Here is a 71,051-nt window from a genome sequence, read left to right as displayed (position 1 = left end):
AAGTTCGTGGCACTAAGCAACTTTCCTCAAGCACTAAGCTCAGATGTAAACCCATGTTTGCCCAACCCCAAAACCCAAGCTCTACCATACTGCATTATTCTGCAACGAGGAGCCTTGGAATTCACCTACCCCCTCATGTCTGACATACAGAGAACAGCAATGCATCTGCTGAGCCCAAGAAAGTGCCTGGAACTAAAACTCTTTACTCTGGATTCAGACCCCTGTCTCTCATCTTTTGTTTCCTGATAGTTTCATCAGGGCTTTGTGAGAAACAAACACAACGTGACATAAAATCACAGAGAAGATTAAGAAGGCGTGGTTGGAAGTCGGGATCAGGTGGGGGCTACAGCAGTGGGGCGAGGTGGGTGGTGTCTGGCTGGGTATGATATCTCCGGCCCAGCCAAGTCCAAGAATTTCAAGGTCAGTTAGAGCAGCAACGTCCAGCAGGGGGTGCTAGGAATATGTTAACCGATTAACTCAGCCTCCCCTATCCAAAGCTATTGGGATGCCCTGGTCCACAGATGCTCTTACCTTAACAAGGATTTCCCAACAACTGGTTTCCATAGGTACCACAGGGGACACACAGGTAACTGTAGAAGGCACACAGATAAACTTACAGGAAAAATTCTTAATAATGATGCATGTCCTAAGAAAACTTTGTTTTCTTCTAGCTCTACTGGACAAAGGAGGGATTTGCTTTCCGAGTGAGATAAAAATATTTTCCTTGGTTAGAAAGTGAGGGATTCTTTGGCTTGTTAACTTACACAATATAGCTTCTAAGGGAAGCGCTGGGAGACCCAGGTTATTTCTCTCCCGGCCCATGTCAACACGAGGCTTCTGCTGACCCATGCGCCCTGCCAGGACCTCTTAGCAGGTCCTGGACCCCCGTGGCTGCTGCAGATCCAGACGGCACACATGGACCTGTGTTTCTGTAGGGAGAGAGGAAGATGGGGAGCCCAAGTGGATTATTTCGAAGCTCCTAGAAAACGACCCTTGATAGAAGGATACAAGGGATGTTACATCTTTCAAGAGCCCCGTGTTCTTCTCGGCAACTTCAGGTCATTGAATCCTTGTCCATTGGGATCAGGCGGCCATCTGGCACAGATCCATGGGGCAGGATTGCCACCGCCATCTTCATGAAGCTTGTCCCCTTTCCCTTGGAGCTGTGTATAGCACAGCCCCACAGCCTGCACAGTCACCCTCGGAGGCCCCGATTCGGAGCATTCATTCATCTATCCACTCTTTCAACAAAATTTCTGAGCAATTAACTTTTTTACCACATTTATGCCTTTAAAAAGCATTTATCCAAAAGTGTAGGAGGGCACAAAACAGCTTTGAACCAGGAAAATGCACCCCACTTTGAGAAACTCAACCATCTCATTTCATGGATGAGGAAAAGATCTTCAGAAGCTATGTACACACTGACAATTACAAACCTGGAGGACAGCAGAGCTGGATCTAAGGCCCAGATCTGGCTCCCGGCTCTGTGCTCTGATCTCTCCTCACCATGCTGCCTTCCAGTGGGCCCTTGGCCCTCACAATACCTCTCATCTATGGAAATGAATCATGATCCTTGCTCCCATTTGACAAAAAACAAATTAAGGCATACAGAAGACAACCTAAACAGGCCATTAAGATCAACACCAGCCCAACTCAAACGTTTCTCAAGAAAGCCATCTCCTGATTCCCGCAAATCATTTCTGGATTTGCATCCTCATCCAAGGTACAGAGTTTTAATTCTCTGTGGCTTCTGGCCCCTGCAGACCTCTCCCTTACAAATGCCTTCCTTAAGAATCACCCTCACACAAGAACAATCCCTGCTGTCTACACCCACTTCTTTTCCATCAGATTTTCTGCTTCACATTCAACTGCAGGAGTCCTTTTCTGTCGATGTTGTGGAATATTTATTATCAAAAAGGTGAGATATTGGCTGAAATTATTTTGGGATGTGTATATTTCACTTGCCGTGAAAGAAAGAAGAAAAAGAGAAAAGGAAGAAAAAAAAGAAAATGGATGAAAGAAATGAATTGGAAGAGAAGGAAGATAAAGAAGAAAAGAGGGTAGAAGGGGAAGAGAGATGAAAGGAGAAGCAAGGAAGGAGGCAGAGAGGGAGAATGTCCACGAAGAGGACCCTGGGTCATCTTTTAATTTTCCCAGATCAGCCAAAGACAACCACGTTAATTAGTATAGTCTGTTGACACAGGGAGAGGTTCATTCTGCAGTCTCTGTCCCTCAGTGTTTGGGCCTGAAACTCAAAATTTAATGCAACTTCCACAACATCCTTATTTGGAAGAAAGGGCAGTCTGACTCAGACTCAAGTATTAGTTAAGAAAAAATAAATAAATATTGTTATCAATGAATGTCATTGCAGGGAAAGACCACAGAGGTCACTAAGGGAGCCCTCAAAACCTTCTGCAACCCACAGTCCCTTGCTGTCCATCAACCCAAAAGCCAAACACACAAAACATGCCTTTCATGTCACTTCAAATGTCTCAACAAATTAAATATCATTACTCAAAGCAAAGCAAGGCTGTGGCAATTTTAGATGAAAATGGTTCATTTTCTCTAAAAAGAAAAATAGAATCTTTATTTTAGTCACAAGGTCTCAATTTGCTTGTCTGCCCTGGTTCGTCTTTACTGGTCAAAAGTGGCCATTAGAACATAATCAAGATCATTTTCAACATCAAAGTTGTTGCTGGCTTTTTTTAATGTTGATAAAAATGGGAAACGATGTTCGATAAATGTTTACTTGTGTTCAGAGGATCAAGGAGATCGTTTACTCCCAAAAATCTTGAAAGCCACCTTGATTAAGTTGTCTTAGACTCAAGCCTGAGCTCCCAAAACACCTCTGAGAGATCTGTCAAAGACTGAACACGTGAGAAAGGGTTTCCTTATGGAGTTTCAAATGTGCTTTTCAGACAAAATATCAGAAAAATATGGATTTCTTAAATTCACTCTGCAGACATATTAGACGAAACTGCTTTTTTTCTCCTTGAGAGTAAGACTACCAAATCTAAACACTAAAAAGAAATGTTTAACGCTAATATAATGTATTTATAGATAAATGTGGGCTATAGATTTCTTGACATATGCAATATTGAGAAACAAGATGGATATTTATTTCTCGAAGTTTCACAATCAATATATTCAAAAGTTCAAATATATCTGCTAAGTACGTCAAGTATCTTAGGCTGGGCTCCTAAGACGCAGACCCTCAGGGAAGATGCAGCCACACGAGGTTTATGAAGGAGAAACCCGTAAGGTATGAGGGAAGAAGAACAAGGAAGGGGGAGGAGGCCAGCTAGGGGACCATTTCTGGAAGGTGCGTGTTTTGGGAAAAACTCTCCCAGACCATGTTTTTCCTCTGCTCTTATACCACCTCAACAATCATCAACACAGAAGACAACATCTGTGACCAAATGCAGGCAGCGGGGCAGGAATTTCCCCACCACCAAGCAGCGGAAGCTAGCTGGATGTCCTCCAATTCAATTCCAACACGATTTACCTGGACATAACGTCAGGTCCCACAGGCTGAATACTCAGTCCCCAAGACTACCCCACTCCAGACACCAATTGCAAGTCCAGGCCTCTGGAACTTCTGACCAATCAGCTACAAGTTGGGGTTCCCAAAAGCCCCTCTTTGGGTTTGACCAATTTGCTGGAGCAGCTCACAGAACTCAGGCAAACACATTTGCCAGTTTACCACAAAGGACATTACAGAAGATACTGATGAAGAGACATGTAGGGTGCAGAGCTTCCATATCCTCCTGTGTCACAGGGTGAATCCCAAAATTGGAATTCAGGCTGGGAGTCCGCGCACGTTCTCCCCTTCACACAGAGATTCAGAGCAAGATGACACAGTAAAGTGAAAGCAAGTTTTTTAAGAAAGTGAAGGGATAAAGGGGTGGCTACTTTATCGGCAGAGCAGCAGCATGGGCTGCTGGACTGAATAGACTTACGGTTATTTCTTGATTATATACCAAACAAGGAGTGGATTATTCATGAGTTTTCCAGGAAATGGGCAGCATATTCCTGGAACTGAGAGTTCCTCTCCCTTTTAGACTATATGGGGTAACTTCTGGACATATCCATGCCATTCAGAAACTGTCATGGTGCTGGTGGGCATGTCTTTTAGTATACTAATGCATTATAATTAGCACATAATGGACAGCGAGGACAACCAGAGGTCACTTTTGTCACCATCTTGGTTTTGGCGGGTTTTGGATGGCTTCTTTACCGCACTTAGTTTTATCAGCAGGGTCTTTGTGACCTGTATCTTGAAAAACCAGTCCCTCCAATTCCGGTCTCACCCATTTGATGGAGTCACTCTGGTTCCAAAGCCTCTGACACCTGGGCGGGCCATCCTCCAGGAACCACCACATGTTCAGAGATCCAAAAGCTCTCAAACCTTGTCCTCCTTTCTTCTTATGGAGGCTTCATTACATAAGCATGATTGATTAAACCATTGGCCACTGGGGATCAACTTGACCTTCATCCCCTTCTCCCCTCCTGGGGCTAAAAGTCCCAACCCTCTGATCCTGCCTTGGCTTCTCTGGTAACCAGCCCTACCCTGAACCTATCAGACAAAAGACACATATAAGACAGTATTTTGGAGATCCCAAGGACTTTAGGAGTTGTATGCCAGGAAATGGGAATGCAGACCAAGTAATATTTCACAATATCTCAGCCTATTACACCTGAGAATCTCTTAGCACCCACCCACAGAGGGAGGTGGATGAAAGCATCCAACCAGTAAAAAGATTCAGGCCTTCTCTCCAACCTGGGCAACAAAACAAGACCCCATCTCCTTACAAAAATTAATTTTAAATTTTTTTTAAAAAATTAATTAACTAATTAAAAGACCCAGGATCTCCAGGTGAAAGCACTGAGAGGATCTGCCACACCCAGCTATGTGGAGAGTTAACATTATTAAAAACATGTAAAGTTCTTTCCCTGGGTATTCCACAAACACAACGACTGTGGCCTTCATTAATTCCAGCCAGGCTAATTTCCCTGTAGCAAGAAATGAACCTGAGTATTCTAAGATCGGCATTCAAATCTTTACACACAGAAAAGGCAAACAGGCTGATATTTTAAGACATTATTTTTCACAGGCTGGCTATCTGGATAGCCAAGCTGAGATGCTCTTACGGAGTTTTTCACTGCAATGCTTGGCAGGAATGTGACATCATAAAATGATTCATCTCTCTTGGATTATTGTCTTAAATGTTTACTGCGAACCTAACATTAATGAAATAGCATCAGTAGACATCCATTCTTTCTTTCTTTTTTTTCTCACGAAGCTCATTACTTCAAAGAATTTCAACTATGCTTCAAAGACATCATCAACTTAAAGAGTGCTCTCCAGGGCTTAGGAACAGTTTCTTTTGCACTGCAGCACGCATAAACAAGCGGTGAGTACAATTTTCCTTTATTAGGGATGAATTAACCTTGAAATTTGATTTTTTCAGCTCAGTCATCTTTTCAGCCTTTCACTGAAAAATCCAACAAATCAATATTCTGGAATTTATTTGTAATTTTCCCCCAAGTGAAGTTTGGGCAGCACTCAAATTCAGGGATTTCATGAGTCTCTTTAACAATATGAAGTTCTTGTTATTGTTTGTGATTTAAAAAAAAAGAAACAGGTTCACATATTATTCATGTTATTTTCACAACCTAGGTAGATTCCTGATTCTACATTTTAGTACCATTCAGCCTCATATGCCACAGAGAATTATGCGTATAGAGAGAGAAAGAGAGGGGGAGGGAGAAAGGGAAGGAAAGGGAGGAAGGGAAGGAAGAAGGAAGAGAGGAAAGAAGAAAGGGAAAAAGGAAGGAAGGAAGGAGGGAGGGAGGGAGGGAGAATATCTTTTAAAGATTTGTTTATGTACCCCAAATGAATCTCACTTGCTCCTTGGCTAGTCTCAGCATACTCTCTCATTCAAATGAAACAATAAAATAAACAGTGGTGGACAACAATTTTAATTATTTGTACTTTGTTGTATTTTTTAAACTGTAAAAGTAATACATCATGTCAAAAGGACACGGAAGCCAACCTAAAAGAGCTCCCAGTGGCCAAAATTGGAACAAAACTGAGCAATAAAATAAGTAACAAAAATATTTTTATAACCCAAAGAATAAAATAAATAACCATAAGCCAATACTAACATAAAAAAGTGATTGAATAAAAAGTGAGGGAGAACAGAAGAATTCCAGTTAACAAATAGAGACAGAAGAAGGAAAATAGACAAACTTTATCAGAGCAGTACAGCAATAATTGCTGCAAGATTCACCAAAGATACTAAAATTCGTGGACGAAAGTTTAACAAGATATAGGATATTAAGAAGAAAAGGGATAAGAAGAAAGAACTTTCCCCAAAATATGTATTATTTACAAAAGGGGAAATAGCAACTTTGAGTGGGGAAAGCAGACACCACCCAATCACATGATCAAGGCTAACACCACCAGTAACAGATGGACCAATAGCACGTACCCCCAATATTCTGAGCAGAGAAGAGCACATCACCACCACGACATTCTTCCCCAAGATCCACAACCTCAGTCTGTCAAAGGGTGAGAAAACATCAGACAAACCCGAACTGAGGGGCATTCTATAAAATGCCTGACCTGTACTCTTCAAGACTGTCAGGGTCGTAAAAGTACAAGTACAGGTTGAAGAACTGTCACAGATTGGAGGAGAACAGGGGGACACGGGACTTGGTGTAACGTGGGATTTGGGAACAGAATAAGGACATGAGTGGAAAAACTGGTGAGATCTGAACACAGTCTGTAGTTTACTGAATAGTATTGTCCTGGCATTAATTTCTTGGTTTTGATAAGTGCATCATGTTAACATTCAGGGACATTGACTATAAGGTTTATGAGAAGTCTCTGTGCAACTCGCCTGTAAGTCTACAATTATTCCAAAATTTAAAAAGTAATATATGCTTATTGTAACAAGTCAAAGCCTGCAGGAGGTATAAAACACTTCACTCTCTCTTCCTCACCCCAGGCTCATCCCTTGAAGTGACCAGTTGTTGTTAACCTTAGGGTTCTTTTTCCTTGTAAAGATACTACAGGAGCACTTTTTTTATTGTTTTGTTTTGTTTTGTTTTGTTTTGTTTGAGATGGAGTTTCACTCTTGTTGCCCAGGCTGGAATGCAATGGTGTGATGTTGGCTCACTGCAACCTCCACCTCCTGGGTTCAAGTGATTCTCCTGCCTCAGCCTTCTGAGTAGCTGGGATTACAGGCACGCACCACTACACCTGGCTAGTTTTTGTATTTTTGGTAGAGACCGGGTTTCACCATGTTGGCCAAGCTGGTCTCAAACTCCTGACCTCAGGTGATCCGCCCGCCTCGGCCTCCCAAAGCGCTGGGATTACAGGCGTGAGCCTCCACGCCCAGCCTGGCACACATTTTTATATATACACATTGATTGGGTTCTTCACTTTTGTTTTTGTTTACTTGATTGTTTTAAAAAATGGGTCATTGTGAAAAGCAAAGGTAAATATTTACTGATTAAGCCTTTAGAGAAGTCTCTTTAAAAAGCTCTAAAAGGAGATTCCAGGATCCTATAGAGGAGGCTTGGAGGATGCCCACAGAAACATGCTGGAACCCTCTTCACCCCCAGTTTCTGAGACTCTCAAAGTCTCTGCTGAAGACCCTTTCCTCTATATCTCCATGATATCCCTTACCTAGCAGGGATTTCCTTTCCCATTTATTCATCAGCACACACCCCCAGCATTCTAAGTACTGTGTTTATTTCACTCGTCTGTGACTGCTTCCCTAGCCTTAAACCTTCTCAGCTCCTGCAAATGCCCCAGTCCACATCGTAGCAGGAGCTTCACCACCAGAGTCCAAAGTAAGTAACAAAGGATCATTCAAGGTGTCAGGGAAGCTGGAAATATATCAATATCTTTGTTCTTGCTACACTGCATTTGACTCAAGTTTCTTTCAAGTCAAGAGGGCTGTGTGGTGGCATTGCTCATCATTTTTAGACATAACCCATCCCAAAGAAATTACATCCCATTCTTTGCAATAAACACGAGTCCAAAATTGATGTGAACCTTGGAGATTTAAGGGAAGGAGGTATTTGCTGCCATAGTCAGCAAACAGCATCCCAAGAGAAGAAGGGAGGCCACAGCAGCGACGAGAGGTCAAGTTGTGCTGTCAGGGTGATAAACGGTGTCACTGATGGCCTTGGAGGCAGCGGTCCCCAGAATCTAGTCATCCTTACGACCAACCAAACAATTGTGACTGTTTATCTCCCTAGACACAGGCAGTGGCAGCCTACAATCTGATGTCTCCCACAGCTCAAGGGAACCTAAAGGCAGATCTGTGAGCCCTTATTCTGATTTCTCTTTGGCAAAGATTCAAGAACAAGTACCTTGCATGAAAAGTGCAAAGAAAACTGGCAGGGGTTAGGAATCGGTACAGGAAAAGGAAGGTGCCAATAAAGGCTGATAAAATCAGCTGCCGTTGTGGGTGACTGGCATGTGATCCTGCTGGGGCCCTCTAGGAGGCAGTGTCGAGCACTCATGGGAGAGGTTAAAAAGATGTCCTCCGGATAATTGCTTCTGATACTTGGTCATAGCAACCACAAAAAAAATTAAACTCAGTTTCACACAAGTCAGTCCCCATCTTACATGGTTGCTGTGAGAGTTAAACAGCTAATGCATACAAAGTCCCTAAACTAGAGCTCAGCATTTAAAATACCCTCCACCCTACAGAAATAAATTACACAAACCGTTTATTGAAATATATATTAGATATATTTAATATATCTAATATACGTATTATATATTATATATATTATGTATTATATATTATATATATATTTTGTGTGTGTGTGTAATTGAGAGACGTTTTGGTTATCTGACAAGGTCATTTATATGAAAGTGCTTACCCACCCAAGGCTGCTGGAAAAATGAGTTGCCACAAGCATAACGGAGCCTCTCAGAGCTTCTGCAGGTGCCAAGCAGTGGCTGCGGAAAGTGACGATGGGGCTGGATTGTTCTGAGGATACACCTGGAGCAATTTTCCAAAGACGGAATATGTGCTGGATTCTACTTTCCATTTGAAAGCCATCTCAGTGGGTGGAATGAGCATCTCATCTTTAAGAAACCAATAAAGGGGGGAAAGTCTCATATTTTGAATAAGTATTGGAAAGGGGAAAATCACATATTTTGAATAAGTAATCTATTGCACTCATACCTACGGGCCGTTTATTTTCATGGCATTAGTCGGAGCAGGTGAAATTGATAAGGTTCTAGCAATGATGAAACCAGGCCCAGAACTGAAAGGGAAGTGCTGTTTATCGAGTTCCATCACAAGCATAGTATTTGGATTGTCTGAATGAATCCTCAAAGCAACACTTTGAAATAAATACCTGTACTGTGATTTTCCGCAGAATTCAACTCAGAAAGGTATCATGCATACAAAGTGCTTAACGAAGTGTTAGCACACAGTGACCATGCAACATGTTGTAATTATACTTAGGATTACTCACCAAGGTGTCACAGCTGGCGGCGGGGGGGGCAGAACCAGGGTGTTTTGAACACACGCATCTGGCTCCCAATGCCATGTGCTTCTCAGTATTGCAGAGACCAGTCTTCCTCATTCCTCTGTCCCCACATTCACCTGATAAATATTTTGGGGGCACCTACATCATGTTCATCCCCAGTGGCACCTCATTATTTGCAAAGTCCTCTCAAGTTAGCCATCTCCTTTGCTTCTCAATCTTGTATGGTAAGCAGAGTAGAAATTGCTCTCTGCACTTTACAAATGAGGAAACTGAGGCTCCAGAAGGTTCTGGGAGGTGCTCAGAATTCTTAGATACCTTTCCCTCAGCACTCACACGCCCACCACACACCACACACACACATCCCAATCACGTGAGGTTAGGGTCATTCATTTTTTTCTTCAATTGTGGAAATACTATACATTAATCCTATAAAACTAGAAGATTGTTAAAGCTTTGATAAAGAAAAATTAGATTTTCTGGTAAGCACACTTCCCAGAGGCAGCTAGTGTCAACATCTTTGTGTATTTCAAAGGTAGTAGATTGGTAGACCAAAGGCCAAAGCCAAACTACATAATTTTTATTTGGCCAACACAGTGCTTTTAAAAGTGTAAACTATTACCAACATTTAGGGAATTTCACATACATATCAGGATTTCTAACCTCCATTAAGGAACTTGAAGAGCTAGCGATATACAGCAAAAGTTGGCCAGGAGTCTTTTTCAGAGGGCATATTCTCTCCAATTTGCCTCAGTCTCCACCATTCCCTATTGTATTACAACTGGTCCAAGTCACTAACCACTGGCTCCTGTAGTCATCAAAGTTATAATGACTGAGTGTATCTTTCCTGTCCTTTGTCTATACAAATAACTTTCCACATGTGACATCATCTTATATTAACAATTTTCACTTGACTTTATATCATGAGCTGTTTCCCACAATATTAGAAATTCTTTTAAAATAGTATGATTGCTGTTTGGCATTCTATTACAGATATACGTACACCTTAATTAATTTCTGTTTTTTTGCCATTATAAATAACTATGATGATCTTTTTTAGATTATTTAAATTTGGATTTTTTGAATACATGTGAGCCTCAGATGATTGGATGATCTCTCTTTTAAAGTCCCTGGCCCTACAGTTAATCACATTGGTTCCCTTTCAATTCAACTCATGATCTATGACTTCAGCTACAGTGGCTATTACTTCTTAGTAATCCACCACCAAGTGCCAGCTGTCTAAGTCCAAGGCTTGAAGTGAGACTCCATGGAGTCAAGGTTTTTAGCTGTTTGCAAATATGAAAAGAGAAATCACCTGGGCCTGGTGCTGCATGGAAGAGATTCTGGATCAGCCTTCAGGGACGTGCATCTCCTGCCCATCACACTGCCCCTGAGCACAGGGCAACCTGTAATGATCCATCTCATCTACCATTACTTCCACCCTCAGAGCCACGCTTTTCACACTTCACCTACTATGGTCAAATGTCAAAACTGATGTGGGAATTTCATCCTTCATTACTCAGCATGTAGAAAAAAGCCAAAAAAAAAAAAGGCTTTGAAAAAGTAAAAGTTATTGTCATCACCAAGTGCAATCACCAAAGCCTTCATTCATGACCATAACTCACATTTGAGACAAAATTTTAACAAAGTTAGTTATCTGATATTCCAAATCACCGCAGTTTAGATATAATGAATTAAGAGGGGACAGAAATTCTGGAGGTAGATGATAGTAACAAGAAGTGGCGGTTGACAATGAGAAAAGAAGTGGAAACACTATATAAAGCATCTAAAAGATTCTAAACCACACAGCAAGCTGAGGCCAGTTCTAACAGAGGCATCATCTTCAAGAGGACAAGGCAGAAAGAAATGACAAAAGGGTTGAGGACCACAAGTGATCCTCTGCACAACTTCATCTAGCTCAAGACTGAGCCGGATCTCGACTGCCCAAGCCTCTGAGGGGTAAGGTGACCCGCCCCTGAGGTCACGCAACAAAGTAGCATAAAGGCAGGATGAGGAACACATCTCTAAGTCCCCAACCACTGATTCTTTCCCCACCTCCTCTGCTTCATAAGTTCAGAGGTGCCAATGGCCTGGGGCAGTCCCAAAGGAGCGTCTGGGAGCTCGAGTTGACCAACCAGAGGGAGGAGCGCATGAGAGCTCAAGCTGACCAACCAGACGCCCCTGTGGCCTGGAGCTCAGACAGGAGTGACCAGGCAATATGAGGGACCCTGGCTCCTCAGCCAATCTTGGACTCTACCTGCATTCTGATTTGGATGAGCTTCTTAACCCCCTAAACCCCAGTCCACTCAGCCACCAAGTAAGGATTAGAGTCCCTGTCCTACCTGCCTCATGGGCAATCTGAGTGGTTAAATTTGTTAAATGTCAGGGAGCTTTAGAAACTGTTATTGCTGTGGGGGCAGTTGAGCACAACAGAGGGGAAAAGACTACACTCGCTGGCTCACAAAAACAAGACAATTCTGCATATTGCACGTAATCATCGAGCCCGCCTGCGGGAATATCCAGGAAGACTGCTCAGTGACAAATCGATGCTGGAGAAGCTGTTGTTCTAAAACAGAGCAAAAGAAAAACTTGACTACAAAACAGACACTGGCAGGTTACTCTATCACAATAGAGAGTCTGCAGTTATTTATTTATTTTTTTTGCCAAGCAATTTTTACAATATGATATATTCATTTTACAGTTTGGGATTTTATTTTTCAAAGAGATGTAGTCCTTATAAACACTGGGTGTGATTTTCACATGGTTTATGTTAAATCCAGTGTGACCCATTGGGGTGAGTTTTACTTTGATCCTAATAGAGGTCATTTATGAATGTCGCCCTGTCTGTGTTTCGGTGGGTCATCTGAAGACTGGTTGGATGAGAAAACTGAGGTCCAAAGTGAGTATGGAGCTGGCCAACCAAGGCAACTGAATGAAAAGATGAGATGTAGACCAAACCTTCTTTACTTCAAAGACTTTGTGGGTGTGATGGTAGCTTTAAGGGGGGAAAGAAGGCTCAGAGCAGGGAGGCCAGGGCTGAAGACTTGGACATTTTAATTGACACTGTACATCTGAGGGGGTTGGACATTTCATCCTCATCACGAGGAACCTATCTTTTTAAAATTTCTTTGAGAAAAATCTGTGTTACTCTAGCATAGATTAAACTTACGGTTCAGGGTTTTAGTCACCCCGTGATATTCCAGGTGGGTCCTCTCGGGGCTGCTGGAAGTTTCTGGGAGGAGTCCCTGAGTGCGTATTGAGATGATGTTTGTGGTGATCTGGGACAGGAGCCTCGCCTTGGTGTCAGAAGAACTGGAAGCTAAGACCTGAGAGGACATTTTTCCTGCTGCATAGAGATAGCCTGTTGGCAGCAGGAAGAAATGGAGCCCTTTGGAGATTAACAGAGAACTAGGGAGATGGGGAGTGAGACAGAGAGCATCCCGGTACCACCAAACCCCTGCTCTGGTCTCTGGGGCCCTGGTTCCTGCAAGCTATTCCCCATCTGTTTCTGGGCATATGAGCTCACAAAGTGCCCTTGCTTCTGACGCAAACTAAAGCTAATAGGATTTACAAAGTTGCCAGTAATCAATAACTACAATGGTTGTGTTCTGTGAGTTGCTCTGGGAATATTGACATCAAAGTCATCATGTAAAATGTGGGGTGGCAGCTTGCACTAACACTCCCGTTCAGATTGCCTTTCTTAGCCTCCCTGAAACTGAGTCACCTTACTGTACAGTAGGGATAACAAACAGGATCTGATTTTCAGGGTGGTTGTGTGACTTCAGTGGGATTGGGCGTGGAAAGTCCTTCCAGCTTGAACATTTGGTGACTTAGAGGTGATAACCCAAACTCTTCAGGGGAGACAGCCAAGGGCCAGAGAAATCAGTGGCCCTCTGGGCTTACACAGCCAGAAAGGACAGAGGAACTCGAACCCAGGTCCATGGACTTGAAGCTCAATGCTGTTTCTACTCTAGCACAACCTCAGAGGGGACGAGGTGCCCAGGTGGTGTTTTTGCACAGTTGGAAGAGGAAATTGATGAACTGACAAGAGACAAAAATCAGTGAGTGATTATTTGAAAGTCACCCACTAAGAGTAACTGTCTGACTCAGTGGACTCCTTGACCAAATAGGCAGTCATGAGTAGACAGAGTCAGCTTTACCTGGGTCCCAGGGAACCCAAAAGATACCCAGGGGTGTCCCAAAAGGTAGTAAAGGAAGTTAGATCCCAACAGTCATTTCTTTTACAGTGACCAATGGCAGCAACAGAGCTTACTATTTATTTGAGGGATGCCTGTTTGGATTCATCCTCAGCTAGAGTTAGAAGAAAGGAGAAGAAAAGGGAAACTCAGGGCATAGGAGGGGAGAATGCCAAACTGCACAGTTGGCACTGGACTGAAGACATCAGGCACTCAGAAATCCACCCCTGTCCAGACTGCCAATTGATTTCACTGCAAATTAAACTTCCAGTACTCCAAATGCTCAGCCTCTGGCAATGCCGTGAGTTTATCAAGCATCATAAGTTAGAGGCACATGGAGTTATGTGATTACAGCTCTTGGTTTAAAAACTAGGTTGAGCTGAGGGAAGAATATTACCACAAATAAGCAAACAAACCAATCAAAGAGCTAATATCTATATAAAGAGCTTATCCAAACAATCATAATGTTAAGACAATATGCAAAAGACAGGAGGGGAACATTTCCCCAGGAGGAAATAAAAATAAGAAAATAACAGAAAAAAATGTTTAGCATCACTAAGTACTAAAGAAATGCAAGTGATGTGACACATAATACCTATTAAATTAGCAAAAATAATGAATAACAATAATACCCAATGCTGACAAGGTTGCAGGGAAGCTGGTAAGTTCGAACAATGCTAGTGGCAGGGTATTTTGGAAAGTAAGTTTCTTGAACCATTAAATGACTAATACCGTATAACCCAACAATGATTACACTTCAAAGTATTTCTTCTAAAAGAATTTAAAAGCTTAATGCCCAAAGACATTGGCACTGCAACATAATTTGACAGCATCAAAAAAAGTTACAAAAACAATCTAAATGTCCACAGTATGAAAATAGTTCAACAAATTATAACATGTCCACCCAATGAAATATTTGGGAGCCATCTAAAATGGTAATTTTGAAGATTATATAGCATCTTAGAGAAGTTTTTAATATGCTTAGTGCAAAAAAGAAAAGCCTATGAGGTTGCGATTATAATTACAGAAACTTTATATATGCAGGAGTGCAAGAATAAAAGGAGCTCAGGATAATGAAAAGTGCTATACCTTGCTAGGCTAGTGGAGAATGGGTAATTTTCAGCCTCAGTTTCTGCATCAAGCAATCTGGAGCAGTGTGTTATCCCTCTCCTCCCTCCCGTCTCCCCTCTCATTTCTCCCCTCTCTCCTTTTCCTGCAATCGGGGTTATGAATGAGCTAATATATGGGAAGAATGCTGCACAGTGCTACGTTACGCTCTTCTTTGCTTCTCCCTTCAGCTCAGGAGGGTGTGACCTACAGGGTCAGGGCAGCTGCCCAAGGAGCCTGAGGTCAGGTGTGGAGGGAGCCTTCTGGCCCATGACCAGCATGCCTCTCACTGTCTTCAAACCCAGTTTCCCAACAGGCCCTGCATCCCACCCCCAGCTCCTTTTTTGGTCAACAGAAGACCCAGGCTTTCAGCACCCAGAGGTTGTGCAGAAGAGAGAGAGAGACACCACTGGAGCCCCCGCCTTGGGAGGTGCCTAAAAGCCATGCGGTAACCACTACCCCCACCCCCAGGTTTATGGTTTATAAAGGACCTCTATGTCTTCGATCTCCTCTGAGACTCACAAGAGTCCTGGGAAAAGGTAAAATGAAGACTTATTTGAGAAAGAAAATTAGGCCCAGAGAGATAAACCACCCTCTCCAGGGCTCCACAGGCTGTAAGAGGCAGAGAGCAAGACCAGAATCCAGGCAGGATGACTCCAAAGCCCACGCTCTGTTGGCTGAATAGGAAGAAGCTGAGCTGCCTCCCCTAAAGCTCAACTCCCCTTGAAACTTTCTTAACAAGAAGACATTTTGATTCGCCAGAAATTTCCCAAGGGAAAGCATACTTACTGTCTAGACCAAAGCTTCTCAAACTTGAACATCAGTCAGAATCCCCTGCAGGACATTAAAACAGATGCCGGGCCCCATTGCAGAGCTCCCAAGTCAGTAGGTCTGGGGTGAGGCCTGAGAACTTGCATGTCTGGCCAGCTTCCAGGAGATGCTCATGCTGCTAGTCTAGGGACCATACTTTGAGAAGGCCTGGTGGGAAAGTCTTGATAAATGCTTAAGGTTAAAGATGTACTTGGGGCAGAAGGGGAGAAATAATTCCACATGGAAACCAAGGAGGAAATGCATCCTTCTGCTCCCCAAAGGGAAGTAAAATGAGAAAAGAGGATCAAGCAGATGGGAGGAAGGCATGGGTTTGGAGAAGTAACCTCTTTAGCGACTCCACCAACAACTAATGACAGTAATTAGAGTGATGAGTACTCAGTGCCAGTGGGTTGGTGGTGTGGAAATTGAGGTGACGGATTGGGTGTCATGTGGGAATAGGCTGGGACATACAGCCCACAATGGCCAGATGGGCGGGCTGGCCATCTGGATTTCAGCCATAAATTAGTGGAAGGGCTTTGGATGTGTTGGCTGTGGTGTCAGGGGACTGAGGACATGTCATGCACCTCCTGTGGGCAGGAAGGCCCATAAACCAAGGAAGCAGGTGGCCGTCTGTGGCAGCTGTCATGGCCCAGCATAAAGCTAAGCACTTCTACCTATTATATCATTCAAAAGCTGCCTCAGCCTGCAAGATGGGAGAGGGGCCTGGGGCGGGGAGGTGGAGTTGCTGAACTTCCGCCAGCTCCCTGAACCACAGTGTCTGTCATGCCACCACCGGAGATGAATTCTTCTAGGGAAGACTTTGGCGTCTTTCAGGATCCTCTGTTCAAATGTCCTTCATAAGTCCATTTACCCATTAGTTCCACAAATATTTACAGAGCCTCTACCAGGGGCCAGGTGATGTCACACCTTTAGATGGTCATGAGCTAATGCTTTAGAGGGTTTAAATTGGCAATCGGCCTGTCTCATTTTAATTTAGAATGATCAACAGAGTAAAGAAGCAGGGAGCTGAATTACAGATCTGGTGAGCTGGGACTTTAATGCTATTTGTTAGCAGCTGGTGTTGTTATTACTGTTAGGAGGGTTTGTCACAGAGGACAGCGTGGTTCAGAGTTGTCCATAGGATCTGAGACTCTGGAAAGCCAGAGTTCTTTTGTCAAGAGTCAAGTCTAAGGATGGAGGGTGTGAGTACCAGAGGTGTGAGAATAGGGGGCTAGGCAGTAGGGGGCACAGGAAAGATGGGGGCTCGGGTGGCCCGGGTGCTCCAGGCTTCTGAAAATTCTCACTCTGACAAGAACTCCAGAGAAGTGTGTGCAGGACAAATCCCTGCTCATCCTTGCTCTAAGACTCTAAAGGGGTAGTTCCTCTGGAAATCTATCCAGGGAATTCATTCCCAGATCCCCAAAGACCTCCATCCTAAGGAAAGCACTTTACACTCTGTTTAGAAGTAGTTCTGTTCTCTATGTCTGATTGTGCTTGACAGTTTTCAAAAGTACAAATGGTGGGGCAAGTAAGTGAGACAGAGATGTTTAACATATAACCCTGGGGAGAAAAGCAGTGGATTTTGAGTCATCAGCCCAAGTTAGAATTTGGCCTCTGCCACTTAGGAGCTGTGTAAACTCAGCAAAATTATTTCCCCTCTTAAGCCTCATTTTCCTCTCTTGTGAGAGAGGTGCTAACACCTACATCCCAGCCTCTGAGACGCTATAGGGAGCAGTGATTGGAGACCTGACTGCTGGGATTCAGATCCTCGCTCTGCCATGTGCAAGCTGTATGACTTTCACAAGTTGCCTAATCTCTCTGAGCCTCAGTTTCCTCATCTGTAAAATAAGGTTAATAATCACAGCTATCAGACAGGAGTACTATGATGATTAAATAAGATGTAAAGCACCTAAAACAACTTTTGTCATTTAGCAAGTGCTATGTAAGTGCTTATTTATTTAAAAGATAGTCAAATGGGATACTTAACTGTCAAACCCATCACCTGCCATTACATCTGTAAGGGAAGGCTAGAGATTTTTGGAGGGAATTTGCTGCAGTAGCAAGTACCATGGCATTTCCCTATGGGTGAGAGAAGAGGAGGTCGTTCCTCCACCTCCCAAGCCAAGTGAGGGGACGCCCAGGAGAACTATTTCGGTAGGCTGGCGGGGAGGACTTGCAGGATGTGGATGTAGTCATCCTCTTCCTTGCCGGATTTCTACTGAGCTGCAGATTCCCAAGGTCCACTGTAAGTGTCAGTGAAGTTCATGGAGTTCTTGATGGTGCCTAACATGAGTGTCCAGGAGTTGGTGGGCGGGGCAGGGAACGGGAGCATGCAAGGTAAACCTAAGGCTGGTGGCTGGCAGGAGCCGCCTACAACAGCAGAGCCAGGAGAGCAGTCTGCTAGTGTGGCGGGCCCAATGCTAGAGGCTAAATTGCGTCTCCCCCAAATTCTTACGTTGGAGTCCTAACTCTCAATGTGACTGTGTTTAAATTAAAGCCACAAAATTGGGAATCTGATCCAATAGAATTCATGTCTTCATGAGAGGCACCTGAGAGTTCACTTGTTCTCCCTGCCACCTGAGGATACAATGAGAAGGTGGCTGTTTGCAAGCCAGGAATGGAGCCCTCACCTTAAACCACCTGGCCAGCTCCTGGATGATCTTGGCCCTCCAGCCTCCAGCACAGTGAGAAATAAAATTTCTGTTGTTTAACCCCATGCAGTCTAGGGTATTTTGTTATGGCAGCCCAAGCCGACTAAGACACCCAGGGTATGTGCCTGTTCCCAGGCACCAGTACTCTGTGGAGGGCAGCCTGCCTGGCTCTGGGAGTCCCAGGGGTGTGTAGCCTAGGCCAGGACCAACAATCAGACCAAGAGTACATTTAGGGAGGGTTGGATAGAGGTCCCTATAGAGCATTCTCCAGGGGGAGCTTCGGTTGGGGTGTCAGCCTTTTGTCCACCCAGAAGGAACAATCCCAGACAGCACTAGCTGTGTGAAAAGGCCTTTCAGCCTCTTCCAGGATGCAGTGGCAGTTAAAAAAAAAAAAAAAAAGCTGCAACCTAAATGAGGAGACAACAGCCCTCCCCGCTCCAGTCCCCAGCAGGGACAGCCTCACCTGAGAAGAAGAGAGATGCTTGGTGCTGAAAATGAAATTAAATTAAAGTTGTAATGGGCTGGGCTTTCTTTCCTTTTTTTTAATTGAAGTGTGACACTTTGCTGTCCAAAGCGTGATCCCAAATGGAGCATCCCCGGAGAGCCTGGCAGAAATGCAGTCTCAGGCCCTACTGTCTGCATTTTAACAAGAACCTCGGGTGAGTCACAAGCCCACAAACGTTTGAGAAGTGCTGGTGTAACACATGAACAGCTGCAGGAATACCCACATATGGACACACCCAAGCAGCTGGCACCCAGATATTTACCATACCTCCACCTCCCCAGCCAGCCCCTGGGGGCCCTTCCTGCTGGATGCCCTACAGTGGGTTTTCTTAATTAAACCTGAAATTGAGTTTGTTCCAGTTCTCCAAAGAGAACTGAAGCCTGGAGGCTCTGCCCAGAAGGTCAACAAGGGGTGGAAAGGAGCTTGAAGCAAGTGACGGGAGGGAAAACAAAGGCAAATCAGAGCCCAGCTCCTGCAGAAACCACTGTCTCCTCTCTAGCTCTACGGGCTCTCACTCTACCCCCTCCCTTCTGGCCTGTTGTCCAGGTTGATCTTCACAGCCACGTTAACTCCAGATTCATAAAAATGCAAATAGTGGGGCCTCCCACAGCAGCCAAACCTGGGACTGGTGATGGCTGCTATAGCCACAGCTGCTCCATCAGGCCACTTCTGTTTTTCCATTGTGGATGAAAATGCGCTGTTTCCTTTACATAACGTGTAATATCTTGAGTTTGCCACTCACACCTGTACAATCAGGCAGCTAAGACTTATCTGGTTGTGGTGCTACTTCTCTGAGATTCCTCCCCACTGATTCCTTAACACGTCAAAGACGCTCGCACATTCTCAGCAAGAAATGGATCTCCTCCGTCCCCAGCTACTTTGCTGGGTGTCATTGGGTGAGTCTCCAGGGCTGCTTCTGTTGTTGATGGTCTGTCCTGGAGCACGGAACTTCCAAGAATCAGGCCAGGGCTACTGGCTTCCATTGTCTAAAACAGGGTTTCTCCATTTCTGCACCATTGACTGTGGAGCTGGATAATCTTTTGCTGTGGGGGGCTGTCTTATGCAGAATAGGATGTCCAGCAGCATCCCAGCCTCTATTTACCAGGTATCAGGAGCACCCCTGTGGCAATCAGGTATCTCCAGCCTTTGCCAAATGTCCCCAGATTGCTCCTGGTTGAAAACCACTGTTCTAAATGCATGGCCAATGCCCTGTATGCTGGGCTGCCAGAGGGAACTGGGATGGCCTGGTGGCAGGGTTGCCCAGGAAGAAATAATTCAAGTTCCCAAGTCAACAGTGAGGGTATGTTCCAACAGGTCTGCTGTCACAAAGAGGGGACAAAAGTACCAACGGAGCATTTAACATGGAATCAGTGGCCAGGTCCTAGAATAGAAAGTTTCTTAATTTGGGTATCCCAGGAGGAGACCCTCGGACAAGGGTTCCAGAACAAGTAGCTTATATGAAAGGGGCAAGGAAGACTGACAGGGGGTAGGGATTGATACAGGAAAAGGAGGGTATCCATAAAGGCTGATCAAGCTAAACGCCCCTGGGGGTGACTGGCCTGTGATCCTGCTGAGGGCCTCTAGGTGGCAGTGCCAAGCACATGCCTCAGACATCTCCCTAGGGTTCCAAGGGTGAGGGAGCTCGGGTGTATATATTTATAATACACCAATTCCCAACAGTCAGTGGTTGCTGGCTTCTCCCACAGGGCAATAATTCCCCAAAGAGGCTCCACAGTCCGAGGAAAGCCCTCGGCAGGGAAACCTTGGGTGTCAGGAACAGGGAATCAGGCCGTCGGGTCACTCACTATCCCCCCAAGATGCTCCCCTCCCTCAGCCCACCCTCAGTCCCAGGCACTGTTACTGAACTTCTCAGTCTTCCCAGAGAAGCACTGCCCAACATCGAACCCACGCCTCTCTGAGAGGGAGCCACATCCACTCCTATCCTCGCCCACCCTTGGAGAGGGAGGGTGGAAGATGCAGACCCACAGCCTCCTGGCCACAGATTCCAGGTCCCTAACCCTGTTGAAGCTCCAGGGTGGCTTCCTGAAGAAGCAGTTCAGATCACAACAGCATTTTGCATTTTAATCCTGCATCTACATTCGTATCCTTACCCCTCTACCCCACTCCTCTATCCTGCTTAGATCCGCATATTACTCTGAGCCTACAATCCTGCTGAATGGATTAATGGCCAGTTCAAAAGATGGAAAACATGTGGTGCTTGAATTAATGAGCAAGTTCTTCCACTGTCTACCAGATCAACCTTGAGCAGGTTGCTTTAATTCTCTGGGCCTTTATGTCTTGATCTGTGAAATGGGAAAAAGATACCTACCATATTTCTCTGCTACTGCGTGGTTTTGCTGAATGCCAGCCCTCCCTCCACCCAGACCTGCATCCCAATTTCCAGGACTCCGCCGAGGGAATCTCACCTGGGTTCAAAAACATCTTACCATCAACCAACACCTGAGGGCTTCAGGGGTTGGTGTTTTTTATGATTGTTTTAAATTTGACCCCAGACACTGGTGGTCACTGCTGCTACTTCCACCACTGTGCCCCTCTTCCCAGCCCTAGTCCCACACATGGCAGCTTTGATGCCCTGGGCTCCTTTGATGCTCTGCTTCCTGGGCTTCTGACCACATTGGTTTCAGCTCTGCTCACCTGGCCCTCACCCAAGCAACTGTCCTCCTGACTGCAGCTCCAAGGGCTGCCCTGTCTCCACCAGAAGGAACTGACTTACCAAGGTGACAGTCTAGAGACTGCTTGCCTGATTAGACCCATGATCCCCAATCTCACACTCCAAATGAGGCCCCTCCAACCAAGAGGAATTCAGCACATGGATCCCCACTTCCACAGGCTGATCCCCACTCCCTATCCAAAGGTCGTCTCAGTTGTAAACCACAGGTCATCCTGATCCCTTTCAGAACCACCCTGAGGCCTAAGGAAAAGCCTTGGCCCACCCTGAGGCCTAAGGAAAAGCCTTGGCCTTACTACAATCAAATTCCAGCACCACTGCTTAGCAGCTGTGTTCCAGGCACATTACTGCACCTCTCTGAACCTCAGTAGCACCCACCTTCTTCTGAGAGTCATGGTGGAGATCCAGTGACAGCGGATACAATGCATTTAGCACCATGCCTGGTGTCTAATCTTCAGAGCCCATGCATTCAACAAACGTATAACTGACAAACGTTACCTCTCCCTCCATTTAAAAAAGCATTGCTACCATTGATTAAGAACAATGGTAGCTGGGATGGGTGGTTCACACCTGTGATCCCAGCACTTTTGAGAGGCTGAGGCGAGAAGAGGTGAGAGGCTGGGCTTGAGCCCAGGAGTTTAAGACCAGTGTCAGTGGGCAACATAGTGAGACCCTGTTTCTACAAAAAAAAAAAAAAAATTAGTTAGACAGGCATGTTGGTGCATACCTGTAGTCCCAGTTACTTAGGAGGTTGAAGTGGGAGTATTGCTTCAACCCAGGAGGTAGAGGCTGCAGTGAGCCAATATCATGCTACTGTATTCCAGCCTGGGCAACAGAGTGAGACTCTGTCTCAAAAAACAAAAACAAAAAACAGAACAACAATACTGATACGGTTTGAATCTGTGCCCCCACCCAAATCTCACATGGAAATATAATCCCATTGCAGTGTTGGAGGTAGGGCCTGGTAGGAGGTGACTGGATCACGGGGTGGGCAGATTTTCCCCTTGGTACTGTGTGGAGATAGTGAGCGAGTTCTGGTGATATCCGCTTGTTTGAAAGCGTGCGGCCCCTCCCCTTCTCTCTCTTCCTCCTGCTCCTACCATGTAAGACGTCTGATTCCCCTTTGTCTTCCACCTTGATTGTAAGTTCCCTCAGGCCTCCCCAGAAGCTGCTGCTGTTATGCTTCCTGTACAGCCTGCAGAACCATGGGCCAATTAAACCTCTTTTCTTTATAAAGTACCCAGTCTCAGGTATTTCTTTATAGCAGTGCAAGAACCAACTAATACCAATAGTAACTAATACCTGGACTCCTTGTCACTGTTATAAGTACTTTACATACATTAACTCACGGGGTCACTCCCTTAATCCTGTGACTTGGGAAATATAATCACCCCATTTTACAGAGGAGGAAACTGAGACATAGTGGGATTAAGCAACTTGCCTGAAGTCACACTGAGTAAGTAAGAGCCAGGATGAATCCAAATGTATATGATCCAATTTATACCTCGTCTTTTCAAAAACACAAATCTCAAGATTTTCTGTGTTTAATGTAAATATCATGGCCTTAAATATCAATTCAAAAGTACTCAGAATCCAGCTGAAAGCTGCTGGGACTTCTTGACTCAGCTGTGACATGAGTCATTACATATGCATAGAAATAGCCACCCCTAACAGCTTTGGAAGAACCAAAGTGGATTGGCTGTCAAACATGGAGCAGACATTCACCTTGATTGGAGCCAGACCAGCATTCACAATCCTTGTCTTCTCTCCACGGAAAACAAACGCAGAGATGCGAGGGGTTCAAACCTGAATAGCTCTCACAAACACATACAACAAGGCACAATTTTTTCCAACATTCTTCATTCATGGAATTTCTTGGTTGAGCACTTCTGCTCTAATTTTCTTTCCAGATATGAATCGGTGTGAAATTATCTTCATTTATTCACTCCATATATGAATCAGTGACCTTATCTTCATGTAGTCATTCAACAAGTATCTATAGAGTCTCTACTGGGTGCCAGGCCCTGTTCCAAAAGCTACATTCACAACAACTTATTCTTAGTTCTTATTCATTTCCTATGAGCCAGTGTCTTCCAGAAGCTCCTGTTGGTCTCTGGAGGGGTTGGTACAGTGAAATCCTCAGAATATATGGTCAGAAACCTTGAAAATTCCATGGGCTCAATTACTCCCAGTTAACCTAGCTCTATTAAAGAAAAGATTGTCTTGTCCCAACCCATTAGCTAAATCCATGACACTCCAGCAGGCCTGCCTGGGGCGGGTTATGAGGCTCTGCTTCTTCCTCCATGTTGCTTCCTTTATTCTGGCTCTACCCTCCTCGCTCAGTTTGCAAGCTTTCTTCCATTTCCACTGGTCTCCATGCGCCAACCGCAGAGCCACTTTCTCCTCCGCACCTCTGCAGAACCAGACTCCTAATTCCTGCTGCTCTTCCCCAACCCTACCACCTCCTTCCCCGGCCTCCTTGGCTGCAGGAAACCATACAGCAGGACCACTCTACCTGGTCCACTAAACAAAGATAAAATGAAGGTCTATTAAAATGACATTGCAGCCAGGCACGGTGGCTCCCATCTGTAATCCCAGCACATTGGGAGGCCAAGGCAGGAAGATCTCTTGAGCCCTGGGGTTCAAGACCAACCTGGGCAACATGGCAAGACCTCATCTCTACAAAAAGATTTAAAAAAAAAAGAAGCCGGGCGCGGTGGCTCAAGCCTGTAATCCCAGCACTTTGGGAGGCCGAGGCGGGCGGATCACGAGGTCAGGAGATCGAGACCATCCTGGCTAACACGGTGAAAACCCGTCTCTACTAAAAAAAAAAATACAAAAAAACTAGCTGGGCGAGGTTGCCGGCGCCTGTAGTCCCAGCTACTTGGGAGGCTGAGGCAGGAGAATGGCGTAAACCCAGGAGGCGGAGCTTGCAGTGAGCTGAGATCCAGCCACCGCACTCCAGCCTGGGCGACAGAGCGAGACTCCGTCTCAAAAAAGAAAAAAGAAAAAAAAAAAGAAATTAGCTGAATGTGGTGGTATGCACCCACGGTCCCAACTACTTGGGAGGCTGGGGTGGGAGGATCAAGCCCAGGAGGTCAAGGCTACTGTGAGCCATGATTGCACCACTGCGCTCCAGCCTGGGCGACAGAGCAAGACCCTGTCTCAAAAAAAAAAAAAAAAAGACATTGCATTTTCCCTAATAAAATGAATACTTCCTACATTACCACACACAAATAAACAATGGAGGTAAATATGCAAGCTGACACAAATTAAAATTTCTCTTACAACCCCACCAGCCCTACAGCATGTTGTATTGAAATACTACAAGGAGAGCCTCACATATCTGAACAACACAAAATAAAGACCAATAGCAAACCACAAAAGTTTTGTTTCCATGAGAGTGATTTTTATTTACCTGACAGAGATGCCAGAGATGCCAAGTTCATCAGATACATGCGACCTAAAGAGTCCTTCACTGCCTCTGTTTAATGATCCAATTGAATGTCTCACTGCTTTTCTTTGAGGTGATCAAGATTCCATTTGTTTAAACATTCTGTTAAACTTCTGACAGTCACTTCCTACGCATGCCGTCATCTTCGTCTCCTTTGAGGCAACGTTGAACTTTAAGCTAGAGTCGATCAAGCTGGAGGTGGTTGAGATATTTTATTTCATTTCAGGTCCTGGGCAGCTAACCCTGCACATTTGCTCCTAATGTCAGTCACTTACTCTGTAACTCCCAAAGGCTCTGTCTTTCTCATTTCCAATCCATCAGGATTCAGTGTGGGGTTCCAAGCCCCACACTGTATAGATGCACATTGTGTAACTTTCCTTGCCTAGATTTTGAAAAGGGTTGTGTTTTCCCCCATGAAAGACCCACCACAACTAGGCAATGCCACAAGAATATCAGCCATCTCCTCCTGCTGAATCAGCCGCTCTTCTTATTCACAGTAGCTGTTCCAGCCTCCCTCCCCCATCATTTGATGCTAAACTCAGCCCCTTTTCCAGAATCCAATGACAACAGGCACGTTGAACTTGTGAAGTTTTTATGAAGATAGCGAGGGGTTGCACTGCAGGGCAGACAGATGGTGCTCCATCCCTAAATCCCACCACCAACTCCTTCTCTCCCTCAGTCTCTCTCCCTGGTCCGATTACCTGATAGCCCCATGGCCTGACTGCCTCCTCCCCACTGCCAGACACTGGTTCTAAAACTAGGAAATCAATGGAGGGGAGCTTTAAAAAATTACCAGTGCCCCAGTTCTAACCCAGACATTCTGCTATCACTGGTCTGGCATGTGACCTGGACGCTGAAATTCTTTAAAGCCCATAAGGTCACAGCCCCAGACTGCAGGTCCCCTCTCAGGCTGGGCCATTCTGCCCCATCCCTGGGCTTGCAGCCCCCACTTCTCTTGGAGTCAGCTGGGCATGTGATCTCCAATTTTCCACAGTCCCCACCTCTCCTTGTCGTCTCCCTACACTGAGGCTGGGCATCCCTGATTTTTTTTTTTTTTTTTTTTTTGAGCTGGAGTCTTGCTCTGTCACCCAAGCTGGAGTACAGTGGCACCATCTTGGCTCGCTGCAACCTCCGTCTCCTGGGTTCAAGTGATTCTCCTGCCTCAGCCTCCCAAGTAGCTGGGACTACAGGTGTGTGCCACCACGCCTGGCTAATTTTTGTATTTTTAGTAGAGACGGGGTTTCACCATGTTGGCCAGGCTGGCCTCGAACTCCTGACCTCAGGTGATCCACCCACCTCGGCCTCCCAAAGTGCTAGGATTACAGATGTGAGCCACCATGCCTAGCTCCTGATTCTTATGGTAATGATTGCCCTGTCAGTTTTCCTACAGCTCAAAAGAAAGGGGTGTATTTCTCATCCCCATGTCTATCAAAAAAGAGATGACCAATGAAGCTGTAGATGTATTCCACCTGGCCTGCTTCATTCATTTACCTTGAGGGCTTTTCAGTTTGTGACCCTGACACGGTCGTCACATCATCCTATTATTATCATTCCTCTTTTACAGGCAAGAAAAATGAGACTTAAGGTCATACACCTCGTGACTAGCAGATTCTCTCAGGTCAATTGACTCAGAAGCCCAAGCTCTTAAGATCTACAGGATTCTGCCTTCTTTGAGTGAACTACCCTAGGAACCTACCCTGCACTATTCCCGGAGAGCGCTGGCAGTTGGAAATTCCTCCTTAAATGAAGCCCCCAATCTGCTTTTCAGCTGCAAACATGACACATGGAGAGAGAGGGAGGAAAAGTGAGTTTGGGGGCCAGGTGAATGTTGGCTGACCAGCAAGTGCCACTCAGCTGGGGGCCAGCAGTGTCTTCACTATCTGGATGGACTGCCCTAGGGATGGGGCCCCAGGATTTCCACGGAGCCGGTGGCTGTGGGCTGGAAAGGAATCGAGGAACTCACAGGCAACAGGCAAGAAGCACAGGAACCCCTGGCTGACCAAAAGTGTGGGATTGAGGGGGAACAGGAAAGGCAGAGAGGAGGCGAGAACCTGGATCACAGCTCCTGATTTGGAGCAGAGGTTGAAAGGATGCCCTTTGGAGATGGAAGAAGGAACGCAGGTGACCTCTGAAAGCTGGAAAAGGCAAGGCCACCGATTCTCCCCTAGAACCTCCAGCAGGAATGCAGCCCTCTAATGCCTTGATTTGAGGACTTGTGACCTGTAGAACTGTAAGAGAATACATGTGTGTTGTTTTAAGATACATTTATGGTTATTACAGGAGCAACAGGAAACCAATACAGTTAGAAGTTTGAGTTCTTCTAGCATGTATTAGTTTTCTAGGGTGGCCATGACTACCGACTGGGGGCTTACATAGCAGAAATGTATTGTCTTACAGTTCTGGAGGCTGGACATCCGAGATCAAGGTAGGCAGACATGCTGCCTCTGAAGGCACCAGGGTAGGCTCGGTTCTAGGCCTCTCTCTGAGCTGCTGGTAGTTCCCTGGCTTATGGCAGCAGAACTCTAATCTTCACATTGCATTTTTTATTGTTGTTGTTGTTGCTTTGTTTTGTTTGTGTGTGTGTGTGTGTGTGTGTGTCTGTATATTCAAATTTCCCCATTTTATAAGAATATTATATTGGCTGGAATCTAATATTACCAGTCGTATTGGATTCCAGCCCACCTCAATGACTTAATAGCTTCATCTTAACTCTGATCATCTGCAGAGATCCTATTTCCAAATAAGGTTCTATTCACAGGTACTGGAGGTCAGGACTTCTACATCTTTTGCGGGAATACAGTTCAACCCCTAACACACCATTATTCCTAAAAGTCGCCCTCCTGTACAAATCGCAGGGGAGGAGGGCAATAATTATTTCCCTGCAAGAAAAAGACCCTCCAACTTCCTCTGTCTGTTCCCCAAGCTCCCTCTCTCTGTTCCCCAGAGGCCAACACCCAGTGCTCTGGGGCAGGGTTCACCGCACCCCCCCCCCCCCCCCCCGCCACTGGAACTTCAGCGCATGCTGCAGGGATCTGGGATCTGGGAGTGCTCAAGGGCCTCCCTCATTCCTTGCAAGACTGGGAAATCCTCCCAGGCAGGAGGAGCCATGTCCGTCCGTGATCCTAGGGCTTCCTCCCAGTGTTTGCCACCTGCCTACACCAGCAGGCAGTGTGCCAGGCCCTCTGTTCATCATTGTTTTATCTTGTCTGCCTCCCCAGCAGAACTGTGCAATCTGCCAGGTTAGGGTTCAAGTCTTCTTCACTGTTTTATCCTCAGCATCTGCTACATGCTGCACATCCAGTAAGCGTTCGTTGAAATCATGCATTATTCATCTTCGTTTCCCATCCACCAAGCTTAGGAAAAACATCAGCATGAAGTCACTATGTGTTGAATGAAAATATGGCCCCAGGAAAGCTTCCCTCAATACAGAAGAGTTGAGTTCAACCTGTTTTCAAAAAAGGCAGTGTGGTGTATGAGGTGGGGCGTGCTCTGAATCTCTAGGACAGCATATGTGGCTCACTTCTGAGGCTCAGGCCGGATGAAATTGTAGCCAGCTCTTCTTGACTCAGAAACCAAGACCCTCTGGGAGGCTAAGTAGACAGAGACAAGGAGGAGTGATGACTTCTCTCTCATCCTCACCCCTCATGAATTCTGCAGAACGAGGTTTCAGACAGAACCAAGGGCTCATCTTCAGGGCACCCAGTCTCTGGAACATCCACTGGGTCTGGGGCATACATCACGGATCTCAAAGAGATGTGCGGAAAACCCAGCCCAGAGAACCCTGCCCAAGCATCAGGACTCTGTGAATTCATAAAGATGTTCTGAATGCCAAAGCACCTGGAATTCTCAGAGACTGAGGCCCACCCTGGGCCTTGCTGAAAGAAAACAGCAAACTCCATTCCCACCCACAAGAATACATGCCCCTTCCCGGGAGCCTGTTCCAGAATGATCTCTGAACAGGGGGTTTTCACTGTTGGTCCTGGAGGCTGGAAAAATTTCCATCTCTTTTCTTGCACGGTCCAGTCTCCCCTGTCCTGGTAACTGCTCTTGGAGGGGAGTATGGCAATTTGGGGTTCACTTACTCCTTCTCATTCTCTGATGGAAAATCAAGGTTAGGGTGGAAGGAATCCCAGTTAGATGTGGTACTCAAGTCAGAGCTATTTTCCCCCAGGTCGGGGAAGACGGTAAGAAGAGCGAGCCTCTGCTGGCTCGAAAGTGAAACCGAGGCTGTCCAGACATGGCTCGGGACAGCACCAGCCCAAGCTGGCTCTGATGACCGAGGACTCTAAACAGGGTCTGCAAACTACATACAGCCCATGAGCCAAAATCTTATTTTCATGATCTGGCCGCCGCTTATTTTTGTAAATAAAGTTTTAATGAGACACAACCATATCCCTTCATTTACGCATTTTCTACGGCAGCTTTTGAGCTACAAGGGCAGAGGTGAGCAGTCACGACACAGACCATATGGCCCACGGAGGCTGAAACCAGGGCAGTGCAACCCATACGGCCCCATGCTTGGGAGACGCCACAGCTTGATTTCACCATGTTGAAATTTTTAATCATTTTTTAACAAGAGCTGAATTTTTGTTTTTCTCTGGACCCCTCAACTTATGTAGCCAATCCTGCCGGAAAGATTTACTAAATGGTCCTACAGTTTGCCCTGTTCCTCTACTTTTTGAGTCCTTGGTTCCCTTTTACTCCTCTACCTTAATGTTTCTGGACCCAGGAAGCCAGCCCCTGTCAGAAGCAGTCAACTACATCTCCGGGAAACGTCGAGGCAGTCCTTCCTGGTACCCTTACCGATCACTATATCAGCTATCATTATCAGCGGGGCCAACTGTGACCCAGACCCTGGATTGAGTCAAGCCAAAGTCTGCCACTTACTTACCAGTCCTTGGGACCACCCAGAATAAATCTCATCCCTTACGCCTTCAAAGATTTGAGGAAAGTTCTTCCGTCCCTCTCGTTGAGTCTTCTCTTTAGAGCCCAAAATTGTTCCGTTTCTCACAAGACATGTTTCAAGCTCTTTCTTAAAGGAGCTTCCTTCCTCTATAGATATGATCTAGTTTCCCAAGACCCCTCTGCAAGCATGGAGCCCCAGTAGAGCTCCAAGTGTAGTCTGACCAGTGCACAGTTGGGTAGGACAGTCACCTCCATTATTCTAGAGTGTTTATTGATGCATCCTGAGATCACTCTATTTTGGAACCCATTCCAAAAATCTCCCAGTTCCCTCATGATAGGAAAAGATGGTCTGTTATTCTCATTATATAGGTGAGTAAACCGAAGTTTGGAAGGGAGTGGCCTGTTCATGGGCATATAGCAGTCCTTCCGTCTCAAAATCCCAAGCTCTCCAGTCCACCAACTGAGATTTTTGGGCCCTCAGTTTCTTCATCTGTAAAATGGAAAAGCTGTGTCTCTTCCAGCTCGAGCATACTGTGATTTATTTTCTAAATGCAGACCCCAAAAGCCAAGTCATGAAGAAAATAGAAGCTCTCAGCCCAGATCTAAAACTTGTAGGAAGAACAAAAAAGCTTCCTTTCCTGCTGATCATTCTAGACTTACCAGCCTTGGGAACATTTGCATGAGTCTTGCTTGTTAACAGTAGCCCTAGACTTGCTAGTTCACTGAGTTTTCAGTCCATGGTACCATCACTTCCTTAGTGAGTCAGCTCATGTACTCTTTCCCTTTCCCGTTACTTCCCCTGTTCACACTCCACAAATTTGACTTCCTGCACATCCCATTTTCAAAATTATTTTCTCTCTTTTCCCTGACAAGCCAAATAACAACAACAATAAAAATCCTTTAAAATAAGAACGCAGAATCCTCTGTAAAACCCCAGAAACAAAATGGGCTCCGGAAAGCCACTCTCTCTCCTTAATTGCTTTCTCTTGTTAGCTGCATCACCCCAGGGTTGACTTGAAAGTTTCATCTGTCAGTATGTTCTCTTCGTAACATTTTGTCTGTGAGTACACAGCCCCTCTGGTGCCCCGTTAGGTTTTCCCACTGTGTGGAGGCGCACAGACTCACGCGTGGGGAATACAGGCAGGTTTTACCATCCAAACTTGATAAGTAAGGGCCCCAAGACTCAGAGAGGGGGCTCAGAGCTGCTTCGTGATGGGGCCAAGAAACAACTAATGCTTCCCAGCTTCAGTGCTCTTTTCACCAGCAAGGTTTTGGGAAATACAATTGTCATAAGAAAGTGAGAGATGACTCTTTCTCTGCCTCTGACATCTGGCCCTTTCTTCTCTGCCTCTCTGATTCCACTCATCCTTCTGGTCCAGCTGAAGCACGCTTCCTGTGAAATCTACAATGTGTGTTAGTTGCTCCGCTCCCTTGGCCCTCAACAGTGATCACCAGCTAGGGGCAGTGACCCTTTCAGATAACAAATGAGCCTCCCTACACACACTAAGGGTGCCTTAGAATGAAGCCAAGCACGTAATGAATCTCAACAAACAGTAGTTGCTATTGCCATTAGTGCTCATTGTTTCAGTGATTATGGTTGTGAAACAAGCTCCCCCAAAATCCAGTGACATGAAAAAATGATTATGATCGTGAACTCTGTGGTTTAGATATTCAGACAGGACACAAAGAAGACAGTTTCTCCATTTCATGGTGTCTGGGGCTTCAGCTGGAAGACAGGAAGGTTGGGGATGACTTGAAGACTGGGGACTGGGAATATCCAAAACTTTGTTCACCCTCATGCCTGACCCTGATGTTGGCTGACAGCTGGAGCCTCAGCTCCTCTCCATGTGGTTTCCCCACATGGCTGGTGTGGGCTTTCTCCTGGCATGGTGACTGAGGTCCAAGAGCAAGAACCCTGAGAGGAGAGAGCCAGGAAGCCAGCCAGGGAGGGAACACAGACCCTTCCTTTTGGTGGAAGGAGTGTCAGTCTCGTCATCTTTGGAAAAGATGGCCTTCCATCATCATTATTACTATGTCATTATGATTACTTCCCCTTTAGGATGATGAGTTTTTCCAGGTGGCTCTTCCATCCCTTGCAACAAGACTGCCATTAGTTGGTCCATCTTTCACCAGACAGATCTGGTTCTACAGTACACAAAACTTAAGCTCAGGCTGAGATCCCTGCCGCATCCCTCGTGAATACAAGCAACAGTGTTCTTTTTGTGTTCCAATCTCTTTGCAGAATATTCACATACCTGGGACCAGGGGGACCTGGGGACCCAGGCAAGGAATGGAAAAGCAACAAAAAATGTTACCTCTTAATATTAAGAGACTTAGGGATAGTTTTCTAGTTGCCTGCCATTTATCCCTAGTAACACTGTGGGGGCTGAAAATGTGCTCAGCTAAAAATCTATAGTTCCATCATCGTTTGCCAGGATCGGAGTGACCAATGAGCTATAAACAGAAGTAACTGGGCAGGACTTCTAAGAAAGCTTTCTAACAGAGCTGACTCAGTTGGCAGATGTCATTTCTTGTCCCTGCCCCTTCCTGTTTCTTCTTATCCAGACTCAGAGATGATGGCTGGAGGAGCAGCAGCCATCTTGTGCCTATAAGGTAGCTTCAAAGCTAGCAGAACAGAAGGATGGGAGTCCGGATGTCTGATGACATCATGGAGCCACTATAGTATTTCTGAACAATTTGTGTTAAGTGAGAGAAAAAAGTTCCTACCTTATTCAAGCCACTATTATTTTTGCATCCTTTGTATTAGTAGCCAAGTGTAATTACTGATAAAGCCTTAATCACCTCTGGTTTTCCCCCTCCTACCTCAAACTTCACTCAGCTCCAATCTACCCTCCAGCAGGCCACCGGTCCTGCTTTGAAGCCTTCAATGAAAAGCCTTTATCTAGGGCTTTCCAGCAGCCCTAGATAAAATCCACATTACTTAGTATGATATTTGGGATACTGCACCCCCTAGGCCTGAGCTGAGCTGTATCTCCTGCCTCAAACCCAGACACCCTGCGCTCCAGCCACACCACATTTTTCAACATTCCTGTCTATACTACTCTTCGATAGCCATAATCCTGTAACTTGAAGTGTTCTAAGTGGTGAGCTCCTGCTTGTCATTCAATACATATCTGCAAAGTCACCTCCCACAGGAAGCCTTCCCTGATGTCCTCAAAGTCACTGACTCCTATGGACTTCTAAGACCAGTTCTTTCTAAAATATCTCTGATGTGTGGCACTTGCCACACAGTATTATAATAACTTATCATTTCAACTGATCTCCCCTCCTTGACTGGGAGCACTTCAAGGCAGAGACAGAGCCTTGCTGGTCTGTTTATCCCCGGCTATTAGCAAATCCTGAATGAAGGAGTGAATAGACAGGTACATGGAAGCACAGCCCCTGACCCCTGCGGATTCAGAGTTGCCATCCTTCAGGCTGCTGGGTCCCAGGGGATGGCTGAGTTAGAAGAGGGCACAGAAAAACCGAGCAGATCTCTAAGAGAGGTGCACCCCACTCACGCATGTGAAGTGTCTGGGGCCCAAGAAAATTCTGGAAGCTGTCACCAGGGCAGGGTGAAGGGTAGCACGAACATGAGCTTCATGTTCCCCGCACCGGGCATATCCCAGTGCAGGCTCCAGACGGCAGATGAGGGGCAGTCCCACAGCAGCTTCCTCTCCCTGTTTCATCCCCAGCCTGGTCCCACACCACAGTCCATCAACTCCTGCTCCAGGTGAAAACCTCAGAAACCCACAAAGCTTAGACCTGCTCCAGGTCACCAAGCAGCAGGGCCAGGCACTGGCAATCCAACAAGAAGCCCCACGACAACGCATTTCCAGATCCTGAAGCCATTCCCAGGGTAGGAGAGCCCTAACTGTTATTATCTTGTCCCCATTGTATAGATGGGGACAGAGTGACCCAGAGAGGTGAAGTGTGCCGAAGGTCACACAGCCAGCCAGAGGCAGAGGAGGGACTAACTCCTCTTTCCTCCATGGGCAGTGCACCCCAAAGGAGCGCAAATGCTGACAGCAGTGGGGCAAATTCCAGGGGCCCCAGAACGACAGCCAAGTTGGCCACAGCCACACAACGCATAGGAAATGCCAGGCCCTCTGCACCCTCTCTTGAGGCCCAGTGCCCCGAGGCAGCCCCCTTTAAGGAGTGATCGGCCTTCCAGAAGAGCTCCAGTCTTAATTTTAGCTTGGAGGCCTGCCACAGGAGGCTTTGGCGAGAGGCAGGCTGAAGTTATGTGGGACAGCTGTCAGCCGGCATGCTGGGTGGGGCCTATTTAGCTGGCAGGGACATAAGTCTGGGGACACTGAATTGGTCTCTCTGCCCCAAGTATTTTCAGCCCCAGCCGGCCACACGGCTCGGATCTCCCCCTGTGGATCCCCCCAGCTCCGCGATGATGGCAGAAGAGCACACAGACCTCGAGGCCCAGATCGTCAAGGATATCCACTGCAAGGAGATTGACCTGGTGAACCGAGACCCCAAAAACATTAACGAGGACATAGTCAAGGTAGGCTCTGCGGGCCTGCCTCGGTGGGCGGAGGGTGTCAGGCTTGTGAGAGGTGGGCGCTTGGCATGGGAGGGTTTCTGCTGCAGACACAGCTTCCCTGAAAAGAGACTTGTTGCTCTGTTGTCTCTGTATCACCCCACCCCACTCCACCCCACCACCCCCCCCTCAAAAAAGGCTTGTAAATCACCCAAGGACCTTTAGCAAACTCAAGAGCAAAAAAATTAGCCTCATCTCCATGACCCAAGTGCTAATCAGGGCGGGAGAAGCGAGTCACAAAGAAAATCCCTCCTTACTACTGTGACGCTACTGCCACTCACCCCTGGCCCTCATCCTGGGAGGAATAGGAATGGGCGGCCAAGCTGGGCTCCTTTCCATGCCAGGGGGCATTTCTGTGGTCTCTCCGGTGGGTGCAGGGTTAATCCCCAGAGGGCAGCTTCCAGCAGGACTGGCAGCCCCTCGAGGTGCACTCACTCCCCCAGAGCACTGCCCAACATCTGTCCCTAAGGCTGGGGGCCATGCCCAGCCCTCCCCCAGCTCCCTCCTCACCCCAGGTCTAGTGGCCAGGACAGGGCAGAGGGCACCTGGGACCCTGGAAAGGAATGCTCAGAGTTGTCCAGCCCTCAGGAAGTCTTCCAATGTCTGAAGTTGGGCCTCTTTCCTCGCCTCCCGGTGACACTAACAGACCTGCTGCCTCCAGGCCTACACCTTCAATCCAACTTCCACCCAGTATCCGGAGGGATCTTTCTTTTTTTCTTTTTGGGACAGTCTCACTCTGTCCCCTAGGCAGGAGTGCAGTCGTGCACTCACGGCTCACTGCAGCCTCAACCTCCCAAGCTCAAGCGATTCTCCCTCCTCAGCCTCCTGAGTAGCTGGGACCACAGGCGAGTGCCACCATGCCCGGCTAATTTTTGTATTTTTAGTAGAGACCGGGTTTCATTGTGTTGACCAAGCTGGTATCAAACTCTTGGGCTCAAGTGATCCTCCTGCCTCCCAAAGTGCTGGGATTACAGGCGCAAGCCTCCACACTTGGCTCGGAGGGAATCTTCTAAAACAGAATTCCTCCAAGAAGGGTCCCCGGCCACCAGCATCAGGGTCACTGGAGGGGCTGTTAAGAGGGCCAGTGTCTGGGGCCTCTCAGATTCTACTGAAAGTGTTGGAATCTCAGGCCGGGGCTGTCCAATGAGGATACTGTTACCACAGGGAATTTTAAATTTTCTAGCAGCCACATTTTAAAATGCAAAAGCAAACAGGTGAAATTAATGTTCATGATATTTCTTACTTAACCCTATATATTTAAAATAGTATTATTTCAACATAAAAGCAATATAAAACAATTATCAATGAACTATTGTACAGTCTTCAAGTTTAAAATCCAGTGTGCTTCCTGCACCCACAGAGTATTTCAGTTCAGACTTCACATTTTCATCCAACATGCTTGTTCTGCATTTAGATTTCATAAAATGTACATGTGAAAATCAATTCACATGCCTGTACTGTTTCAAACATTCTGTAAAAATTTTTCGATAATGAAATCAGGGTTTACATTTTAATTAAAGTTAAACAAAATATAGAATTCTTCAGTTTCACTAGCCACATTTCAAGTGTTCAAAGCTCCTGGCCACTGGATCAGACTGTGTGGCTGAGGACTTGTTCTAAAGCACAGGCCTGTACTGCGGTCTTTCAGTGGGGCACCCCCCATGCTGGAGAAAGCCTAGCCTGTCCGTGTGGCTGTCCAAACCCAACACAATCTGGCCCCAACCTGCTTCTTCTGCCTGGTTTGCTCCCACCTGCCAGCCCACCCACCAGAGTACCTTCCTGTGCCATTGCCAGAAGTGCATGTCCCCTCTTTTCCAGGTGGTGAATGCCTCACTCAGCCTTCAAGGCCCAACTCCAATGCAACCTCCTCTAGGAAGCCTTCCCTGACTCCTCCAGGCAATTAGTTGCTCCCACTTCTGTCCCCTTGCTTCACTCAGGGCATTCCTCTACAACAGCTCTTATTACACTGGATATTATGTTTCCATACATTATGAGTAACGGAGATAGAGTATATAATATAGCACTGTGTGAACGTTGCAATAAGGAAAATTAGGAAACAAATTTTACAAACCATAAAGCACTATATACATGTAAATAAAATTGTGCATGTAAAATATTATTAGTTATGGTTTCCATCAGTGTGATCTAGCAGGAATAGTCCTGGACTTGACTTTAATAGACTTGATTTCAAATCCAGTCCATTTTACCTAAAAATGATAACACTGGACAAGCCAACCAGGTTTTCTGAGCCTCAGTTTCCCCTGTAAAGTAGGAATAATATCATTTACCTCCACCAGGTAAACAAATCTCAGAGCAGCACTGTGCAATATAATGTGAGGATTGAATGAGACGAAGGGTTTGAAAGTGTCTAACACAGTCCCTGGCACCCAGCAAGGATGTGACGGTGTGAGTCAAAGAAAGGTCTCAAAGGGCTTGCAATCTAGAGGCAAGAGAGCTAAGCCAGGAGCCTGTGTCACACCCAAGTAACCATCTAGTACACCCTGGTGGGCTGCAGGGGGATGGGAAAGAGGACCCCACGGGGGAACATGGTTTCTAAAGGACACCCACAATGAGTGGTAAGTACAGAGGGAGCCCTGGAGGGAGCCAGCTGCAAGCCGCAGGCCTGGATTATGACGCAGAGGGAGCAGCGGGGGCGGCAGCACAGATGCAGTGGCTTTACGCAGCCTTCCTGGGGCTACGAGCTGTCATCTCCTGGAGGCCCCGAGCCCTAGAAAAAATAGCAAAGGCTAAACAAGGGTGCCACACATAATTTTGTCCAGAGGAGGTGGTTATTTGGTATGTTTTGGACATTCTCTGCTTTAGGGATTTATTTGACTTTTTCTTTCTTTTATTTTTAGTGAGTGAGAAATGAAAAAAGTTTACTGCAGAACAAGGATCATAAAGCAGACTCAGATATATATCAGATTTAGATAGATTTCAGGTCTATGTTACAGTCTGTTAAAGAATAAAGAAAAGAAAGAAGGAGAGAGGGGACTGTGGCTAGGAGAGATAAAGCCAGACTGTTCATCCTCTCAATTGCCAGGATTTCGCCATTGATGGAGGAAAAGAGAGATGGGAAGGAAAAGGGAATGAGGGAGACAGAGAGAGATGGAGAAACCAGAGAGAGGCTGAGAGGAGGGTGCAGGAGGCCCTGGCAGTGCCCCAGGTGGCAGATGGCAGGGTGGCCTCACAGGTGGTAGCAGGTTCCTCATGGGCTAAGATGAGTGACAAGGAAAGAAGGCTGGAATAGGACCTGGCTACAGAGACTTGAGTTCTGGTCCAAGACCTGACAGTAACTTGCTGTGTGACTCTGAGGAAATCCTTTGCCCTGTCTGGGCCCAAGTCCCTGGTGCCACCAGCCGCTTCTGTTTCACATTTTAAAAAGTCAAGGATGAAGAGTAGGAGATAGACGTACTACATCCATGGATTTGACCCCCAGTAGAGGGGAGGCACCCCTTTTTGGCCCTGCCCTTAAACCCAGGCAGCCAAGGACAGAGGAAAAGCCCCGTATACCCCAACAGACTTCAATTGTGGTCTCCAAGGCTGGGGGCCCAGGGCAGTGTAAAAGGTCATGGAGATTGGAGCTGAGGAACTAGGGGAAGCACACCCCCATTCCTGTTGCCACTTGCCTCCTCACCAACACTGATTCCACAAATCGCTACTGAATGCCTGCTCAGCACAGTCACTGTGCTATCCCAGAGGACATGGTGATGAGCAGGACAGGCTCACTGCATGCAAGCCCTCCAGGCTGCGGGGACGGGAATGTCTGCCAAAGGTCCTCAGGGTTCTCAGCTCACCAGTGGGTACACCCAAGGATGCCTCAACCTTCACAGCCAGGTTGGAAAGGTTCTAGCCCCAGTACAGGTATACCTCAGGACCTCAGAGCCACCCCACAATGTCCCCAACTTATTTCTGAGAAGGCTTAGGGCCACCTCACTGACAGTGCTCTCTCTCTCTCCTCTCTCTTTCTCTCCTCTCTCTCTTCTCTCTCTCTCTATCTCCCTTTCTTGACTCACACATAGGTCCTAAAGCAGTCATGCTTGAACCTGAGAGTCATGCAGGTTTCCCAGCTTCTGTAGTCAATTCCTCCCTCGCAAGCTTCTCCCAAGTTGCCCTTCAAGCAGGGGAAGGAGATAGACAGGATCCCAGCTCCTCCACGATACTACTCCCCACCCCCCTCCACCCACATCTGCCACAGAATGCCTGCCTTCTTCAGAAAAACAAACTCCCATTTGCCCCTCAGCTCAGGCTACACAACACCCAGAGGAACCAGATGCCCACCAGCCCTACAAACTCTTGTTCCAGGTTTGTGCCCATCAGGGACACCCTGTCACACAAAGATGAAACTGACCTGGTACCTCCCCTGGAGAGGAATCCAGCCCTGGGGAGAAAATGAGATGAGAACATACAGGAGAAGGTGCTGAACACCATAAATGAGTGCCAGGTTAAGTGTCATGGGAGGTTAGGAGAGGAAGAATTACTTTCATCGGGAAAAATCAGAAGCCAGCTTTATGGAGAGGTGGTATCCATGGTACATTATAAAAATGAGAAAAATTAAAAATGTGAAATGGAGGAAAAAAGTTTTCCATGAAGAAATGGAATAAGCAATGGCTTTCCCAACACTGGGAAGAATGTTGGGCAGAGTCAGCAAATGTGAGAGGCTGTCATTACCACTGCCCCTTCCAGTGTTCATGGCAGACATGACTAATGGATCACAGCACTGCTCCATGGAAGCCATGAACCATCAGCTAGTCATAGTGGGTACAACAGATAACACTTCACCGCTGCTCTGTCTTCAGGGGAATAATGAACTATCGAAGAGGATTAGGACAGAGCATCTGAAAGGGAATTTATGGGACAGAAGGCGGGAAGGGCAGGTTGAAACTAAATAATGGAGGGTCATCCAATCCACCTGTCATTTCATATTGGCAATTCCTTCCTTTTGGAAATGTCTTGCCCTCTGTCAATGACCTCTAAGAAAGGCTACATCAGACTAATTCACACTGAGGTATTACAACTTAGTGTTATGAGGACTCCTGGGTATCAACTGATCTAGAGTTTTTCAAAATGCAGTCCACTTTCCCAGGGTCCACTGGTAGGAGCACTTATTAAAATGCAGATTCCTTGGCCTTGCCCCCAGAGGTTATTCAGCTGAGCTGGTGAATGTTTGCATTTCATGTTTGAGCATAAAAGTTTCATGCTCAGGCCAGGCATGATGGCTCATGCCTGTAATCTCAGCACTTTAGGAGGCCAAGGCAGGTGGATCACCTGAGGTCAGGAGTTCAAAACCTGACCTGGCTAACATGATGAAAACCCATCTCTACTAAAAATACAAAACAATAGCCAGATGTAGTGGTGGGCACCTGTAATCCCAGCTACTCAGGAGGCTGAGGCAGGAGAATTGCTTGAACCCAGGAGGCGGAGGTTGCCATGAGTCAAGATCGCACCACTGCATTCCAGTCTGGACAGCAAGAGCAAAACTCCTTCTCAAAAAAAAAAGAAGTTGCATGCTCAAACCTGTCAGCTTGTCATCAACCAAGTCCCATTCATCCTACAGAAGACACCTGGGGCCAGAGTTATCCCTTGTTTTCCTTAAAGACAGACAGTATCAGTTACCAATTGCTGAGTAACAAATCATTCCCAAACTTAATGGCTTAAGGAAACAACCATTTTTTGATTTCTCACAGTTCTGTGGGTTGGCAGGGCTCAGTTTGGCAGTCTTGCTGGTCTCACTGGGGGCCTGCCATGCGGCTACAGTCAGATGGTGACTGAGGCTGCAATCACCTGGGGGCTCCACCAAGCTGGAACATCCAAGATGGTTCACTCATAGCTCTGGAATACTGGCAGAGATGGCTGGGAGGCACAGCTCAGCTGTGGTGCTGGGGTGGCTGGCCCTCTATCTCTGTGTAGTTTCAGACCTCCTCATTCATATGGCCTCTCCATTAGTCTCTCAAGCAGCATTCAGCAGTGCGTTTCTAATTCTACCAGTCTTCAGAGCAAAGTATAAAAGTGGACTTCTAACATGGGGGCTCAAAGCTCCTAAAAGCAGAAGCTGCTGGTCTTTCTGAAGGATTAGTTCTAGAACTGCGCAAAATCCTTTCTGCCACATTCTTGTGGTTAAAGTGAGTCACAGGGCAAGCCCAGACTCAAGATGGGTTGAGACTACCTGAGGACAAACACTGAGAAACATGACTAATGGAGGGTCATCTTTGGAGACCAGCAAACTACCCACCAAAAGCTCGTGCACAGCCAAGCCTAGAGCTCCACCCAAGGTGCTTCTATTGTTCCCCATTCCAATATGCACCAAATTTCTTGAAGGCAGAGACTGAGAGGGCAGAAGAGTGGATGGGAAGGGACAGGCAGTGAGGCAAAGATCAGGGCTTAGTGGATTGCTGAGGAGCTTCTTCTGGCAGGTTCTTCTCTTCCTCTCTCTCTTTGCAGCCCTCTGTTATCTCAGTCTCTTCCCAACTCTTTTACATAAATCCAAGTCCTGTTGTGCCCCAGCCCAGGTGCCCTAAGTCCCCTAAGGTAGACCTGGAGCTGAAGAGAAGGGCTGGAGGGCACTAGGATAGGGGTAGGTATATGGTCCTACGTAGGACGCTCTCAACTCCAAGAGCATCCTCTTGAAGGATGAGTCAGAGATATTCTCAACTGCAAGCTCCAGATGATGCCTGGCCACCTCCTCCTCCCATCAGAGCCAGCCTGTGCTGTGTTCTGTGCCTCAGGCCCTGCTAGGGTATCTGGCCCCTTCAATGACCCTGCTGTCAGGCTGACCTGAGCATCACTCTGCCAGTCCCTTACATGCCATGTGAAATAACACATGTAAGACACGTGACCCCAAACTGGCATGCATAAAGGGCCAAATACATTGTGTGTGTTACCGTGGTTATCCCAGGTTGTACAGAATTCTATTATTTTGTTGCTACCAATTATAACAAAAGATGCAGAGCTTCTCCATTTTTACAGTTTTTGCAGCTATCACCTCATTTTACTTCCTATTTTATAGGCCAGTGCCTCTAAAACTGAGTGAAGGACCAGTTTTAATATTATTATTCCAATCCATTGTATAGCTCTACTTTTGCAAAATATAACAAAAATTAATCACTGGAAAAATGAAAAGAAAACAGCCGTGCAGTTATAAGCACCAATTTGTATTGTTAGATTCAATAAACACAAAATTACTGCATCAAATTTCTATGAATATTTCTAAGCACTCTCAACTTCTATAATTACCTTGTTGGGAGACAGGGCACACTGATTGTGAACTGCCTTTTAAGTAACAAGGTAATAGGGGAGGAAGCTGGGACCTAGCAAAAGCTAAGCCTCTCGCTTGGGTTTGCTGACTCTGAAGCTAACTCCGTGTCACTACAGATCTTGGCCCAATCGTCTCTGTTAGAGTTGAAAAAAGAAAGCAAACAAACAAAAACCCCAGCATCTCAGAGAGGGAAAGTACCATGCCCCAAATCACACAGTAACTCGGTGGCCAGTGGATACTGGGACGATATACCTATCCCCCTGCTAAGGGCTATTTCCCCAGCCACAGATATCCTGTTTGAATTGTCCAAGGCCCTGGATGCCTACGGACTGAGTCATGCAGGACTCTGGGGGAGGTGTTTTTGACCGTGGGTGACTGCTGTCCTCCCCCGCATCCTCAAGCAATCCCCCGCCCTGCTATCCTGCACTTTCCCCGCCCTCTCAGAGACTGCGGGGACTGCGCTGGTTTCAATTAATCAACTGAGTCTCTTGCTGTTCCAAAAATATGCCAGAGAAGGGGATACTGACAGAATGTGCATCATCGTTCCCCATTCCTCATGCTCCAGCCCCTCTCTCCAAATGCACACAATGTCCTGAGCCTCAGCCCGCCACCCTCCAAGAAAAAGCCATCTCCTCTCTGCTTCTGGAAAGGAATTAAGAAATGAAGTCACTGTGTGCTTGTGCTACACTGGCACGACTGCCTAGAGCTGCCTGAGCCGGGCCTTATAAATATCTCCCCAAACTAGCATGCTGTGGCCAAAGCTCTCTCAATGCTCAAATCTGAGCTAAGGGAACAGCTGCCTCCTCCAAGCCCAGCCCAGCCCTCTGAGAGCACGTTTTCTGAGATTCACAGAAAATAAAGCACTTGCCCCACACACAGACCCCAAAGGCAATCCCTGGCAATAATTCAAATGTTAGCACCAACGGCTTCTGCAAACACCAAAAGAAGAAGAAGAAGAAAGATAATTAAAAGACACATACAGAGGCCATTGGCAGTAGGATTATTACTGTAAGTACTGTAATTATTACTGTAAAGAAAGGAGGACTCCATCCATCTTATCAGCACAGACTGAGATACACACACACACACACATACACACACACACACACACACACACATTTATAACTAGGTAGGCTGGAGAATAATCCAGGATGTCAAAAGAATTTCTGAGACGTATTTTCGAAGGAAACTTCAGAGCACCTGAAGGAATAATTACCATCATTGAGCAATATTACCATCACAATAGCACCATGTGCCAAGTATTGCGCTAAGCACTGCTCAAGAGGTAGTGTGCCTAGGCGAAGTGGGTAATCAATCAGTATTTATTTGGATGTGTAGGTAGGCAGATGAATGGATGGATGTGGACGGATGTGGACGGACGGATGCATGGATGGATGATAGATGAGCAGGTGGATTGGTGGCTAGATGGATAGATGAATGAGTGGATGGATAGGTGGTGGGTAATTTATAAAGAAAAGAGATTCATTTCTGTTCACGGTTCTGCAGGCTATATAAGAAGCATGGTGCAGGCATCTGCATCTGGTGAGGCCTAAGAAAGCTTCCAATCATATCAGAAGGCAAAGAGGGAGCTGGCGTATCACGTGGCAAGAGAGGGAGCAAGAGAGATCCTGGGCTCTTTCAAACAACCAGCTCTCACGTGAACCAGCACAGCAAGACCTTACTCATGACCATAGGGAGGGCACCAAGCCATGGTGAAGGGTCCGCCCCCATGACCCAAACACCTCCCACCAGGCCCCACCTTCAACACCGGCGATCACATTTCAACATGAGATTTGGAGGGGACAAACATCCAAACCTTCTCAGTAGGGTGTGGATGTATGGATGAATACATGGAAGAAAAATAATCTCAATCAGCAGGATCAAGGCCCTGGGGGTTTGATCCATAGGCATGGGGAGTGAATATGACTTTTCCATCCCTGTTCCAATCCCTCAGTCCCCCAAATTCCCAGCCAGTCACCACCTCCAGGAAGCCCTCCAAGAAGAAGTGACACCCTTCCTGAGAAGATGAGGCCCATTTTCTTCCTCTCCTCCCATCCACAGGCTTGCATAACAGATTAAGTCATCTCTGATGAAACCTGTAGCAGAGAAAACTGGGGGCCGAAATTATACAAGGAAGGTCTTGGGAGGCCCTACTGACTCAGGTCAGCTTTTTCATATCTCCTGCAGCCCAGAGTTTCACCCTGTAAACTGTGCTGCCTGCTAACACACCACCCCGAGTGAGGCCTCATCCTCAGGGATCCCCAGCCTCAGAGCACAGGGGGATCAGGGACCTGAGGTGGGGTGCAGGAGCTCAGGAGCTAAAGTCACATGAGAAAAGGGGGCCCAACACTGTCTGAGCAACATGGTTCTAGTCACTCCCTTCCCCAGAAAACATTGTACTGGAAAGAAATACCCCAAACAATCATATCTTTAGTATTAGAGAAATACAAACCCAAGACTCTTTTCTTTTTTCTATTCTATTAATTCTCTGTGATGTGGCCATTTTTTTAATAATGAAAGTAATTTTAATAATGGCGATGCAATAGAGGTGAGTATCCCCTCCCCATAACCAAAGTGGGAAAGGGACTAGCCGGGAAGATTGAAGTTGGAGCCTCGGCTGCAGATCCCCACACAGGCCCCTCCTGTTGATCTGATTAGTCTGGACCTCCATTCATCCCCTTTTTATTTAAATAGCCCAGGAGCACTGCTAGAAAGAAAACATCTCAGAACAGTTACAGGCATTAGCAAACAGCTCTGCAACCTCCCACTTGGCAGGCTGTACTGGTAACAACCATGGAGAGACCAGTCATTAAGCAGCTAAGTTGGTTCACTGCTGTTTAACTGACCAGTGGAGCTTTTTTCTTTAGACAGAATGTCTGTTGCCCAGGCTGGAGTGCAGTGGCGCGATCTCGACTCACTGCAAGCTCTGCTTCCCGAGTTGTCACTGTTCTCCTGCCTCAGCCTCCAGAGTAACTGGAACTACAGGTGTCCGCCACCACGCCTGGCTATCTTTTTTCTTTCTTTTTTTTTTTTTTTTTTTTTTTGTATTTTTAGTAGAGACGGGGTTTCACCATGGACCAGTGGATTTTACAGCCTCACATCCTTTCATCCTCATGATACCACTGGAAGATTGTCATTGACTCCATCTTATAGACAAAACAGCTCAGGCTTAGTGATGCTAAGTGACATCACCCATGTGTAGGCAGCTAGGAAGGTGCTTCATGCATAGCAGGGCTCGAGAGAGGTTAGCTAAGTGACGTGAGGAACCTCTGCCTGTTCACCATCCAATCCACAGATGCCAGTAAATCGCTGCAGGATGCATATGACTGTCCAACACCCTTCAAATCACAAAACAATAGAATTTGAGAGCTGCGGCTGTAGCACTGCCACTAAGTCACTGTTGGCTTTAAGCAAGTCACTCACCTTGAGGGGATTGAACGAGCATGCTGTGTTGGTCAGTGGTGCCTAGGAACAACAGCAGCTTGGACTCAACAGGGAGCTTGTTAGAAATACAGAGCCTTAGGCCCCACTCCAGACTTGGGGAGTCAGAATCCTGGGGTGATGATATGGTCTGGATCTGTGTCCCCTCTAAACCTCATGTTGAAACATAATCTCCAATGTTGGAGGTGGGGTTGGGTGGGAGGTGATCGGATCACAGAGGCAGATCCCTTGTGGCTTAGTGCTGTCCTCACAATAGTGAGAGAATTCTCGTAAGATCTGGTTGTTGTAAACTGTGGCACTCCTCCACCTCGCCCAGCTCTCTCTCTTGCTCCCACCCTCACCACGAGAGACGCCTGCTCTCCCTTCTTTTGCCATGATTGAAAACTCCCTGAGGCCTCACCAGAAGCCAAGCAGATGCCATGCCAGCACCATGCTTCCGGCACAGATCACGACCCATGGGCCAATTAGACCTCCTTTCTTTATCAATTACCCAGCCTCAGGTTTGTCTTTAGAGCAACCCAAGAATAGCCTAATACAGGTAGGGTCCAGCTGCCAAGGTTAACCTGACCTCTAAGGGATTCTGACATATGCACGCACACACCCAAAAGCTTGAGAAGCGAGTGGCTTCTGTGAATTGAGGCTTCCCCTTGCCGCCCCTGCAGGTGGATTTCGAAGATGTGATTGCAGAGCCTGTGGGCACCTACAGCTTTGACGGCGTGTGGAAGGTGAGCTACACCACCTTCACTGTCTCCAAGTACTGGTGCTACCGCCTGTTGTCCACGCTGCTGGGTGTCCCGCTGGCCCTGCTCTGGGGCTTCCTGTTCGCCTGCATCTCCTTCTGCCACATCTGGGCGGTGGTGCCATGCATTAAGAGCTACCTGATTGAGATCCAGTGCATCAGCCACATCTACTCACTCTGCATTCGCACCTTCTGCAACCCACTCTTCGCGGCCCTGGGCCAGGTCTGCAGCAGCATCAAGGTGGTGCTGCGGAAGGAGGTCTAAAGCCAGGTGGGGCAACGAGGGTGGCAGGGCAAGGGGCGTTGGGCCAGGCTGGTCCCCGGGGGACTTCTTCACAAGGGCTGCTGGCGAGCTCTTTCTCTTTAGGGACTGCTCTATACTCCATGATGGAGCACACAGTGTAGGGAAGCCAGAAAGAAAAGACAGCCCAGCCACGGAAGCACAGTGGCCCTTCGCTCTCCCCCAGCCCCACCACGATGCCCCCATGCCCGGGCGTGAGGGAAGATCATTGCTAAGAGGCAGCTACTGCAAGTCTTGCGTTCACTTGTACTGTAACAACATAAACCAGCACGCGGTTCCCACCGGGGGCCAACCTGTCCACGCGCACTCAGGAAAGTGACCAGTGACCACTGGCATTAGGAGGGTGGCTCCAATAAAGGATTTTGGCTGCATTTGGGGAATGATGCATTTTATTCATGCCTGTAAGATTGGTCTGTGTCCTGACCAGCTCCAAAAATACACTTCACCGCCCTGAAAAACAGATACAGGGAAAGCTGGTTGTCTCTTCACTTGGCCAAATCCAAGGAACAGAACAGAGTCTTTTTCTTCTTCGGATTCTATTGTTTGCTGGGATTGTACATGTTCCTTGGGAGATCATGTTCAAGTGACTCCTGTTGCCTGAACCCAATAGCAGGCACCAATGGAGGAAAACGGCCCTTGGGCTGGCAGGGGCAGTGACCCTCCCAGGGTACCACTGAGGGCAGGGCCTGCATTCAAGCCTCCCTGAACCTCCCCTTTGGCTAACCGAGCCCCTGAAATGCACAGCACTGCCATTTGACATGAGAGTACCTTCGGCCTCAAGAGATGTGAAGAAGTCACAAGGTCTAATTTGTGCATGTGTGGACTCACTGTGGAAATAAAATGCAATAGAAAGAGCATGTATTGCTTCCTTCCTCCTCAAACACACACACACACACACACACACACACACATACACTGCTCTTATCTTCTTTAGGGCTGTCTTTTCCAAGTGTGCTATCCAGAACTTAGCCATTAAAAAAGAAAAGATGGGGATGGGTGTTAGCATCTGTGGTCCGGTTCTTTTGGAAATGCTGTATATTTCTCTCAGAGATTTTCAATAGGCATTGGCACATAAAGGCTCTGACAAGTCCTGCAGTAGAGCACACAGTGTAAGGAAGCCAGAAAGAAAAGACAGCCCAGCCACGGAGCACAGTGGCCCTTCGCTCTCCCCCAACCCCACCACGATGCCCCCATGCCCCAGCGTGAGGGAAGATCATTTGCTAAGAAGCAGCTACTGCAAGTCTTTTTAGACCAGTATCCCCCAATTCTATCTGATCTTTTTTTTTTCTTTTCATGCAACGCCCATTTAAGTCTCATATAATTAAGGTTCCACAGCACTTGTCAGGTTTTTGGAGACGTTATTCATACCTGGCCATGAGCCCAGTGGTCTTGGGAGGCGGTGTGGTGAAGTGGACCGCACACAGCTTAGGAACTAGGACGCAGGCAGCCTTGGTTCTAGTCCTGCTTCTGCTCCTGGTTGCCTTCTCTGCCTCAATTTCATCATCCACAAAATGACCTCTAATGTGCATTTTGGCTCCAAAATTTTACCCAGTTTTGGTTTTCTCCTAACGTCTTATGTAAATTTCAAACACAGAGAAAAGTTGAACAGCTACCTACCCATCTAGGCTCTACCATTAACATTTTTTTACCCCAGCTTTCTCACATCCCTATCCTTCTATCCACCCCTCTCCATCCCACAAATCTCATCTTTATGCGTGTTTAAATATGTTGCAGAGATCAGTATATTTTACCCCTAAACACTTCATCATTCATCCCTTGTTTCTGCAGATGAGAAAGTTACAGTCCAGAGAAGTCAGCCATCTTGCCAAAAGGCGCCCACCTAGCCAGCATTATTGCTGTGGCTCCAGCCTGCTGCCTCTGCTCTCCCTTGGGGCTCTTCCACATTGTTCGGGGGCTCAGCAGGCCTAGGCTCCCCCCGCTGAAAAGGATTAAGGCTGATGTTACCTATGTCTTCCTCAAAGGGCCTGCCCTTTCAAATGTGTCTTGAAATCATGAGGCCGTCCGTTTCAGCCTTGGAGTCTTGGGTTATGTAGAGAATTTGCCATCTTGGTATTTGTTATAACTGGATTTGACAATGACTCCAATTTTTCAAGCTCACTCTCCTTCTCTAAGGGCAGACTATGGTCGGTGTTTAATTACCCACAAAGTTCACAGAACTGGAGGCAGGACACACATCTGAGATGCATGGGTGTCCAAGGAGTTCTTCTCCCTCCAGGAATCCCCTTGAGAAGTAGCAGGCAGAAAATCACATTGAGGGTATGATGAGAACGGGCCTGAGGCAGGAGGATGGAATTCCCTCTCATAAGATACATAGGGACCACCAGGCACTCCTGTTTGAAATGCAGGTTCCAAAGCTCTAGCTCCAGAGTTTGATTCAGTAGTGGGGCCCAGGAATCTGCATTTTAACACAAACTCATTTGTGATGCTGCAGATGGCTCCCAAATCCACTTTTAAGAAATACGTGTTAGTGTTCCTTCAAGGTAACAATCTAGAATCCTATTATCGCCAGAGTTCAACTGTGGTTCAGAGCAGGTTCGGGGACATCATACAAATGTTTGTTCCTGAATCTTAGAGCATCTTCCCACAGAACTCTGACAAGTGAGTGCACCTGTGATTCCAGAGAATGGGACCAGGGCCCCCTTCCACACCCTGCCACAGTCCATGCACCTGTGCCATAATCAGGCCAATAGCTCTGAAGCCCTGCAGGGATCTGGGTTCTACAAGCCACGTGTTCCAGTCACCGTTCTTGGGAGGAAGAACGGGGACAAAGCAACGTATGGAAACAAATGTTTATTAAGTGCAGTCTCTATCAAGCAGCTAATGAAGCAGACACCTTATGATCAGCCATGCCATTCACCAACTGGCACAGTTACAGAGGGGTGCCAGAGCAGGTCACCACAGTAGAACAAAATCAAGGCATTCACATTTTGCCTTAAGTGGCGTTTCATTGCTGTTGAATACAAAAAGGGTTAAACACTTTGAAACCAGGATTTTCTTAAAAGACAGCCTGCATTGTCCCTTTACATTCCCTGAAGTGGCAAAACATAGACTCAACCCAAAAGGAGACCAAAGTATGTGTCAGATATTTTTTTCAGCGCCTAAAGAAATAAGACTCAGAGTTTCCACATTCACTTTTGATGATCAGAGCCATGAAACATTGCAGAAGACAATCTGCAGCTCCCACTTCCTGACAACCCCAGGCATGCATATGGTTTAAACAAGTCTGAAACTATAGGGAAAGGTGGTTGGGAGACCTCAGGCATGAGGTCTGGGGAGGAGGCCAAAAGCAACTGAGCCCGAGGTAGCGTTCAGAACCCCTGTGCTCATTTTTCTAGGCTTTGTTTGGGGAAAGACTAAGAAATGGTGAAAATGCTCTCAAGGAGATCCAATGGGGCTACTGAAATTGAATGTCACTTATTTGCCATAAAAGAGACTCCTGTGCATAATGAGACCCAACGTACCCGCCAGAGCTTTCGCATGAAGAGAACGACAAAGTATCCCACTTGGTTCTTGTTTGGACAACGGAGGCAGGATGGTGCACTTCCGGGTTCTTCTTCACCACCAACTCTTCCCATGTGTGCGAGAATGCAGCTGACGCCCGGGAAGGTTCAGATTAATCAGGCATGCACCAGGTGATGTCAATCCGAGGAGACCAAGATTTACCTGGTGGCACCTGCGGAGCGGCCCCCCTCCCCCGACATGCCCGTGCCCCGCCTATTGCCCTTCCACTCCTAGAAAAGTCGCTCCCAGCAGATGTGCCGGGGGCGGGCTTTCTCAGCCCCCACTCTTGTCGGGACTGTATTAGAACCCCCCCCCCCTTTCCCCAGCTCCGGTCCCTGAAGCTAGATGACCAAAGAATAAATTTGCAGTTTTGCTTTTAGCCTTGCCTACTCGCTGGTTCTTTTGTGCCCACTCGGCTGGTCTTAGAAAAACAAATCAGTTCTGATGTCCAATAATCTCATAACTCCAGGGTTTCTAGGAAGGCTGTGCTCCTGGTCAGAAAATCTACTGTGAGTTGCTGACCCTTTGATACCTAGTGGCCTCTGTTGGCTCCTAGGATGACAACTTCCCTGGGACCAGCAGAGACCTCGGTCATCTCTGGCTGATGGGCAGCGAGGCATGGATGCTAACAGACACCACTACCGCTGCATTTGCACCCAGAGCACACGAGTGTTCCAGTACATGGGCACAGAGGCCCCAGAACAGCATCCTGTTAGCTTCCCAAAGAGCAAGGACTGGCTGGTGCTGACGCTCTTCATGCATGTCCCAGCAACACTGAGCAGTGCCTTGCAGTCCAAAGATGATACTGTCTTCAATCTCCAGGTTACACTGAAGACCTTGTGCTAAATCCTTAGACTTTGAACATGGACATTTCAGTGCATGCCTCTCTTCTCCCAGAACATCTAGACAATGCTAGCTCATTCTATTGTGTGTGTATGCGCATGTGTGCGGCTATGTGGCTACTGCAACAAGGAGGAAGAAGAAAGTGTGTTATAAAGAGAGAGAATGGATCTGTGGCCTTTGAGAGTGCTCCCGCTGTATCCCAGTAAGTACAACAATGTGTCTGGAAACTTAAAAGGCGCCCCACCATGCACTGAGCTGGCCAGTCCCTGACAGTAAACTTCTGATCAATAGTGTCCTGTATTTAGTGACAAAGTATTTCTTAGACGTGTTCATGTCCTAACCTCAAGGCTGAGAGGACATTTGAGAACATGTTCACTAGGTAAGAAAAACCTCTGACACCCCTAGTGAATTTCTATTTTATATAAAACATAACAACCTGCAGCTACAAGGCATCACTCGTGCCTTTACAAAGTAGGGATATTATCATTGCTGTTACATTTTGCCAAATAGAGACATCATCTCTTGCAGCAAAATCGAGTGAGAAAACCATGAGATCCCTCTCAAGCAGTGAGCCACATAGAGAAACGAAAGCTCTGAGAGGCAAGAGATTCCAAGGAATTCATCTGTCAAGCTGGCCTTCTCTGAATTCATCTGTTGAATATTTTTTTGTTTATTTTTATTTTTTTAAAGTTCATTGGCTTTTAGTATATTTTCAAAATCGTGCACCATCACCACTAATTTTAGAACATTTTCATCACCCCAAAAAGAAACCCCAAACCCTTAGTAGTCACGCCTCATCTCCCACAGCCTCCAGGCCCTGGCAAACACTAAACTATATTCTCTCTATATAAATTTGTCCATTTTAGACATTGCATTTCAATGCAATCAGACAACATGTGGTCTTTTGCAACTGGCTTCTTTCACTTAGCATAATGTTTTCAAGGTTCATCCATGTTGTGGCATGTGTCAGTATTTCATTTCTTTTTAGAGTTTAATAATGTTCCATTGTATGGATAGACCACATTTTATTTCCCATTCATCAGTTGATAGACATTTGGGTTGTTTCCACTTTTTGGCTATTACAAATAATGTTGCTATGAACATTGGTGTACAAGTTTTTGTGTGTATGTATGTTTTCATTTCTCTTGGGCAAATACCTAGGAGTGGCATTTCTGGGTCATATGGTCACTCTATGTTTAATTTTGTGAGGTACTGCCAAACTGTTTTCCAAAGCAGGTGCACCATTTATGTTCCCACCAACAATTTAAATTTCTACCAGTTTCTCTACATCCTCACCAACACTTGTTGTTGTCCATCTTTTTATTGTAGCCTTCCTAGTGATTGTAAACTGGAATCTCATTGTGGTTTTGACTTGCATATCCCTAATGAATAATAATGTTGAGTATTTTTTCATGTGCCTATTAGCCATTTGCGTATCTTCTTTGGAGAAATGTCTATTCAAATCATTAGTCCATTTTTAAAATTGATTTATTTTGCTCCTTATTGTTGTGTTATAAGAGTTATTTCTATATTCCAGATACAAGTCCCTTATCATATATATGACTTGCAAATATTTTCTACCATTCTGCAGGTTATCTTTTCACTTTCTTGATAGGGCCTGTTGAATCACAAAAGCTTCAAATCTTGATTAAGTCCAATTTACCTATTTTTCCATTGGTTGCTTGTGTCTTTGGTGTCATATCTAAGAAACCACTGCCTAATTCAAGGTTACAAAGATCTAAGTCTATGTTTCTTTCTAAGATTGTCTAGTTTCAGCTCTTATATTTAAATCTTGGATGCGTTTTGAGTTGATTTTTGCACATGGTGTGAGTAAAGGTCCAACCTCATTCTTTTGCACATGCATATCATTGTCTCAGTGCCATCTGTTGAAAAGACTCTTCTTTCTCTATTGAATTGTCTTGGGAACCTTGTCAAAACTCAATTGACCATAAGTATAAGTGTTCATATCTGTATTCTTTATTCTACTCCGTATGTCTATCCTTAAACCAGTAACACACTGAGCTGATTACTGTATCTTTATCATAAATTACAAAATCAGAAAGTGTGAATGCACCAACGTTGTTCTTTTTCAAGGTTTATTTGGCTATTCTGGGTCCCTTGCATTTCTTTATGAATTTTGGGACCAGCTTATCAATTTCTGCAAAGAAGCCAGCTATGATTTTTCATAAGGATTGCACTGAATCTGTATGTCAATTAGGATAGTATTGCCATCTTAACAATACTAAGTGTGATCCGTGAACACAGGATGTCTTTCCATTTATTTAAGCCTCCTTTAATTTCTTCCAAATTTTGTAGTTTTCAGTCTTGCACTTGTTTTATTAAGTTGATTCCTATTTTATTCTTTCTGATACTATTATAAATGGAATTATTTAACTTCGTTTTCATATTGTTTGTTGCTAGTATAAAGAAATACAATTCATTTTTGTATATTGATCTTGTATCTTGAAACCGTGAGGAACTTGCTTATTAGTTCTAATAAGCTGTGCGTTTGTGTGTGTGTGTGTGTGTGTGTGTGTGAATTCCTTAGGATTTTCTATACACAAAACGGTGTCATCTGCAAATAGTTTTACCTCTTCTTTTCCAATCTGGATGCATTTATTTCTTTTTCTTTCCCAAACGCTTCTTAAACATTAGCTTCTTAAACATTTTTAACTCAAGTTCTAATTGGTCCGCTGTGCCAGATGGTCTTACAAGGTAATCCCTTCTTCTAGTGCTACCCTCTGACAAGTTGGTCCCCAAAGACCCCAGCATTTGTTCGCTTAAAGGCAAATACACTTCGAGGTCAGGAGGATCTTAACACCACCCTCCCCATCTGAGGTCCCAACCCCACTCCTTACCCCAAGTCCAGAACACTGGACTTCCTGACCCAATTGGTCACCAATCTTATATTTCCTGCTTTTCACAATAGCCCGGAATAAAGAAGTAAAAAGATACTGGTGTGAAATTGCAAGTCCAGGAGAAAAAACAAGCCACCCACTGCCCAGGGTAGCAGTGGGTTCAGGGTGGCAGAAGTACGTGTAGGAGGTGAGGGGGTTGCCTGATGGCTGAGTTCCCTATCATCTCCCATCATGGAGACCACACTCTACCCCACTGAAGCCACCCCAAAGAGTGGAGAGATACAAACTGATAGGTACCTTACACACAAACATACGCCATCACCTAGGGGTCGACCACTTATGCCAGCACAGCCCAAACCTCAGGAGGCAGCCCTGGCCCTGGCTGGTGGGTCACGCCGTGGATGGCTGGGAGCAGCTCCTCTGGCTGGAGCTGCGATGGCTCAGGACAAAGGAAGACGAGTTGCTCTTTTTGCTGGTACTTGTCTCTCCCAGGCGGTTGCCCTTTAGGTAGCTGGCGGAGCAGCACAGGAAACGCTGCACGAGTTCGTGGAAGAGGTGACCCGTGAACAGCATATAGATCCAGGGGTTGCAGCAGCTGTTGAGGCTGGCCAGGAGCATGACAATGATGAAGGCCGAGGCTGAGGGGACGGGGGCAGGAGAAAGGAGAAAAGGGCATTAATTAACACTGGAGACACTCCCAGACCTATCTGACTTAAACACCATTTCGTGAGTGACAGGCTTGTCCAAGTACTACATCCTGAATCACAAGATGAGGTACTAAAGAGGCAAAGTTTGTCTTCCTTCTTCCTCCTTGTGCTGGACATGCCCTCAGGCTGTCCTCCAAACCCTCCCCACCAGGCTCAGCCCAGGCTTGGAACTGTCCCTGCCTTTCTCTCACCAGCAGCTTTCCCACTGCCTACCTCCCTCAGCAGAAGCTGTATCTATCACAGTCACCTTTTCATGCATCACTCACACAACCAGTGTTGAGTGCCTACAACTTCGTGCGTCTACAAGCACAGCACACAGAAGCTGCAACACCCAGTTTTCATGCTAGCCTCGCCAGCGCCTAGTTACTTGAAGTCCCTAAGAAGCTTCGGTTTCCTAATCTTTAAGTGGGCATAAGGAGAGTGCCCAAACCTCTGAGGACTGCTACTAGGATTAAAGAGTGCCTCATACACAGTGGGTGCCCAATAAATGATGGCTGCTATCATGACTATGTGCCTGGCAAATCAATCAAATAAAATGAGAAACACCATGATGTGGACATCTTGTGAGTTAAGTAGGCACAGGAAGGGGGTGCCGCTCTGAGAGTCATAGCCGGCCCCACAAACGGGGCACGTGAGCTGATTCCCGAAGATGCCTATGGTTTTTCCAGGCAGAGCAGGGAAGAAATGTGCTCCAGGCAGAAGGAATGGCACCAGCAAAGGCATGGCAGCAAGAAAGTGTATGACATCTTTACGGCTGATCAACTGAAAGCATCTCCATGAAGCTGTGCCTAAGAGCACTACTTCAGCATGACAATAAGACTCATGCAGGAAAAAGAAAGTGACATGAAAATTATCTGAAGCACTCCGTAAAGGCTACTATACTGAGGACTCATGGAGTTGCAGTCGAAATTAATGATCAGAAATCAGCTTCAAAACATTGCCTGTCACAAACCAAAACTTCAAGGAGGAAGAAAAAATTCCTAATTCTAGGTACTTCCAAGCACGGGGATAAAAATCTGGCTTCTTTCAATGGCCTTCAATCTGAACAATCAGACATCTCCTGATGACAGACAAGGCCAGGCAACGTCTCCAGAAACCCACAAGGAAAACAGCTAGGAATTCTGTTGAGCCACCTCCTTGTGTGTGAAGGCAACTGCAAGAAGGTGGGGAAAATCCACTAGTCTTCTTTCTGTCTGCTCTGCAAAATTTTTCGACAAATAATTCTAGAGTTCAAGAGCTAAATCCAGGGAAGGACTCTTCACTGGGGATGCTAGAGAGGTGCAAAATCTAGATGTGGCCGCTGATGAAGAGAACAGAGATGTTTATCAGCAAAGTCTTCAAGCACCAAGGAAAGAAAGGTGGTTGGTTGTTGGTAAGTCTACATGAGTGGCTGTCAAAGTGGGTCCCCCCAGAGCGACACATCGCATGGGAACTTGCTGGAAATGCACATTCTCAGGCCCCACCCCAGAACTACCCTCTGGAGGTAGGGCTCAGGAATGTTGTAATTCTAATGCACCCTCAAGGTTAAGAACCACTGGTCTAATTAATTGGTGCACCTGTTGGAACAAAAGCAAGCTACGACAGACAGAAAACAAAATTCTTGCAAAAGAGAGTTTTTAGAAAGCAAAGAATGGAAATTTAACTCTTAGTACTAAAATAATAAAGAATAGAAAAGAGGAAAAGTGAAAGAAAAATGACCAATATTACTAAATTCATTGCTTTTAACAAAAAATAGTTTGTTAAGAAATTTGCTTTGATTTGGATGGATAAGAAGATGAATTTAAGTTTAGAAACTCTGGTGCAATATTTCACCAACAATATTAAAATTCACACACAAGATTAAAAACAGAATGTCTTAGAAATGATGAAAGAGGCAAAAATCAACATGCAACATGCAAAAGTCAACATTTGCAAACTGCCAACCACAAAGGGAAGGACATAGGTGTATAAAGCTTTGCAATGAGATAGAAGGAAACATCAGCAATGAAGTTAACAGAAAGACACCGTGTTTTGCCTACTTGGACACAGTTGTTTGGCACAATCTTATCTATTCATGTAAACCATTGGTCTCATTCTTTACTCTTTGGATCTTTCAAATTTTTTATGCTTTTTTTTTTTAAAAAACTACAGAAACATCAACAACAAAGAAGAAAAGAGTTAATGAATTCCTAAGTAGCCACCAATCCTTCTGCCTCCAAGAGGCCGGTGTGGGTGGGAGAAGTCTAACCAGCAACTCTGATCCCACCTGGCGGCCACAGACATGAGTGACCTCGAGTGGGTCCTCAGGGGATGAAGGGCCCTCTCTAAGCTGAACCTGCTCATGTCAAGTCACCAACACTAAGGGCACATTTGGCTGTTCTTAATTTGTCAATATCCTAGTCATCCCAAGTCATTAAGTTTCCAGGAACAGCACTTCAAAGCTCTACCATCGGGGGAGATCTATTTAGGAACACAAAGCAGGGACTATGGAGCATATTTCAAAGGGGTGAGGCAGCAGGAATAAAGGCCCATGGTTGAGAACAGCCAAGATCATTCAGGGGCTTCCCAGGAGGCAAGAAGGGAAAGGGGGAGTTTCAGAAGAGAAGAGGTTGGAAAGATGGTTTGGAACCAGACAGGAGGATCTTAAATCCAGGTAGAGTCTGCCCACTTGACTGCATGGGCAATAGGGAGCCATTGATGGTTACTGAGCAGGTGAGTGACTACAGATTCCACTTCAACCTGCTTTCTGCACTGCACTTATTCTATCTTGTTTAGGCCATAGCATTCCCCTTTCTTGTGACAAGAAAGGCTTCGCAGGATTACAGAGGACTTGGAACAGAACAAAGCATGGAAAACATTGTCCTTATATTTCACATTTTCCATGTGAGGATGTGACAATGTGGACCATCATAATCACTGCTCCAGCCTGCCCAGAAGAGTACAGTTTTCAAAGTAGCTGTACCCTCATTTTATAGATAAGGAAAGTGAAACTTAGAGAAGGAGAGTCACTTCCCCAAGGGCACACACCAAGTCACCCTGTGTTCACACATTAATGAAGACTGATTACTTTTAAAAACAGGTTAGCATCCTCACAGGCCAGGTTGGTTCCAGTTAGTGAATCCTGTCTGTCCCAAAGCCAAGATAGAAGGTGGTTAGGCAGTTTGCCTAATGTTATAATTTGAGGGACAGAGAGCAACCTCCCCGTTCCCAAAACAAATGTGGTCCACCACTGAGAGTAAGCACTGCCCATTCCCCATTTTTGATGCTGTGGATGCTGTAGTCCCCCCTGAGCACCCATTCCTCCAGCTGCCCAAGAGCTGCCTGCCAAATGCTCACAGCTGAGCTCCTCTCTGGGCATTGCCTTTGGCCAAAAGGAGCTGCCACACCCAATGACTGCTTAGTGCACATGTGCAAAGGCCAGGACCCAAGCCTTCATCTGGGCTTCTCTGAGGGGCCATGGCCGCTCCCAAGCTCCCGGGGAGACTGGCTTCCCTCCCCATTTCCACATAATGCAACCACAATGAGGTCAGCGCAGAGAGGAGGACCTACAAGTCCTCATGGGCCTGACCGTTCTCCGGGGTCCCTCAGGAAAGGAAGCTGTTCACAGTGGGAGCCCCTGGCCCACAGAAACATTGGCTGAGAGGCAGGGAGGAGAACCCAGGAACTCAGGATCTGCACGCAAAGCCCTGGGGCCTGGATCCCCCCTCACCTAATCACTCTCTGAACTACATCTACTGCCTGAGCCTCAGTTTCCTTATCTGTAGCATGGAGGCAGTAATCATAAGGCTATTGAGAAAATGAAAAAAGAAATTAAAGATAGTGTAAAAGGGCTTTGTGACTGGCAAAGTGTTTTTTCAAGTAATTGTTATTAATATTAGCATTAATGCTTGTGAGCTATGACCAACCAAAGCAATTAAGCAATTCTTTACAATCCAGGTCTGGAGACTCCCAATCTCAGAACAATTAGAGAAATCATCCTCAACCCATTTTCCCTACACTGCTCAAAAGCAAAAAAAAAAATCAAATCCCAGAGCCCTCGGATTGAATTACTTGACAGGAAAGGAACGAAAGGAACTCTAACAGTCAATTTTGGAAAAACTTACTCTGTCAGTGACCTAGAAATCCAAAAGGGAAGGTTGCTGCAACAGTGGGCAGGCGCAGGATCTCAGGGTCTTCGATGGAAGAGCCAGTTCTAATCATGTCTATCCCACTTGCCTGCCATAAAAATCACATCTAGCCCCACGATCGAGCCCTGAGTATGCCAGGACTGCAAACTTCCTCTCTCCCGTCCTTGCCAGGAAGGGAGAATTAAGAGGAGGTGCTGTGCACCCGGACTCCCCAGGGGCTGCTGGTCTCATGCTTATGGCATTTCTTGGAGGAGGAAGAGGTCAGACATCCATCCTTTCATTCTGCCTCCACTCCATGCCATGCACTGAGTAGGTGCTGGGATCTAAGGGCAGTCCCTGCCCTCAAGTGATTTCCAGACTCAGGATGAGAGAGACTGAAAAGACCAGCAGGATATTAAACAGGGGGTAAAGCATGTGGGGAAGGGGCTGCTGGGCACAAGGCTGAGGACTAGGGGTGGTTTTCAAGTGCAGTCTCTTATGTGCCAAGCGGGGTACATGAGCAGAAACAGCCACACACCAAACGCCAATATCCCCTGCTGGGCAATTCTGCCCCTGGGAGAATCAACTCTGCATTTCTACGTGGCACCATGATTCATGGAGGGGTGGGAGGCAGAGGTCTACGTTCCATCCTTCCCAGCCTGGCTTTCCTCAAGCCCCAAGAACTCCCCTGTCCGGATTTCCCGGCACTCTCTCCACCCCAGCAGTGAAACCCCAAATTAGCCCAGAACAGCTGACAGGCAGCTGGCCATGGCCTCTCTGGGCTTGCTATTCCTGAGGCTACTGGCACGTTTCACATGATTCAAAGACACATGGCCAATATTGGCTGGGTCAAAGCAAGCCCGCCAACTTTACAAAAGGCCCTCACTTGAGAAACCAACATTTGCTACGGGGCCTCCCCAGAGTACCAGGAATTCAGACATAAGTCTCTTATTCCTACAGGACTGTGCAGGCATCTGGGAACAAAACTATGGAAGGCCCTTCTTTAAGAAAATGATTTTTGAATGTATGCTTATAGAAGGATTGAGTCTCAATATATACTAAAGGGTGCCTTCTTAGAAAAGATTTTTCTAAAAATCACAGATGTGTGATCAGCCCATGTAGCGCAAGGTCTGGGTGAAGAGCCAAACGGACGGGCTACAGAATTGAAAATGGGTTTCTCCGACAGCACTGCTCCAATCTGGTAGGTGTGCTGGACTCACTGGGCTGGGCCTGAGAATAACCACATTCTGGAAGACAAGCCAGGGCCTTTCTGCAAACGACCAGCCCTTCACTACCCTTCAAGGAATGACAAAGCCTTCCAGCCAATCTGGGCCACATGTGTAAAGGCAAACAGTGAGTGTTGGTAAAAGATAATATATTAAAGCTTTGCTGCTCAAAGTGTAGCCAGTGGCTGGCTACAGGGCATCTGATAGGCATCACTTGTTTCCTCGTCAAAACTGCAAACTCTTGGGGCCCCACTCCAGACCTACTGAATCAGAATCTGCATTTTAACAAAATGCACATTAAAGTTTGAGCAGCTTCCTTCCAACTGGCTCAAATCTTATTGATAGGAAAGAAGAAATGAATAAAGTAACCGTCCGTCATTCTTGATCTCAGCGTGGAATGTGCATCTGCTTCTTTGCATAATAAGCTCCTATTCATCCCTCAAAAACCCTTTTCAAATGATACTTCCTCTCTGAAACCCTCCTGATTTCTTCCCAGGGAGACAGATCAACTAATGCCTTCTCAGGGCATTTGCAGTACTTGGTAAATAAATACCTCTATAACAGCATCATCCCATCATACTGTCATTATTTTTTGATACTCTTTGGCCGGGGACTGTGTCTTATTGGTGGCGCTGTCCTTAGGCTGCTAACAGCTACTAGAAAATAGGAAGAGTTCAATAAGGAACTGAATTGAACTGAAGCATAAAATTAGAGGTAAGAGGTCCTGATAAATCAGCCACTGCTGCCAGTATGTTGGAAGGGCTACAAATAATTTCCCTGCTCAACCACAGGATATGGCCTCCCAATAAGGTGACTGGACTCAAATGCAATTCCCTCTGGGAAAATTAAGTTCGTACTCAGATATGGTCAGGTGGAGAGAAAGGGAGAGAAACAGAATGTGCAAGAGTGCTGTTGGGATGGGAGATATGGGCTGGAAGGGCAGAGGCCCATAGTCTCGAAGCATCTGGCTAAAGGGCAGGAAGCCTTAGCTCCCGGCTGAGCACAAAAGGAGACACTGGCAGAGGCTGCCCCTCAGTGCAGGAATCAGGAGTAAGGATTTGAGCCTTGGGGCTGGGACACAGGAGACCACCTGGTTACACCTCCCTCCCACCCATACCTTAGGCAAGACCCAGTCTAGGGTACCTCTAAACGAGAGCTAGAACCTTTCACCTGGCCTCCTGTCTCCTCCAGGTGAGACAGTTGTTTCTCTTTCCTTTTAATACTCTTGTTCCTAGCATCCTTAGACTTGCCACTTTGCGCCAACTGAAACTGCAGCCCATTTGCTAAAATGCTAGACCTGTGCCCAAAATAACTCCCACTCCATCAGCTACGCTGACTTGCACCAGCAGGATGTTCCACCCTCTCTACAACCTAAGCCCTATTCTGAACTTCAGAAACCTGAGATTCTGAATCCCAGAAACCTGAGTTGTGGGCAGGCTCAGCCCCACACCTGAAGTGTATGGGGCTGCCGCTCCACCTGACACTAACCCAGCAGAAACCGGGGGTGTCCCTCCCAGAGGTCTGCGGGTGTGCCCAGAACTCTGTGACCAACCTTGACCAGACTGTCCCACATTTATGCATGCTAGCATCTGGCCACAGGAGGGCAAGGGCTTGGGAGGGCCCCTTGCCAACTCTCTTCACTTGGGGGTTGACAGATGAAAGCAGAGGTTGTGTGGACAGGAGCCTGCAGAGGCATCAGTAACTGTTTTTTTTGAATGAATGAGTTAGCATTCAGAGGAAGAAGCCCCTCCAAAGTGGGAAAACAGGGATGGCTTCCTGAAAGGGGCACTGGATGAGGCTGCCATGCTCAGTCGTTCAGGCTGTGCGCTGCACAGTTCCTAGGAACACCCTGCTCATAGACCATGAGGTAAAAGGCATCCCCTGGAGTTGTGCCACAAAGTAGCCCACACACTGGACTTGGGCTTCAAAGGATGGGAATCCATGGAAGAAACTGGGGTGGGTGTTCCCATGGCACGAACAGTATTAGCATAGGTGCAAAGGCAGCAAGACCACAGGAACTTGTGGAAAGTGGTAAGTCATGAGGCCTGGCTGGGGGTACACAAGGCAGGCTGGCCAGAGACCAGGGCAGTGCTAACAAGAGAGTGTTCATTTGTTGGATATTAGTTTAAAAAGCAGAACAGTGGGTCTAAGCCAGCAGGTCCTAACCAGGGATGACTTTGCCCCTTAGTGAAGTTTTGGCAATGTCTGGAGACAGTTTTGGTGGCCACAGCTGGCAGGGAGGTTGCTAGTGGCAAGTAGCACGTAGAGGACAGGAATGCTGCTAAATATCCTACCATGCACAGAACAGCTCCTCCCCGACACACATACACACACGCCAAAGATTATCCAGCCTGAAAAGTCATTAGTGCCAAAGTTGAAAAATCATCCTCTAAACCAAGAAGGTGATAATGGAAAGGGAAAGCAGCTGCCCACAGGAGGCATGTGGTGCAGCTAAGATGATGGAATTGGTGGACACAGGGAGGATGCCAGGGGCGTGGCACTGAACCCAGAGTGCTGGGAGGGCAGTGCCATCAGCAGATGTGTACCTAGGTGTGTGTGTGTGTAGGTGTTGCAGGAAGAGCCCAAGATGTCAGGACCTTGGGGCCAGATAGCGGGGGAGGGCTCGACTTCCATGGATCCGGGGCAGGGCCAGCGATCTAACAAGCACCCAGGAGATCCCCAAGGTGAAGGTGTAGATCGTCGGGAAAACTGCTAGCCTAGGGCGGCAGGGAGTTGGGGTAGTCATGCAGTGTGTCAGTCTCCAGAGTGAGATGACTGGGTTCCAATCCCAGCTCCATCACTTACTCAGCGGTGATCGTGGGCAGGTCACACCTCTCTAAGCCTCGGTTTCTTCATCTGTAGAAAAGCCATGATGGGTCCCTGCCTTGCTGCACTAGGGTGAGGAGCAGAAATGGCCCGGGCACAGGCCTTACTCCCAGTGGGCACTCAGTCAGTGGTGGCTGCTGTTACCAACTAATCCCACTCCTCCCTTCACCAAAGCTGAGGCCCAGAGAGGGCATCGAGTTCCATCATGAACTGTTATCCCTATTGCTCAGATGGGAATGGCAGAGGTCCAGAGGGCATCAAGAGACATTGCCCCAAATGCCACAGATGGCAACAAGACCAGGTCCCGGAAGGGGACTGGCTACTTCCCAGTACTGTCTCCCGGGGCTGGGGGCTCTGGCAGGTGGGGTCTGGTGTATACGGTCTGGCTTCAGCCCCTGGGAGGGAGCCCGGTGGGGTTGTCTTTGCTTCCAGAAGTTGTCAGGGCAAGGTGGTAAGGTCAGCAGGTAGGCCAGTGCCTCAGATCACACTCAGACATGCCAGCCCCGGGCCACAGACCTGATCCAGCCTCCACAGACAGCGTGATGCAGCCAGGGCACCTGCTAATCTCCTCCTGATCCGAGGCCCTCCACAACCCCTCTTCCCCTCCTCACCCCTCCCGAAACCCACACAGTCATCAAATGGAAACATGATGTAACAGGGCCTCACCTAAGAGGCTGGTTTGGAGTTTGTTTTTCTTTGAGTTTTTTGGTTTTTGTTTTTTGTCTTTTTAGCTGTTATTTATCAAACCTTTGGAGGGAAAAGAAGTGAAATCACCTCAGGGCAGAAACCCAAAGGGAAAACATTAACATTAGCTAAGAACATAAAAGAACACACAATTACCGAATCCTATAAGAGTCTGAAGTTAACTATCCATCTCACTGTGATTTATACCCAGAAGGGCCGAGCTCGTGCACTGTTCACGGCCCAGAGTAAATATCCTGTCCCAGTTCCTCCTGCCGGCCCACCATGCTCTCCACATCGCTGGGTCACCTCAAGAACAAGCCCTTCCAAGGGGCCTGGTCCCCCACACCTCAGGCACAGCATTCACAGAAGGAAAGGTGGATGGGACATGCCAGATGGTCCTCAGTCACACGGAAACAGGGAGGGGCTGGGAAGCTCATTCTGCAGATGGGGAAACGGTTCAAACCAGGCTTCCTGTGCCTGTCAGCCTTCCTCCTGGTCCAGTGCTCCTAACAGATGTTTGGTCGCCCCCAGCGATGGGGCACCCCTTTCTTTCCCAGATTGCCAGTTCCGTTTTGGAGGGCTACTTAGAAAGTCCCTATTCCTCCGGAGTCCAGCTCTTCATGCCCATCCCTGCCCCGTCTCACTCACCTCCCTGCTCCCATTTTCCACGTATTTGGCAAGGACCAGTTGAGCCATCAGTGACTGTGCAGCCTTGTACCAGGCATCCCCTGGAGTAAAAGGCATCCCCTGGGGTTGTGCCACAAAACAGCCACACATTGGGTTTGGGCTTAACAAGTAAGGAACAGGACGAGCAGTGTCCCTGCTGTGATAGGGCTCACAGTCCACCTCTCCAGCCTTAACAAGCTTCTCTCCCACCTCCCAGCCTCCCTGTGCCTGCTGTCCACTCCCATTCCCTCCACCCAGGCTCAAGACAAGAATCCCCACCTTGTCCATCAGGAAGGGGCCATGCGTCACACCATTTAATCCTCACAACCCCACGCAGTGAGCCATGCTATCCTTATTACATGGAGGAGGAGGCAGAGGCTCAGAGCAGGTAAAACAACTGGCTTAAGGACCCCGGACTGGGCATTTTTACCAGGGAGATGCTGGAAGGAGAAGACTAGTGACAGAGACCCCATATCCTGTGCACCACACTCAGCCAACATCAACCAACCCTAGAAATACAAACAGCCCACTCTACCAAACTCCCTCCTCATCCTCATCTCCTCCCTCAGAACTGCCCCAGGGTCAGAGCCCCTGCAACCAGCAGCATAGCAAACGCCACTGGGTTCAAGGGAAAAGGCTGGTGCCAAATCTTTGGCTTTGGAATTTAATTCCGGAAGATATATAAAGGGCTCATCAAACCCTGCGTGGGGCATCCAGTCTGACCAGCCTCATCAAGTCAGCACCCGACAGCATCCGGCTGCTTTGAAAAATGGATCTTATTAAATTACTCAGATGCTCCCATTGGCTCTTTCTTCTGAATCACAGAAATATTTAAGCTCAAAGTTTTCCTCTTTGGTACTTATGAAAAGTAACCACGTGTAGAGCTTGTCTATACACAGGGAGACTTTATTATTATTAATAGTATTATTACTACTATTATTGTAATATTTTTATTTTCCTTTTCTTCTCCCTACTGCCTGCTTTATCCCAGTTTCCTCATATCTTTTTTATCTTGTTGAGTTACCTAAATTTGTGTCCACTACTGCACATTACTTTTGGAACAAGGTGAGCTCTAAACCCATAAAGTCAGCCCTTGGTATTTGTGAAGGTGTGTGAAGGAATGAAGTCGCTCAAGGGAGAGATGGAAAAGAGAGAGCAAACGCTGAAGGAGAGAGGGACTTTTGGTCCCCAGGCCCCCACATCTGCAGCCACCAGGACCGTGATATCCCACCCCCTCTGGCAGCCTTGATGGGGGCCATTGACTAAGCTTCCCTACCTCCCTGGGGTTTTCATGATGAAGCAGGAACAGACCCATGTGTGCCCCACCTCTCCTGCCTCCCTGTGAGCCTGCTCCAGCCGCAAGCATGACGTCACACTGTTAGCCACAGGCTCGGGTACTGGCTCCTCAGGTGATGAGTGGAGTAAGGGCCCCAGTCTAGATATTTCTGCTTCTAAATTCTGTCCTCTTGGAGAGGAAAGTGAGGCTGTGCATTAATTCTACTTTTCCGATAACAACCTCTCGAGGTAGCTCGAGTGTGGTTCTCTTTTATTCCTTCCTTAACGCTTGCTGGTGGCCTCTCGATTGAGAGGTATCTCGAAAGTGATGTAGACACGACTTCCATCTCCTACTTGCAATTATCCAAATTAAGGCCAAGTGGACACACAGCTGGTGTTCTAACTGAGCTCACAGCCACTCTGACCCCTGCATCCCTGAGGCCTGGGCATGAAGTGGCCAGGCTGGTGGTGGCCAGAGTCCACGTCGTCACCTCGGTGTATGATGAGGTGCTCACATCTGGACTGGGCTCCTGCTCCTGGCTGTGTGCTTGGGGTAGCGGGGAGGTCCCGGCTGCAGCAGCGTCATGAATCCCTGCCAGTCTGTGTTTGGATTCTTCTCAGCACCCGGGACAAAATGCCAAGGAGGACCAAGAGAAGCCCCGGGGTTTTCATGCAACACCCAGCCTTCCCCTTGAATTCCTAAAGGAGCAAAGGGAAGTAGGACCTGAAATACTTAAAGTCCTCTTCTTTCCCTGCCCCTTGGGCTTGAGCAGGAGCCCATCTCTACTGAAGGTCTCATCCCCAGGAAAATCCTCAGAGGACCACAAACACTCAAAAGACCTATAACCTCTCTGGCCACACTCTGGCCAGGATCTGTGTGCGTCTGTTTTTTTCTCTCTCTTTTGTTTCTAAGACAAAGAAATCAATTGTTGACATGCTTTTAAAGTGTAGAAAAGATCTAAACTTCGCTTCATGGTACACGTGACGTGGGTGTTGCCCACACACTCTCCTTCTTTAGGGAGGACACACAGTGAGAAGAGGAGTACAGGTGACGGGCTGAACAGCAGGAAGCCATACAGGAGGGAACTGGGAGGAGAGGGAAGGAGAAAATTCACCAGAGACTCGAGACATGAATGGGAGAGGCGAGGGGACCCCAAGGAGAGAGGAGCGGAATGTCCGTTGAATCAATTAACTGAATGCTGAAATGTCCTCATTTTAAAATCTAGACACTAAGGCTCAAGGGGAATAAAGGGATCTCTCATCTAACATCCCAAAGCTAGTAAGGGCTGGAGGACGACTAGACCCCACATCTCTCCAGTATCTACTCCAAGGGGTGCTGGTTTCACTTCCTTGACAGTTGGTGCTCGAGCTCCTCAAGACCTGGATCTGGTTTCTTCAGATCAGCCCAGGAAACAGGTGTGGCCTAAGGCCTTACTTAGAGATTTCTACTACTGGCTTTTGCCTCCAACCCCACTCCCTCATCACGTGCCCTTCATAAGAACCCTGGCACAGGAAACGCCAGTTCTTCCTCTGACTTGCTGTGTGACCTGGTGCAAGTGCATTCCCCTCTCTGGGCTCTAGAACCCTCTCTAGAGGGTTGTGACCAGGGGCCACACGCGTTCAGTAAATATTGAATAACCAGTGTCTTGGCCACTAAAGCAAACACTGAGCTAACTGGGAGGGTTCCGTAAAGCCTGGAGTCTGTGATTTCCAGAAAGGACCAAAGCAAAGTTACCGAACTGAATGAAAGCAGCTGGCACTGAAATTTCAACTTCCCAGGTGCATGTATTTGAAACTATTGGGAGCAGTGGTGAATGCACACAGAAATGGGACATTTGCAACATCTGGACGCAAAAAGGGTGAAAGCAAATCCTTTGGTCTTTCTTTACAAACATTTGAAGTCCCCGGCATCCAGCACGCGTTATGGAATTACCTTCAAACAAAAACTTATAAATCATTCACCACCAGCAATCACCCCTCCTGCTCTTTCCACATGAGCTACTGGAAAGGGGTTGTGGGGTAGGGAGTGACAGGAAGCTGCCTGGTGCTCTGTGCCTTGGGGACAGCCACCCAGCACCAGTCACAAACCCCAGAGCCCTAGGATGCCTCTGTTCCTCCAAGCTTTCTCCCTAGGTCGCCCTCTTCTATGCCCTCCTCCTAGCTTTCTGGCACAGGCCAAGAATGGACAATTGCCCCACCCTCAGCCTTGTCCTCAGCAGTCCTCCAACCTGGAAGGCACATTCCCTGCCTACAGAAATCGCCCAGCCTCCCCCTCAAACTTGAATGTCCCCCTCCAGGCTTTCTCCTCTTTCCCCCAAGTAGTAGAAGTGAAGTCTCAGTTCTGGGCACTCTCCTCCCTAAGCCTGCCCACCGCTTCTTGCAGTACTCACCTCTCTGCATGGAGACTCATGACCTCCACTGGACGAGGGGTTTGGAGATTTGTCTTCACCTCTCCCTTGGAATCCTCTGCTCCCCAGCACCCCCTTCAACTACTAGGGGCTTGGTTGGATAAATCACCCAACCCTGCAAGGCTGTCCTTGTCCAAACCAGACTTCTTGGCTTCAAATGGATTTCTTGAACTTAAAGTGGAAGTTCAGCTTAATGTGAACTTAAACTTGAAGGAATTTGAACCTGGCCAGGGGTTCCAAACTTACCTCTACCATCTCCTCCTAATCACCTCCTCCTAACCACGTGGGAAAGCAGATGGAGTCCCTTGAACCTGTTCCACCACCACAGTAAACCATACAGCCCATATGCAGCCCAAGGACTGTGCTAAAGACTTTAACTGCGTTTTCTCATGGCATGCCCCTATGCCCGGTGACAGTTGGTACTTTTATCCTTATTGCCACCTTACAGATGAGAAAGTGGAGGCTCAGGGAGGTTAATTGCCCTAAGTCATTTGGCCAAGGGATGATGGAGCAGTGACTCTGCCGGATTTCAAACCCTCTTATCCCCCCAGGAAGTCCACAGACCCCTGGACATTCTGAGGCAGCAAGATAAGGGCGTCCCCCAGCCACAAGGCTCCCTCCTCCTGGGTCTCCCAGCCCTGGCTACCTTCCTTGGGCGCGTTGGCATCCCAGACGCTCCACATCTGCACGAAGAAGAAAGGCGTCCAGCACACGATGAAGGCCAGCACGATGATGAAAGTCATCTTGACCGTGCGGATCTTGGCCTTGGAGATGAGCTTGACGCTGCTGACACGTGCCAGGGCCATGCGCCCCCCATCGCCAGCCGCCGCGCCCTCTGGCGCCTCTGCCGCCGCAGCTGCAGCGGTCTTGAGCCGCAAATTCTGCCAGATCTTGAAGCTGATAAGGCCATAGCAGGCAGCAAGTACGATGACCGGCACGATGTAGACAGCTAGCGTGATCCACGTGATGTAGGCCTTGGGTCCCCAGGGCTGGATGAAGACGGCCCAGCAGTCGAAGACGCCGTCAGCCACCTCGCGCAGAGAGAAGATGTGCACCTGCGGCGCGCTGGCCACCAGGCAGCCGAGCCACGTGGCGAGCACTGCCAGGCGGTCCGTGCGGCGGCGCAGCGAGCGCAGCGGCTGGCAGATGGCCAGGCAGCGGTCCAGGGACATGAGTAGCAGCAGGTAGGTGGAGGCGAACATGCCCACCACCTGCAAGTACTTGACCAGGCGGCACAGCAGGTCGGGCCCGTAGAAGCGGAAGGTGATGTCCCACAGCAACTGTGGCAGCACCTGGAACACTGCCACCACCAGGTCGGCGATGCTCAGGTGCTTCATGAAGAAGAAGAGGCGCGAGTGCTTGTGGCGCGTGGTGCGCAGCGCCAGCAGCACACACGCATTCCCGCTCAGCGCCAGAAACAGGATGAGACACAGCACCGCCACCTCCACGCGCGCCAGGGCCTCGTTGCGCCGTGGGGGTCCGGCGGTGCGGTTGCCCTCGGCCCCCGGCTGCGCGGCGCTGGAGTTGACTGCCTCGGTGCTCCAGTTGGCTGCGAGTTCGCCCTCCATGACTCTGGCGGCCGCAGTGCGCCCCGGCCCTTTACGGCTTGGCGCTGCGGGGCCGGATCCGGCGTGTCGGAGGGTGTAGGGGCGCCTGGGGCTCCTCCCGGAGACTCCACGGACGGATCTGCTGGGTCCACCCTGAAACAAACCGGGAGAGCCGTGAGGAGACCGCCGCGTTTCTCTTCCGACGCGGGTAGGGCGTGTTTGTTCCATTCCCAGGAACCCAAGTCATCTGAAACACGGGGCACAACCGCCGGCCTCGGGTTCCTCAGCCGCCACCCCAGAAATCCCCGTTGGAGGTACCTCCTCTGAGCCACTGCAAATGAGCGGGAATCCTCTAGCAGCCACAAGCCCAGAGCCCCCAGCGTGCCAGTTCTTTGGGATGTTCAGCGGCTTCCACTGGGGGAGAAGGGAGGGTCAAAATCAGCCACTTTCCTCCGGGACTGGGAATCTAAAACCAAACCACCTCCCCGAGGGATCTCCAAACTACCTACCCGCCCCACGCTCCGACCCTCAGCATATCCACCTCCCGCGCGACCCCCATACCAGCCCCTCTCCCAGTAAACGTTAATTCAAGTACTTCCTCCGGAAATCCCCAAATAGCCACTTGCCTGGGAAACCCCAGCTCAGGGCCATCCCCGTCTAACCCCACCTTCTGAGACTCTCGGCCGTCACTACCTGAACTTCCACAGCACCTGCTTCGGTGGAAACCCGGTTCCGCAGTCCCTCCTGGGGGAACCCCTACCTCAAAGCCCAGGATGCCCAAGCGCTGTTCCCAGACGCTGGCATAGACACCTCCCGCGGAGCTCCTCCCCAGCCCGGCAGCCTCGAAGGTTCAGGAACCCCCGGCCTGCGCTTTGGACCCAGTTAATCAAGGACTCTGGGTCTCAGTCCCGAGAAGTCACTTTACAATCTCTCGGAACACCCCGCGCTCCTCCAGGAACAAGGAGTGCGAGGCACCCCACCACCTCCACTCGGGTCCCCATGGCTCCACCGGCCCTAGCCATCCCGTCCATCCCTGCTTAGCACCCAGCTACCTGCACCGAGTCCGCAGGTGAACCTAAAGTTGACTCCCCCCAGGGAAGTTGCACGGCGACTGACGGCCCCAGTGACGCGTGCGCTCCCGGCCCGAGTTGGGATGGCCTGCTGGCTGCACCTAATGTGATGCTAGGCTGAGGTCTCTGACTCTGGAGCCTCGGTTGTAATCCCCTCGCCGCAGCCTGGCTGGTCGCTGGATGGGTACAGGAGGTGATCGAGGAGCGCCGCCGAGGCTGCGCGCGCGGACAGCGTCTGGACGCGGCGCTGTGCGCTGGAGCAGAGGCTGCACTATCGCACGGGTCCGCTAGGGGGCGGACGAGGCCAGCCGCGCAGACTCCTGCGGAGCGGGGCTGGTTCGCCCAGCGTTGGTCCCCGAGACTTAACAAATGGGTTTATTTTGCAGTGGTTTAAAACTGCGAAAGGGAGGGAACTCGTAAATAACCCGCCCGTTTCTTCCTTTCTTGGTTTGGAAGCTCCTGACTCTGAGACACATAGGAGGCTTGAATAATAATGTTTTTCCCCGGGTAGATAGTGATGAAGTTACAAAAGCATTTAAACTGATTATTTTCCAAAAATGATGTTAATTTTCAGCCTTCTCTCTCCCCCCACACCTCCAGCTTGATGTAGTGGCTTTAGCAGTGAACTCAAGTAAGTCTTTGCTTTGGAATACTTTTGTTCCTATTCCCGTTAATGAGGAATTAGAAATGGCCTCTATTCTAAGCAGGGCTGGGAGAGGCTTTATTCTTTAGGTAGTTTTAGAGGAAATTCTGAAGCACAACACTCTGTCTTCATTTAAAGTGATTCTGCTTGTCTGCGGCTAAAAGCAGTTTCTTCCTCCTTGTCGTGCTTCAGAATTAAAATCCTAAATCATGCCAAAGGAAGATAAAATGTTAAAGACAGCTTCTCAGCCTCCCTGCCCCTTCTCTATTCTAAAATCATTTTTTTGAAGTAATTTACAGTGGCCACGAATTAAGTCAGAAAAAAAGGCCAGGATTCAAAAATAAACAAGGCTCCTTAAAATGCATTAAACGTGTATTTTCTCCTGACATTTCACTTCTCCCTCTTTTCATTATGTGGAGAGAATTGAGTTAGCCAAGGACCGGGTTTCCTTAATCCACAATTACAGCCCCATGCCAGGATATCCCAGGGGCCGAACTTACAGCACCTGGATCCCAGAGTTCTAGCTGAGTAATCATTCCAGAATGGGGCTGGGAATTTTGGCAG

At 47.4% G+C, this 71,051-nt stretch overlaps 2 protein-coding genes across 7 annotated transcripts; one reads left to right on the top strand and one right to left on the bottom strand.

Moving 5' to 3' along the window:
* The first annotated feature begins 34,170 nt into the window (after positions 1–34,170).
* CAV3 (caveolin 3) lies at positions 34,171–46,984 on the top strand. 2 transcript variants are annotated; one of them, XM_023218392.2, is made up of 3 exons: positions 34,173–34,355; positions 45,750–46,097; positions 46,194–46,984. In XM_023218392.2, exons 1-2 carry the CDS (start codon positions 34,242–34,244, stop codon positions 46,089–46,091), a joined length of 456 nt encoding a protein of 151 aa, XP_023074160.1. In that variant the 5' UTR covers positions 34,173–34,241; the 3' UTR covers positions 46,092–46,097; positions 46,194–46,984. The 2 variants fall into 2 exon arrangements, with proteins under 2 accessions (XP_023074159.1, XP_023074160.1); XM_023218391.1 differs by having other exon boundaries at positions 34,171–34,355; positions 45,750–46,984.
* A 4,188-nt stretch (positions 46,985–51,172) lies between these two features.
* OXTR (oxytocin receptor) lies at positions 51,173–70,212 on the bottom strand. 5 transcript variants are annotated; one of them, XM_023218388.2, is made up of 5 exons: positions 70,022–70,212; positions 69,827–69,939; positions 69,093–69,188; positions 67,874–68,927; positions 53,078–53,988 (listed from the first exon to the last, which is right to left on the bottom strand). In XM_023218388.2, the coding sequence occupies exons 4-5, from the start codon at positions 68,793–68,795 to the stop codon at positions 53,741–53,743; spliced, it is 1,170 nt and encodes a 389-aa protein (XP_023074156.2). In that variant the 5' UTR covers positions 68,796–68,927; positions 69,093–69,188; positions 69,827–69,939; positions 70,022–70,212; the 3' UTR covers positions 53,078–53,740. The 5 variants fall into 5 exon arrangements, with proteins under 5 accessions (XP_023074158.2, XP_023074156.2, XP_023074155.2 ...); XM_023218390.3 differs by lacking the exons at positions 69,827–69,939; positions 70,022–70,212 and adding an exon at positions 69,284–69,321 and having other exon boundaries at positions 51,173–53,988; XM_023218387.2 differs by having other exon boundaries at positions 69,850–70,212.
* Positions 70,213–71,051: the final 839 nt, after the last annotated feature.

Source organism: Piliocolobus tephrosceles, chromosome 2 (genome assembly GCF_002776525.5).
Source record: "Piliocolobus tephrosceles isolate RC106 chromosome 2, ASM277652v3, whole genome shotgun sequence".
Classification (NCBI taxonomy): Eukaryota; Metazoa; Chordata; class Mammalia; order Primates; family Cercopithecidae; genus Piliocolobus; species Piliocolobus tephrosceles.
The sequence above is the reverse complement of the archived record's forward strand: the minus strand, read 5'-3'. Positions and strand labels throughout refer to the sequence as shown.

What these genes read in the sequence shown, in the direction of transcription:
- OXTR (XM_023218387.2), bottom strand. Translation starts at nt 68,795, where the DNA reads ATGGAGGGCGAACTCGCAGCCAACTGGAGCACCGAGGCAGTCAACTCC. An exon ending in TGCCAACGCGCCCAAGGAAG is followed by an intron (nt 53,989 to 67,873) that starts GTAGCCAGGGCT and finishes CCGTCCCCTCAG; the next exon opens with CCTCGGCCTTCATCATTGTC.
- CAV3 (XM_023218391.1), top strand. Translation starts at nt 34,242, where the DNA reads ATGATGGCAGAAGAGCACACAGACCTCGAGGCCCAGATCGTCAAGGAT. An exon ending in TTAACGAGGACATAGTCAAG is followed by an intron (nt 34,356 to 45,749) that starts GTAGGCTCTGCG and finishes CCGCCCCTGCAG; the next exon opens with GTGGATTTCGAAGATGTGAT.